The 72,089-nt window shown below is 34.6% G+C and overlaps 4 protein-coding genes and 2 long non-coding RNA genes across 10 annotated transcripts; all 6 read left to right on the top strand.

Moving 5' to 3' along the window:
• The first annotated feature begins 6,274 nt into the window (after positions 1–6,274).
• LOC128127612 (uncharacterized) lies at positions 6,275–14,229 on the top strand. The gene is made up of 8 exons (XM_052766257.1): positions 6,275–6,457; positions 11,895–12,368; positions 12,444–12,567; positions 12,652–12,879; positions 12,991–13,122; positions 13,205–13,342; positions 13,420–13,635; positions 13,941–14,229. Exons 2-8 carry the CDS (start codon positions 11,896–11,898, stop codon positions 14,082–14,084), a joined length of 1,455 nt encoding a protein of 484 aa, XP_052622217.1. The 5' UTR covers positions 6,275–6,457; position 11,895; the 3' UTR covers positions 14,085–14,229.
• Positions 14,230–15,105: 876 nt separating this feature from the next.
• Positions 15,106–22,431, top strand: LOC111906286 (disease resistance protein RUN1). Its single transcript, XM_052766411.1, has 7 exons — positions 15,106–15,605; positions 16,181–16,238; positions 16,347–17,261; positions 17,354–17,575; positions 17,896–18,750; positions 18,833–20,926; positions 21,163–22,431. The coding sequence occupies exons 1-6, from the start codon at positions 15,106–15,108 to the stop codon at positions 19,157–19,159; spliced, it is 2,877 nt and encodes a 958-aa protein (XP_052622371.1). The 3' UTR covers positions 19,160–20,926; positions 21,163–22,431.
• LOC111906324 (uncharacterized) lies at positions 20,066–20,575 on the top strand. Its single transcript, XM_023902089.1, has one exon. It carries the CDS (start codon positions 20,066–20,068, stop codon positions 20,573–20,575), a length of 510 nt encoding a protein of 169 aa, XP_023757857.1.
• Positions 22,432–27,243: 4,812 nt separating the features above from the next.
• On the top strand, positions 27,244–36,894 carry LOC111906323 (disease resistance protein RUN1). Of its 4 annotated transcripts, none has more exons than XM_042896893.2 (8): positions 27,244–27,669; positions 27,764–27,838; positions 27,906–28,057; positions 28,538–29,074; positions 29,665–30,760; positions 30,858–31,079; positions 35,392–36,102; positions 36,186–36,894. In XM_042896893.2, the coding sequence occupies exons 4-8, from the start codon at positions 28,587–28,589 to the stop codon at positions 36,777–36,779; spliced, it is 3,111 nt and encodes a 1,036-aa protein (XP_042752827.1). In that variant the 5' UTR covers positions 27,244–27,669; positions 27,764–27,838; positions 27,906–28,057; positions 28,538–28,586; the 3' UTR covers positions 36,780–36,894. The 4 variants fall into 4 exon arrangements, with proteins under 4 accessions (XP_042752827.1, XP_042752828.1, XP_042752830.1 ...); XM_042896894.2 differs by having other exon boundaries at positions 27,916–28,057; XM_042896896.2 differs by having other exon boundaries at positions 27,244–27,838; positions 27,916–28,057.
• Positions 36,895–39,105: 2,211 nt separating this feature from the next.
• On the top strand, positions 39,106–41,030 carry LOC122195653 (uncharacterized). Its single transcript, XR_006186129.1, has 3 exons — positions 39,106–39,283; positions 40,025–40,149; positions 40,582–41,030. It is a non-coding gene; the product is annotated as an uncharacterized LOC122195653 (long non-coding RNA).
• A 13,327-nt stretch (positions 41,031–54,357) lies between these two features.
• LOC111906318 (uncharacterized) lies at positions 54,358–55,329 on the top strand. 2 transcript variants are annotated; one of them, XR_006185775.2, is made up of 3 exons: positions 54,358–54,552; positions 54,643–54,748; positions 54,884–55,329. It is a non-coding gene; the product is annotated as an uncharacterized LOC111906318 (long non-coding RNA). The 2 variants fall into 2 exon arrangements; XR_002855166.3 differs by having other exon boundaries at positions 54,967–55,329.
• The last annotated feature ends 16,760 nt before the right edge of the window (positions 55,330–72,089 follow it).

Below are 72,089 nucleotides of genomic sequence, written 5' to 3' on the forward strand. Positions count from 1 at the left end.
TAAGACTTGAGACTCTTGAAGCGGGATAAAATTTGTCAAGAAAATCTCTTGACATATCGGTCCATGAATTGACTGACCCCGGTGGAAGATAGACTAACCAATCCTTTGCTTTATCGGTCAATGAAAAGGGTAATGCCCTTAATTTGATTTGGTCATCGGTTGACCCTTGTGGCTTCATGCTAGTGCAAATAATGCGGAACATCTTCAAGTGTTTATGAGGGTCTTCATTTTTCAATCCATGAAAGGTGATGGACCAAACTTGACTTCAATTCTAAACCTCCTTCCAAAACAAGGTAATTGATACCGGTTGGTGTTTTTGTAACATCAATTTCCATCATTTTCATCAAGGTTCTTTCGGGAGATTCTCCTCCGTCCCCCATTGCAATTGGGTTTATGATGGGTGGATTTTGTTGTAGGGGTGGTGTTTTGGGAATTTCTTGGCGAAGGTTGGGACTAGAATCAGGTTCGGTGTCACTAGAGGAAGCGATTTCAACCTCCGGGTCCCCGTGAGGATTGGAAGTTTGACCACGTTCTATTTGTTTTTCTTTTGCCAAACGCCTTGCTTCTTTTTCAATTTTCAGGTTATAAATCAAAGCACCTGTACGTTGAGATCTGGGTATAGAGAAACAAATTGATAAAAAATAAACCAATCCTCGAAAACGACATCAAAATTTAGTGGTTGTCGAGTCCAACAAAATAAATATCCTAAATATTTTACACTAAAATAGTGTATAGTGGTAAAGGGGTCGAATCCGTGTAGATTGGTTCAATTTTGTGGATTTATGAAAAATCTTTCTGCAAAAGTACTTGTAAAATGACAATGAAATTAAAACTTGAATTAAAATGAAACTTGAATGGACATTTCAACAAAAATAAGAGTTTGATGTAAAATCAATAAGGGAGAAATGGTTGACTTAAGGTTTCCTCACTTTGACTTTTGATGGACAGATCATTAGAATCTAATGGTGCAATACTTGTTTTGAATCCTTAATTTGGCTATAGTAATCCAAGAAACTTTAGATTACCTAGACTTTTTCTTAGTTGTTAAAATGGTTAGAGAAGCTCATAACAATTTCCTTAGTTAAAGTCACAATTCCCATTAAACGTGTAATTAGTGAAAGTCAACTAGCATTAAGAATCAAAAGTCACCAAATCCAAGAGAAGTTAAATGCTTTCACTACCATGTAGGAGAAAATATTTTTATGTTTGTGTGAAGTAAAACTAACACAAGAATCACTTGTTTCTTGCTAATTTGAAGATCCTTTACTTAATCAAGAAATTAGCCAATTAATCACCACAAGCATATTTAAACTCATGAATAAAATCATACAAGTAGTAATAGTATGTTAAAACATAAAAGATTCAAGAACAAGTTCATGGAGTCTTCAACATTCAACAAACATTCAAAGGATTCCACAAAATTCAACCAAGTTTTGTTTAGCCTAGTATGGCTACACTCAAGAAATCAAGATAAGAAAGATTGTACCAAACATTCACCAAGATTAAGAGGTGAAAAGAGGATGTTCTTCAAGTATTCTTGGCCTTAAAAACCTTCAAAATCTCTAGAGAAAAATCTCCAATTTCAGATGTGAAAGAGTGTAGAAAAGTGGCACACCAACCTTCCCCATATAAACTTCTAATTGAAATCCCGAAATTGCCCCTGATATGTCGTGCGCGGCCGCGCAGCCTTGTGCAGGTGGCATCAGGTTGTGGGTTTCTTTAAGTGTTGGGCCTCCACAACTTAGCCCATTGGCCCAGTTCGAGTCCGATTAGCTTCTAGCCCATTTTTCTTCAAGTTCTCTTTATTTTAAGCCAAAGATGGCTTCTCCAAACGATCCATAGCTTCCGTAATCTCCCGATCATCAATCCCCGCACGCTCGAATGTTCTTCCATTTTTTTTTGCAAATTTAAAATTTCTTTCTTCCAAGCCTTCAAATAATTGACAATGCCCACTTCATACATCATCTACATAGTTATCAAACCCAAAATTCTTGATGACTTCTAAGACCAGTCGCTTCCCAAAGATCCTGCTCTGCTACTCTCCTTAAAACCTGCATTTATGCTCACGAAATTCGAAAGTACCCGAAAGTAGTCATAAAATAACAAAAAGGAAAAGATGCATGTAAATTAACTAAAATATGAATAAAATAAACTAAAATAAACTATAAAAAGAAGTAAATAAAATAAACTATCAATTATCTTTTGGGATATCTAGCGATCCTATTATCTTTTAGGATGTCTAACGATCCTATTATCTTTTAGGATATCCACCGATCCTATCTTTTTATCTTTAACGATGTCTAACGATCCTGATTAACTATTTTTTGGGATATCTAACGATTCTAACTTATTTTATCTACCATTCTATGACGTCCCTAATGGTTGTCTGATCTCTAAGGTGATCAAATGTATTACCATTATCCCTCATAATTGACGTTGTTTGACTAATAATTTGCCCATGACGCTTCATCGGACGTCGAATAGTGAATAATAAGAAAGTTATTATGTCGAGATTGTAGCTAGCAATCGCTGGTGGGTTGTCAGACCCAGTATAGATCTATACATATCTTCCTAGCTCTTGCAAGATTAACAATTATAAGTATCCAGGAATGCTGAATTTAATCAAGGCCTTTGGATGAATATTACCAACTCAATAACGCATTGACCTTACACATTTTATCTTTTATCTTTTATCCTTTCTTGGGATATCCTAAAACTATCACAATATACATCTTTTATCTTAATTTGATACTTATAACTTTTTATCTCATAATTATTTTGTATATACAAGTATATATATATATATATATATATATATATATATATATATATATATATATATATATATATATATATATATATATACCCTAGTTATGATTATTTGAAAATAGGATATTCAGGCAGAGTAACAACTAGGTACAGTACATATCCCTATATTTAACCAACATAACTTATAAATACTACATTATCCTAGGGAATTGGCCATAATAACATCTAGGTATTATCTACTCCTAAACTATCAGGCATCATATCTCTTATACATAATATCATAGCTTACAACTAGGAATAGTCTATACAGCTATATTATCCTAATGTTTTAAGCTTGAAAATGATTTTTATATTTATAAGCATAAATATATTTTGATAAAACCATTTGATAAAAATGTATTCCGCCCCAAAGATCATTTAAAATAGTGAAATAGGGGTCGTGAACTCACCCTAGTCGCATGAAACTTTTTTTTTCTATATAAACAATTTTTTTTTACAAAACATCGTTGTTCAAAAAGGTTTTTTATGTTAAAAATGTCTTTTTTGTATAAAGTTGGTCCAAAAGGTTTTTCGCATAGTAGATTTTTTATGTGAAAATATGATTTATACAAAAAACATATTTTCACATAAAAACCCTATTTTTTTAAAAAACATATTTTTGCATAAATAACATATTTTTACATAAAAAATAAAGATATTTATAAAAATAATTTTTGACATGTTATTCATTTTTGAATTCTACAGGTGTACAAACAAAAATAATTTTTTAAAAGACAAAACTATGAAAATGGTCCCTATGGTTGTAAAAAATTTGTGAATTTGATCCAAAAAACTTTGGTGGTGATCAATGGTCCAATTTTAGATACCTCATGTGCTTTTGGTCCCTATGTTTTGTTTTGTTTTGTTTTTTTTTTTGATTTTTTTTTTTGTTTTTTTTTTTTTGTTTTTTTTGTGGTTTTAGTCCACACCCTATCCGAAATGACGAAAATTCTCTTGATAATTCTTTTTTAATTTCTTTTAATTATTTTATTATTATGTAATTAAAAAACCAAAATAAAATCCCACTTACCCACCCACTCCTCCTAATTTCTTTTTAATATTTGGTACCACCATCTCGTCACTACCACAGTTGGATTGCCAACCACCTCACCTGAACACCACCATTCTTCTTTAACACCTACTATATCACCCTCACTGGAACCTCCATAAACCACCCTTATACCTCCACCAACAACCACCAACATCACATTAAGATCCAAAAATAAAAAATGGCTCTATAAATCAAATTATCCATCGAAATTGGAGGAAGGTGGAAGTGGGGAGGGACTGGAGGTGGGTTAAACAATGTTTGGATGAACAAGATTGGTTCTGGTGGTAGGTTTATTTCGAATGGAGAAACAAATGAGCGGTGGTGGTTTTTCACAGCAATGGTGGGGATGGTGGTTGATGAGATTTTTCGCCCGTCTGGGCACCAACATTCGTCTCCTTAGCTTTGTTTATGCATAGAAATCCAACCCCTACTCCCTTATTGAGTCACTGTCTTCCCTACATCACCTTAACCCTAAAACCCACAATTACACCACCATCATCAACCTTGAGCAGAAGAGTACTTGAAAATGGTGGATTGAAATTTGAGTTTGAAGGCATTGATTATGGTCACAGGGTACCCTAACTTGACCATCAGTTCTGTGGTTTAGGGTTTGCAAACCCTAGCTCCATCAACAATGAAATCTATGTCAGATGTGATGGGGACGAACTGCCTGAAAGATAAAATAGGGTGAAAGATCATATAAGAATGATAGCAGTCGTTTCCGGTGAGATATGCGGCTGCCGATGGTTGTTCCAGACATGAACCACTCACGCATCATCAAACATTTTTGGACTGAAGCCACATTTTTTTTTGTCAACCGCAAGAACTATTTTTGCAAATTTGTCATTTAAAAAACCAAGATATTTAACTGTTTAAAAATAGTTTTTTTTTTTCAAAATATTTCTCCAAAAATAAATATTCAGTTTTTAGTCATACAACTATTTATACTCTTTAAAAAGTATTTTAATAACAATGCTTATTAATCTATCTTTGCTGTTTTTTTACTTATTAATTAACACATATATGTATTAATAAAATACATACCAATCGACCATCTCTTCGTTAATAATAATATATTTTATATTTCTAAATTTTAAGTAAAAGATAGTAAAAACTATTCAACCAAGGTTTTCTATTTTTTTCTATTTTTATATAAACCAATAAATAAAAGAAAAAAAATTATAAAATTAAAACTAATATTATTAATAACAACAAACATAAAAACCTACCAAGCAGTAAACATAACCAACTATGTTTATTTATTTATTATTTATAAAAACCCTTCTGTGCGAAAATCTTTTGGACCAACTTTATATAAAAAAACATATTTCTAGATGTAAAAAGTCTTCTTTAACAAAAATGTTTTAAAAAAAAGGTTTTTATATATATTTTTATATAAAAATATGTTTTGTTTGTATGAATATGATTTTATAAAGCGAAAATAACATATTTGAAAAAAAGGTTTTAAAAAATAATTATGTAAAAAAAACTAAATATAGGATGAAATTGTTATAAAATTTTAAAATCTAGCCAAAAATGTAAATTTTCGACCAAATTTGTAATAAAATTTAAAACCTGGGCCGAAAATATAAAACTGTAAAGTGGATAACCTGGTAACTGAAAAAATGATGAAAATGAATACATTTACTGGTATTTGGGACTTAATCATAAAAAAATATATAGAATTAATTGAATATAAGGTCAAAATGTAAAATATAAAGAGTTTATAGTAGATTTCCATAAGGAAATAACCTAGATTTTCCCGGTTTTAACAAATCCTACCATGTCGGAAATGGGTGCATTTTGAGCTATTTCCAAATAAATTTATGTTTCACTAGAAGTACAATTTCTAATCGAAAAGTATATTTTCAGATTCAAATTTCATACTCATATTTCGTGTTTTGGATTCCGAATTGCAGACATAAAAATTAAGTTCTCTGAAATTTCAAGAATAAGCCAAAAATTTTGAGAAAACATTTTATTTTTACAAGAATTACACAATATGTTAAAGGAATATAACAAATGGAAAGTAGACACCATACAAAAGAATAAAATGTGATATTGGTTGATAAATTGGTGATACTATATATTTCAAAAAATGACCATTTCTAATAGAGTTTTTACAATGTGATTGATGCAAATGAGAAGAAAAATACACGATATATATTTACTGAAATCCCAAATGTCCAAAAATTAAGAGGATGTTTAATTTCTCTTCCAAAAATAATGGTTATTTTTGCAAATGCCCAAAAATCAGATCATTTTCTTATATTTTCCAAATTATGTGACTAGTTTTGTAAATGTCCCTATTTTAAGGGTTTGGAGGTGATAGTATGAAGAAATGTGATGACTAATAATGAAACTCTGAAAATTGAGTAAATATATAACAGATTATAATCACTTTCTTATTGTTTTCACTACCTCGTTAGTCTATCCGAAGAACTGGGAGAAACAGAGTGAACGGTAGCTACCTACTCAAATCGATCCAAGTTGAAAGAATAAATTAAGGATAAATACTATTGAAGTTGAAGTATAATCTCGCAAAGTAAAGAGATAGAAAGAGTTTCAGCTAAAGTTTGGTGTTGCTGGGAATTTGAGGTACGTTCCTCAAACTGATAAATTGATGAATTATACTATAAGTTACCAAGAAAGAAATGGATGTGTTAATGAAGTTCTATGTAATATGTTGAGTAAATTTTATCAAATAGTTAAAAAATGTCGATCCGGAATGTGAGAAACCTATTTTGACCTAATTTAGTCAAAGTTGTGAAATTTTGGAATTAGTGTGGTTGGATGATCAAATTAAACAATCTGTGAAGTTAATATGGTGTTGTGTATGTTACAAAAGAATGGAATTTGGAGGAAAACGAGTCTAATGATGTGTGTATGCGTTGTGGATACTAAAAGAAAGTGAAACAGGGGGTTGGTCCCTTGTGTGCTGCTTTGTGTTTGTTGAGAAAATACACGTATGCTTGCCACTGTTTGAATTTGTGTATTGCTACGTTTAAGCACCAAATACTTATAGGAAACTCCTTATTAGTACATAACATTACAATTTGATCAATGATACTAGTCAATTACTGATTACCAACTGTGGTGTTTCAAATGGAGTCTGGTTAGTGATGAAAATTTAAACATAGGCAGAGGATATATGGTTGGGACGTTTTGGTGATTTCAAGTTAACTTTCTAAATCAGATACAAGTTATATGTGTCGGTGGGAAAGCAAAAGTTCGTAATATAAGCATTTTGAAATGCATATATTCGTGTTGTATGTTTATACAATGATATAATAGTAAATCAATAGACTTATACTTAATACAATCGTAGTAAATCAATAGACTAATATTTAATGATGGTTACGAGTGTGCATTTTAGTAGATGGTATCGTTGTAAAAGTTATAATATAGTGACTTAATTAGTGATGTCCTCTTGGAAGGCTATGTAAAGCATAATATGTATTTTTATGTTTTTTAGAAGTATAATTAGATTTTTTTAGTAGTACATATCTGTATTTTTACGTTTTTAGAACTATAACTATGACTTTTTCATATAAACATGCTTTTGATTGATATGCTTCTACATACATTTCTATACTTCTAGAAGATAATTAACATTTCTAAAAAATATATTTATATTTCTAAAAAATGTAAAAATGAGTATTTATACTTCTAAAAAAACATATTTATACAATGTTTAGTTAAACTTTTTCTCGTGTATAGTTATGTTTTTTCTACATGAATACGTATAATATGAAAAAAAAATCATACTTCATGAAAACTTAAAGGATTTTTGAACTTAAGGCTTTCTTTTTTGCAAATTTGAGAATGTACAACGTAAATGGGATGGAGCATTACAGAATAATGAACAAAAATCATGTTTGTTTGCCACAAAGGAACGAATGGAGCATTATCTCATGGAATGCAATTCCTTCTTGCATGATTTTCATTGCATGGTGGAGGGGTGTTCTTTATTTTTTTTTTCTCGTTCTTTTAGGGAATGGAATGACATATTTTAATTATAAATTACTTTTGTTCATATAATATTCAACAATACTAATCTTTCTTATTAAATTTTAATATGTTAATTAAACTATTTTTTTGGTTTTTATATTTTTATAAATATATTTTATGATTACATGCTAGTTTTGAGTTTGTAAACAATATTGTAATTGATATATATATATATATATATATATATATATATATATATATATATATATATATATATATATATATATATATATATATATATATATATATTACTATTTGAAATAAACATAGAACATAAGTTAAACGAAATGAAATATGCTTATATGTATTTTGTTTAAGGATATACCTTTATTCGATTAAATACAATAACATTTTTTTATTGATCAATTTAATTTTTATTTAGTTTTTAATCTAATGCATAAGAAAAACCATGTGTGAATGACTCATTCCATTTTTTCAACCAACCTAACATGACTATGAAATGTAATGATCAATTTGATTACCTCATTCATTCCATTACTTCGAGATTCCATTCCGATCATAGCAAACAAAATTACTTTTTCATTATTTTCACTATGTGGTTAATCGATCTAGAAAATTGAGAGAAAAGAGTCAAGCTGTGGAGCAAATCCTATGGAAATTGAATTATGAGCTTTTAAAGTAAAGAGTTGAGAAAGGGAGTTTGCTTAAGTTTGGTTTTGCTGTGAAATTTCCTCCACTTATTTTAAGAAAAATCTCAATGTAGAATATTGAGTAAAAAATTAGTTTTTATAATGTGATGGTAGAAAACTAACTCACATTATCTCACTACTAGAAAACATGGTGTTTTCCTACGGAAAATAGCTACGGAAAATTTCCGTAGCTAATTAGCTACGGAATTGCTACGGATCAGCTACATAATGGGATGCCCTAGTTTGGTAACGGAATAGCTACGGAATAGCTACGGAAGCGGGTCCGTAGCTATTCCGTAGCTAATTAGCTACGTAATAGCTACGGAATACCTACAGATGCGAATCCGTAGGTATTCCGTAGCTAATTAGCTACGGAATAGCTACATATGCAAATTCGTAGCTATTCCGTAGCTAATTAGCTACGAAATGGCTACGGAATACCTACGGATACTAATTACCTACAGATTAGCTAAGTAGCTACGGATTAGCTACGGATTTTTCTTATTTTCATTTTTTCGGGCACTAAACGTCGTTTTTTTCGCTTCGTTTTTTTCACACCTCTACTATACATAATTATCTTTATTTTCACCAACATGTAGCTATTAATATCGTTCACAAAGTTGTGTGCCCTTTGGGATCAAGTACTTGTTTCACAGTTTAACATTGTAATGCATATACTTTTCATCAACTTGTGATGAATTATGTTTTTATATGTATATTTATACACATGAATGAGTTATGGTATATGTGTACGTGTATATGTGTATGTATATATACGTGTTTGTGAGATGTATGTGAACGTATTCATACGTATTATAGTGTTAAACCATTAAACGAACAATGGATCATGTATGTGCACGCGACTTTATCAATGATATTAATAGCTATAAGTTGGTGAAAATATAGATAATCGTATATAATAGAGGTGTGAAAAAAACGAAGCGAAAAAAACGACGTTTGGTGCCCGAAAAATCGAAAATAAGAAAAATCCGTAGCTAATCCGTAGCTAATTAGCTACGGATTAGCTACGGATTTTTCTTATTTTCGATTTTTCGGGCACCAATTGTCGTTTTTTTCGCTCCGTTTTTTTCACACCTCTACTGTACATGGCTATGTATATTTTGACCAACTTGTAACTACTAATATCGTTCATAAAGTCGTGTGCCCCTTCGGGATCAAGTACTCGTTTCATTGTTTAGCATTGTAATGTTTATACTTTTCACCAACTTGTGATGGATTATGTTTGTATATGTATATTTATATACATGAATGAGTTGTGGTATATGTGTACATGTATATGTGTATGTATATGTGTTTGTGAGATGTATGTGTACATATTCATAAACATTATAGTGTTAAACCATTTAACGAACAATAGATCATGTATGTGCACGTGACTTTATCAATGATGTTAATAGCTATAAGTTTGTGAAAATATAGATAATCGTATATAATAGAGGTGTGAAAAAAACGGAGCGAAAAAAACGACGTTTGGTGCCCGAAAAATCGAAAATAAGAAAAATCCGTAGCTAATCTGTAGCGAATTAGCTACGGATTAGCTACGGAATTCTAACGGAAAGCATATTCCGTAGGTAATTACCTACGGAATAGCTACGGAATATGCTTTCCGTTAGAATTCCGTAGCTAATCCGTAGCTAATTAGCTACGGATTAGCTACGGATTTTTCTTATTTTCGATTTTTCGGGCACCAATTGTCGTTTTTTTCGCTCCGTTTTTTTCACACCTCTACTGTACATGGCTATCTATATTTTGACCAACTTGTAGCTATTAATATCGTTCATAAAGTCGTGTGTCCCTTCGGGATCAAGTACTCGTTTCATTGTTTAGCATTGTAATGTTTATACTTTTCACCAACTTGTGATGGATTATGTTTGTATATGTATATTTATATACATGAATGAGTTGTGGTATATGTGTACATGTATATGTGTTTGTGAGATGTATGTGTACATATTCATAAACATTATAGTGTTAAACCATTTAACGAACAATGGATCATGTATGTGCACGTGACTTTATCAATGATGTTAATAGCTATAAGTTTGTGAAAATATAGATAATCCTATATAATAGAGGTGTGAAAAAAACGGAGCGAAAAAAACGACGTTTGGTGCCCTAAAAATCGAAAATAAGAAAAATCCGTAGCTAATCCGTAGCTAATTATTTAATTTATACGTTAAACGTATATTATTTTAATTGTTTGTTTGTGTGTTAACCACATTTTTAATTTTTTTTTAATATTATTATTATTATTGAAAAAAAATAATGAAAAAAATAATAATAATAGTGAAAAAAAAGTTTTAAGACTTGAATATTGAAAAGAAAATAATAATAATAATAATAATAATAATAATAAGCACACACATACATACGATATATAAAAAAAAGTTTTAAGACTTGATTATTAATAATAATAATAATAATAATAATAACAATAATCGAAAAAAGAAAGTGCATAAAATTAATAGGAGACAAACTCAGCAAGGATGTGGCATGCCCGGCCAGATGGTAATTGTGTTGCTTAGTTACGTAGGAGACTCGAGTTCGATTCTTACTCCACCCGTGTTTTTCTTTATTTTTCCAGAAATAAATTAAAAGTAATTGGAGTCTAAACATTTAAGGAAGTGGCATACCCGGCCGGTTGGTAAGACCATTGGTTTGAGACGGTGTAATTGTGTTACTGTTTAATTGTATTTGGTTTGATAACAAAGACGGTGTAATAGTCAACAAAAACAAGTTGATTGATGTCAAATACAACTCTCGACTTCAAACTGACGACCCTTTTTGTTTGGCATCACAAGCAGAACAAGTGTTTTATACACCATACCCTTCAATGACAAGGGAGACTAAAGATAAGTGGGCAGTGATCAAGACAAAACCAAGAGGGGTATTTGAAGTTACCGAAGCTGAAATGGAAGCAGATGAAATCTTTCAGGATGAAGAACGATTTGAGTCACCCCTTACTGTAACTCGTGCAGAACGATTGTGCCTAGCCTCAACTACTAATACGTATGAGCAAATATCTGACGACGAGAATGAGAGAATTAGGGAGGAAGACGAAGAAGTGGAAGATTTTGAAGTCGAAGATGATGAAAACGAGTTGTATTATTCAGAAGAAGAATTTGAAGATGAAGATGATGAGGACGGATGTTAGGAGAATTGTCTTTTTTTGATGATAAGAGCATTGTATTTGTTGATGTTAAGAGCATTGTCTTCTTTTTTAAAACCTTAAAATTAAATGTTGTTTTTTTAATGATTTTGGTTTGGACATATTGTTATTTTAAACATTTCTTTTGTCATAACTTATTAATCATATATTATATAACTGACCATTCTTGTTCTATTAAATGCAGCATGTCGGGTAATAGACGCAAGGATAAAGGCCACAGTAACAACTCTTTTTCTGGTAGTGCGAGGCATAGGGTGGGGAGGGCATCCCCTAATTCTACCGAAGAGCCACGTATGGCTGATCCTTTAGCAGACTTGGCCGGGATTCTTCGCCGTCGGGCTCGAGAGACGGGTCAGATGCCCCAGGTCCCACATACGGATTATAGGCCTCAGCTCCCACCACAGACGGATTACAGACCTCAGTCCCCACAAATGTTTTTGAGGACAGGTGGTAATGATGGGTTTGAGGACTATTGTTTTGAGGGTGCAGATGCAGAGGCAACTTTTCGGTCACCACATACCCCACACACACCGATGGCACCGAACACGCCATTGACGCCGCATGGCTCCGCCTCTAGAGGCATTTCAGGAGGTCACGACTCGAATGCGAGTGATTTTCACGCCTCATCGTTGCCCCTCATCAGACGACATGGGGAAAAGTTAGTGTTTTCATCATTTAAAGCTTAATTTCTTGGTGTTATAATTATACTTATATAGTTTTTTCAATATTGTAGGTTTGGGGATCAAAAAATCCACAACGCGTGTATTCATCTCTTTTGGGAGAATTTAGATCATCCGTGGGCCCAGTTCAGTGATATTCCAAATGAGGCTCTTCTACAGATGTTTTCGCGTTTCGGGGTAATATATTAAATACTTGTTATTATATCTTATACTCATTTGTTTTTAGTTTGTATTTTTAAATTTACTTGTTATCTTTTACAGACAATGTATAGGTGGTATTCACAAGAGAATGAGAACATATTTGATGCATTCAAGTGTGTCCTCAAGGATAGATACAGAGATAGGATGAAAGGTATCAGGAAACAATCTGCCGACATGGCACGAAATGATGGGAAATCCCTCCCCCCAAAGTTTTGTAGCTACTATGATGGGATGCATAACTACCGCCCCGAACGCGTACCGGAGACTGTGTGGCAACGTTTGTGTGATGTAACGGATATGATACATTATTATTTTTTTGTTAAGTTTTTTATTTCTTATTATATTATTGTATATATATATATATATATATATATATATATATATATATTCTTTTCACAGCATTGGTCCACAGAGAAGTGGCAAAAGAATTCAAAAATCGCTCAGCAGAACCGCAACACCGCAGATTCTAGTGGGTCAACAGCAAGACACACTGCGGGTAGTATAGGATTTGACCAGCACCGTAGGAAATTAGTAAGTATCACAATAATAAATTTTATTATTCTTATTTTGTTATAACACTAACTACATTAATTGTACGTTGACTTTTATGTAGGAAAAATTGATGGGTAAACCACCCACACAATATGATGTTTTCGTGCAGACGCATGGCACCGCCGAGTCAAAGAAAAAATATTTTGAGGGAAATCATGAAAATATTGAATATTGCTCGCAGACGGCCAAAGAAGCACTAGTAACTTATCTTTATCATTTATGTATATTGATTGTCTCATTTTTGTATATGAAAATCATGTTTTTTGTAATTTGTAGGAGGGGTATCTGCATGGGTTGGTCAACAAATTTGGTGAAGATCCTTCAAATCGTAAGGATGATGTAGATGTATGGGAGGAAAGCCAACTTAGAAGAAAAGGAAAGAAGAAGGGTGCTATCTATGGGATAGGAGCATCGGATATACATTTTTTGGTTTTAGGGACTCCATCTTCCCAATCCACCCAGTCCACCCAGTCGGATAGCACACAACAAGAGGTATGTTGATAATACTAATTAAATTGATAATAAACAAAAATATGTTGCTAATATGGTTAAAAGCTAGGTAGTTTGGTGAGAATATTGATTAAATTGATAATAAACAAAAGTATGTTGCTATTATGGTTAAAGGTTATGTAGTTTGTTGATAATATTGATTAAATTGATAAAAATAAATATATGTTGCTATTATGGTTTAAAAGTTAAGTGTATTGCTATAATTATAAATTAAAATGCATTGTTACAATAAACTAAAATAAATTGCTATTATTGTTTAAGTATTGAATTGTGTCACCATTTTTTAGGTTGATAGGTTGCGTGCACAAGTTTCTGTCATGGAACAACAACAACAACAAATGAAAGAACAAATGGAGATGGTTATGAGGATGATAAATATGTCTGGAAATCAACCCCATGGTCCCCCCGATAATCCACCCGAGGACAATTGATAAGTATTTTGGAACAATTGATAACTATTTTGGAACAATTGAATTTGTAAACACTTGTATTGTTTGCTTGTTTTGTTATGCCTAATTTGTATGGTACTTGAGACATTTGTATGGTATTTAAGACAATGGAATTGAATGTGTCAAAGTTGGTATTAGGGACATTTTTTGGTGTATTTTGGACAAATTGAATTGATATGGTATTTGACAAAAAATGGAAATTTTTAAATTTTTAAAATTTATTTTTTTTGATAAAATGAAATTAGCTACGGACTAGCTACGGAAATCCGTCGCTAAATAGGTCCGTAGGTATTCCGTAGGAAGAAAGTCAATTTTAGTCAAAATTGAGTTCTGTCGTTAATCCGTAGGAAATCCGTAGCTAAACAGTTCCGTAGCTATTCTGTAGGAAAACACTTGCGTAGGTAATCCGTAGGAAATCCGTAGCCATGCTATTCCGTAGCTATTCCATAGGAACATACACCCGTTGGCAATCCGTAGGTATTCCGTAGCAATTACCGGCCGTAGCTATTCCGTAGGAACATACACCCGTTGGCAATCCGTAGGTATTCCGTAGCAATTACCGGCCGTAGCTATTCTGTAGGTATTATACCTACGGAAATATCCGTAGGTATTCAGTAGCTAGTCCGTAGCAATTCCGTAGGTAAAAATTTCCCACGGGCATTTATGCTACAGGACATTTTCCGTAGCAAATCCGTAGGTATCGCCTTATACCTACCGAATAGCTACGGATTGTGCCGTAGCTATTACCCTAGTTTTCTAGTAGTGTCTTCGAATTGTAGCTTGTATTATACATTCAAAGGAGTTTTTTATGACCAAAAAAATGAAAAAGAAATGTGTAAGGACTAGTTATGAGATTTTCTACATCTTAATCTGTTCAATTATGAGTTCTTACGAGATTTTCCTACATGATAACAGGTTTTATTGGAAACTCACATCTCTCCGAGGTTCTTTTCGTTGAGGTGCTCAAACCACTTACATTCTATCTCAAGCAATTAACACATTGATGGCATCATCATCATCTTCTCCATCGGCTCCGGCCCTTTCTTCTCAGTCATGGAAGTACCATGTTTTTCTTAGCTTTAGAGGAGAAGATACTCGCAATACTTTTGTGGGTCATCTCTACTCGGCTCTCGAACAACAAGGTATCTACACATACAAAGACAACGAAACACTTCCCCAAGGAGAATCAATCCACCCATCCCTTATGAAGGCTATTGAAGAATCACAGATAGCCATCATCGTATTTTCAAAAAACTATTGTGATTCATTGTGGTGTCTGGATGAACTTGCACATATTATGAAATGCAGGGATACGAGAAGCCAGATTGTTATGCCTATATTTTATGATGTGGATCCCTCTGAAATACGAAAACAAAAACAGAAGTACGGAGAAGCATTTGCTAAACATGAGTTGGAGAACAAGAGGAAAGTTGAATCTTGGAGAAAAGCACTTGTGGATGCAAGTAATATTTCTGGATGGGAACCCAAGCACATTGCCAATGGGTAATTTTCTTCTTTTTTTGCACCTTTTTTGTTTACGACATATATGTGTGCTCTACAACTCATTTATACTTGTACCTTATATGTTTTTAAAACAAATGTTTTAATTATTCTTAATGAAGTTGATGACATGATAAACAAAGAGGTTTTGACTTAATCACTTGATCAAAAAGCCGAATATAAACCTGGTGGAAATTATGGTTGGCTTTCAGAAGATGTGGTTTCTTATCATAGTGGGCAAGTTAAAAGATATCCCAAGTATTAGGATTATGTATAAGCTCAAATTAAGTTATGATGTAATTGGTTGTGTTTTAGCTCTAATTTTGTTTTAACAACTCACTTCAAGCTACGGTGACAAATCCATCTTTCTTTACTTTTTGCTATTTGAAACTATTTCATATTTCCTGAGAAAATTGTTATATATTACTTCTATGTGATATTTGACTTTACAAGTTATATTTGGATGAGAAAGATAAAGGGTAATTAGGAATACCTTTTCTTTATTTCATGGAAGATGAAGCAAGTGCCTCTTTTGTCAAAGTGTGTATGTTAATGATCCTTCTAATTCCGATGTGTAGGCATGAACCAAAAGGCATCAAACAAATTGTTGCCGAAATTTCACAGAAGTTGCATCGAGTAACTTCAAGTGAAAATGAAAACCTGATTGGAATGGGGTCTCGCTTGCAAGCTTTGAGATTGGAGTTACAAGTTGGGTCAGGTGGTGTGCGCATGGTTGGAATATAGGGGGTTGGGGGTGGTGGTAAGACTACTCTGGCATCTTCCATATATGATGAAATCTGTAGGCAGTTTGATGGTTGTTGCTTTGTTCAAAATATTCGAGAGGAATCAAGCAGGTATGGTTTGGGAAAGTTAGAAGGAGAGATTCTTTCAAAAATGGGAGTAAACAATGTTGGAGGAGGAAGATGCATGATTAAGGATAGGTTGTGCCATAAAAAGGTGTTGATTGTTCTAGATGATGTCGATCACCTTGAGCAACTAAAAACGTTGGCTGGATCACATGATTGGTTCGGTGAAGGAAGTCTAATAATTATAACAACCCGTGATAAGCATTTATTAGCTGCACACCAAGTAAATGTGATGCACAATATTAGCTTGTTAAATAGTGACGAGGCTATGAAGCTTTTTTGCAAACATGCACCCCAAGATAACAGACCTTTGGAAGATTATCAGCAACTTTCAAAAGAAGTGGTGTCTTATGCTGGTGGGCTTCCATTAGCACTTACAGTTCTTGGTTCTTTTCTGCGTGACAAAGACATCAATGAGTGGAGGAGTGCATTAGCCAGACTGAAAGAGATCCCAGATAGTGATATTCTGGAAAAGCTAAAGATTAGCTTTGATGGGCTTAAACTGGTTGAGAAAGAGTTGTTCCTTGATATTGCATGTTTCTTTAGGAGGGAGGATAAAGATAAGGCAATGAGAATCCTTGAGGCTTGTGGTTTTCATCCTGTTATAGGAGTGAAGGTGTTGATACAAAAGGCTCTCATAACCATTTCGTATGGATTGTTTGATATGCATGACTTGGTGCAAGAAATGGGACACCACATTGTTAGAGGGGAACACCCTAACAATCCTGAAAAACATAGTAGGTTGTGGAAGAAGGAAGATATTTTTAAGATATGTGCTATGGATGCAACAACGGTATTGGTTAAACTAGCTTTGCATGATTATCATGTATTTATAAACAAACACTTTCAACTCAACCCTCACACCAATTTGTTCCTCTATCACAGGAGCTTGATATGATTGAAGCAATAAGATTTGAATACAGCAGTAAGGATCAGTTACAAAGGCATAAACATCATCCTGCGATTGTTGCAAACACTAAGAACCTTAGGTGGATTGATTGGGAAGGTGATCTTGCAAATCCATTTCTTAGTAACTTTCCACAAAAGACGCTTTGCTGTCTAAGATTGAATAACAGCTTGCAAAGACAACTTTGGGAGGGTTATAAGGTAATTCTTATTGTCTATCTAATTAAGAGATGTAAAAAAAGAGATGATGAATGATAGACCTTACTAAACCTATATTTTTGTTGATTGATTATAACCATTATAAGACATTGATATAAATCATTTGTGTTCAAAAAATCCTTTATTATTTTGCTTTTAGTAAGAGATCTTTAGATTGTTAATTAAACAAACACTTCACTAATGATTTCCATGTACACATGGAAGAAATTAGATTTTTGTGTAACTCTAATAATATATATGTATGTGTGTGTGTGTGTGCGTGTGTGCCAAAATTTTGACTTGTTTGCACTTGTATACAACAGTTGCTGCCAAATTTGAAGACAATTGAACTTCGGAGTTTGCGTAACCTAATCACAATACCAGATTTTGATGGAATTGCAAATCTTGAAAAATTCGTTCTTAGTGGATGTTTATATTTAGAAGAGATTCATCCATCGATTGGAGGCTTGGAAAGGCTTGTTTCCTTATCCATATCAAGTTGTTTCAATCTTAAAAGGTTCCCACCCATTCCCAAACTACAGAAACTTGAGATCCTTTCATTCACAGGGTGCAGCAAACTTTTTAAGTTCTCAGAGATTCAAGAAGAGAACATGGAGAATTTACCATGTCTTGATTTCGATAATAGAAGGAAAGAAGTTGCATCTTATATAGAATCATGTGCAAACTTTTTTGTTAATTGTTGGAGGTGTTGTTGCAGCAATATTCCTGGTGTAGAATGGTGTTCACAGGAGCCTTTAGCTAAAAACAACATGAAGACTTGCTTACGTGACAACAACATGAACAACATAGGGTTACAGTTTTGTCTGAGAGACTTACGAGAGTTGGATCTCAGCTACTGCAGGTTAGGAGATGAAAACATGAGCTCTGCTGTTTGGGAGTTACCCAACTTGCAAAAACTCGATCTATCAAGAAACAAATTTTCACGGTTGAATCTTAGCCCCTTGCGGCTTCCTCGGCTCAAATGTATTGATGTTTCATGCTGCAAAAACCTTGTAGAATTGTCAGATCTGCCATCAAGTATAGCTGTTGTTATAGCAGATGGTTGCAAGTCACTTGAAAGCTTTGGAGATATTTCAAACTGCAAATGGTTGTGGAAAGTCTCACTTTGGCGTGGGAACAAATTTTTTGGTTACATATTACTAGATTCCATGATCCAGGTTTGGCTCTATTTACCATTTAAATTCCAATCTTTATTATATAGACTCAATCATAAATGTTTGTGTTTAATTTCCATGACAGGGAAATGCTAGTGAAGATTACTTTATCAGTTTCATTATTGAACATCAGATTCCAAAGGTGTTTATAGGTAGGCTGTTTAGGGGGAGAACATTTACACCACGTCTTCCAGATGATTGGTACAATGACTTTTGTGGGTTCTTAATATGCGTTGTTGTTAACCAAATGCCATATCCGGATATTGATATAGTCATCAAGCAGGAGGTAGATGAAGATTCTCTATTTGAGCTTTGGCAGGAGCCTAATGAAGTAATTAAGCCTGAATTTGATAAATGCACAACATATATAGGATATGTTTCCTTTGGTTCATTGAGACACACCGGATTTTAGAATTCATTATACACTATGATATCAGTTTCCTTGGACAGCAGGTATATGAATTCGTCAAAAGGTGAGAGTTATGTTGGGGCTGAGCTTGTCCCTAGGAAAAGTAAAGGTGATCAGCCACAAACAACAAAAGTCGCAACAGATTCCTCAGAATATTGGGATGAGGAAGCTAGTAGTATAAAGACATTTAAGATCAAACGTGATTCAAAGTCTTCTATCAAGATTCTATGGCGACCTTGGGACAAGTGGTTCTGACAACCTCTTTGTGATTTGTTTATAAGTTTGTTGCTTTCTTTGTGTTCCTTCATGCGACCATTGTTAATTCTTTCCCTATTTTCCAGGACTTCTACTTTTAGGGTTTTTTCTTATTAGCTGTATATTAGTTGTCTATTATTAGCTGTATATTTCTAGGGTATTTAATATATTACCTAGTCAAAATATTGCTCCAAAATTAGAAGATTGTAATTTCCTATTTTATAGCTATCTCCCTGTATATGTACGATTCTGTTGTGGAATGAAATCAAGAAGAATTCAATTACGTTCATGGTATCAGAGCCATCGCTCTCTACCTAAAATCACTACCTGCAGATCACGATCTGCACCTCCTGCTATTTTCTTTTCTCTGTTATTTTCTTTTCCAACCTGTTCTCATGTCTGAAAAGGCGGAAGCCTCATCCACAGCCGTCGCCAAAACCATGCACCTTGTGTATACTGTGGCCAATATTCAACACAAGGTCAGGGTTCTCGATGGCTTGAAGGTCTCTTACTCATCATGGGTTAAGTTATTCCAGCTTGATGCCACGGGCTATAAAGTCATGGCACATATTGATGGTACGAAACCACCTGCCAAAACTGATCCCGAGTATGAATAATGATCTGAAATCGATGCAATCGTCTTGCAATTGATTTATGGGTATGCTGACTCGTGTCCTTGAAACTCAATCTACGGCTCGTGAAGCTTGGTGTCACATTCAAACCATATTCCTCAACAATAAAGGTTTAAGGGTTGCAGCCCTTGAACACGAGTTCAACAATCTCACTCTGAAATCCATGCCATCCCTCGAAGCATATTGTCAAAAGGTTAAGGAACTAGGTGACAGACTCAATGATGTGGACTGCCCTGTCAACAATCAACGATTAGTTCTTCAATTAGTTTGTGGATTACGTGCTGAGTATGATACGACAACGGCCTACATTAATCAGACTCTTCCCACGTGGGAGACGGTTGTGAGTAAGCTGGAACTCGAACACCAAAGGCAGACAGCCCGTGAGACCTTGTCCCCACCCACAGCCATGGATGCTGTGCATTCTGCTCCATCTACTCAACTCAATCGCCGACGCCAAGGCAACAACCCAATGGCAAGCAACCCAATTCTCTGCAGAGTAGTTCTTCCTCTGCCCCAAGGCGCAACCAATTGAATCAACAACCCAGGTCTCAGCAGGTTCAGCAAGCACATGCACAACCTTGGTTTTCCTCAAATGTCCGTGCTCCCTATTGGGCTTATTGGAGCCCACCTCCCTATCCTTATCCAACAACTGCAGTTTGGAACTCTCCATAGAATTGTCAACCATCCCAGACTTGGACTCCTTCTGCCCGTAGGCCTGCTTCTCACACCAATGGCCCAACAGACAATCATGCTTATCTCACAGCTTATGGCCCGATGGAACCTACTCAAATAGGTGAAGCTTTTCAAGAAATGAATCTGGAACAACCCGATGAACAGTGGTACATGGATTCGGGAGCCAATGATCACCTTACTGGAGACCAAGGTAAAATTTCAAATCCCTCGTTATCTTGTCCAATTGGTTCGATATTTGTTGAAAATGGTGCTCGTGTGCTAGTGCAAGTATCAGGTCACTCATCTTTTCAAACACCCACCCGAGACCTACACCTTAAAAATACTCTTTACATCCCAAATATCATTAAAAACCTTATTTCTGTTAGAAAATTTTCAATTGATAACAAAGTTTCTGTTGGATTTGATCCATATGTGTTTTCTATGAAGGATTACCAGACGGGCCGGATGATATCTCGCCACAATAGCTTCAGTCAACTTTATCCTCTCACTTATCCGGTCGTGGGTTCCACCTTTCTGTACGCAAGTGCTCAAGATGCTTGGCATGATCGTTTGGGTCATCCTGGCCTCCCTGTTTTGGATTTTCTTAGTTCAAATAAAATCATTCCATGTAATAAACGTTGTCGAACTTTAGTTTGTAATGCGTGTCAAATTTCCAAGCATAAACGTCTAGCTTTTTCTATTTCTACATCTTCTACTATATTGCCCTTTGATATAATTCTTGTGTCTTGTGGACCTCACCTTTAACAAGTAAAACTGGATATAAATACTACATGGTTTTAATGGATGATTACACCCAATACACATGGGTATTTCCATTAAAGTTCAAGTCTGAAACCTTCACAAAATTCTCAACATTTCGAAAATACATTAAAACCCAATTCAACATACCAATCAAAGCCTTCCACTGTGATCTAGGGGGTGAATTCGACAACCATTCTTTCAAAACGTTCTCTGACATGAATGACCTCTACTTCTGGTTTTCTTGCCCTCAAACATCCCAACAAAATGGGAAATCATAGCGCATGATTCGAAGACTTAATGAAATCATGCTTGTACTTCTTACACATGCATCTCTTCCACCACATTTCTGGGTCGAGGCTCTACATACGACCTGTTATCTCCATAACATCCTCCCGATTAAGCTCCTCAATTTTCACACTCCCATGTCAGCTCTTTACCTCTACCAACCTGACTATGGCCACTTACGAGTGTTTGGATGTGCGTGTTATCCCAACACCACCTCCACTCGAGCACACAAATTAGATATTCGTGCCAAACTTTGAGTCTTTCTCAGTTATCCGGCCCATTTTCGTGGCTATTGGTGCCTTGACCTCTCCACGGGAAAGATAATTTTATCCCGTCATGTAACATTCGATGAAACCTCTTTTCCTATCGCAAATAAATCCATATCCACACCCATAGACTACTCCTTCCTCGAGTCTACCCCATCTCCCACCTTATTTGATCCTAGACCTAACATCCCCACCTCATCTACACCGTCTGTCACACCACTCACCCCCTCCATACCGCTACCACCACCACCACCACCCCCTCCCCCTCTGCCACTCATCCACCCCTACCACCGCTTCAAACACTATAAGAAACCCACTTCCTGCCCAGCCTATCAGCCCCTCGCCTACACCACTCTCTGGTAACGCCCCAACCTCTATATCAACACCAACCCCTCTTTCTATCACATCACGACCCCCCCCCCCCCCCCCCCCCCCACCTACCAACACTCATCCCATGACAACCCGCTCCCGGTCTGGTTCACTAAAACCACAGGAACCCATTAATCTCCATACTTCCGCATCTCACACCATCTCACCCGTACCCACTTCTCACCTAAAGGCCCTATCTGATCCTCACTGGCGTAACGCCATGCACGAAGAATATCGAGCCTTAATGGACAACCACATGTAGGAGTTAGTACCTCGGCCTTCCAATGCTAATATTATTTGGTGCCTTTGGCTATTTAGATATAAATTCAATGCCAATAGCACTCTACAAAGGTATAAAGCTCGGTTAGTCGTTAGTGGAAAATGTCAAAAAGTTGGTATTGATTGTGAAGAGACTTTTAGTCCCGTGGTTAAACCAACCACAATCAGAACGGTGCTTAGTCTTGCAGTTTCCTGGAGTTAGCCAATACACCAACTTGACGTCAAAAATGCATTTCTTCACGAGGACTTGCACGAGACTGTTTACATGTATCAACCCATGGGGTTTAGAGATGCCACTTATCCTAATCATGTTTGCATGTTACAAAAATCATCGTATGGCCTTAAACAGGCTCCTCGCGCGTTGTACGATAGATTTGCCACCTATACCACTAAGTGTGGCTTCAGGAGCACCGTTAGTGACACTTCTCTCTTTGTCTATAAACAAGGAAATGAAATGGCCTATTTACTATTGTACATTGACGACATCATCCTCACCGCTTCTTCTGACAAGCTACTCACCAACATCATTGCCACACTTTCTTGTGAGTTTGGTATGTCTGATTTGGGGGCTCTTCATCACTTTCTTGGGATCCATGTGAAACGCCAAAATGGCGGGTTGTTCCTGTCGTCTCAGGAAACATACGTCGGACATTCTGTCTGGCGCTCACATAGCTAATTGCAAACCAAGTGCCACACCAGTTGATACATCGCCAAAATTGAGCGCATCCAGTGGTGAACCACTAGCTGATGGAACATTATATCGCAAACTTGCGGGTGCCTTACGGTATCTCACTATTACTAGACCTGGTCTCACGTATGCGGTACAACAAATATGTCTATTTATGCATGCCCCGCGGGAACCCCACTTCAAATTCCTAAAACGAGTTCTTCGATATCTTAAGGGCACTATTCAGCTTGGTCTTCATATCTCTCCCTCAAAATCGAGTCAACTTATCGCCTACTCTGATTTGGGGGGGGGGGGGGGGGGGGGGCTGGATTCCCGACGATCTACTTCGGGTTATTGTTTCTTTCTTGAGGAAAATTTGATGTCTTGGTCGTCAAAAAGACAACATACTATATCACGATCAAGCGCCGAAGCTGAATATCGTGGGGTCGCAAATGCTGTTGCTGAAACGAGTTGGGTAAACAACTTGCTTCTTGAATTATTTGTCCCAACTCGCAAAGCAACCATTGTTTATTGTGTCAACATATCTGCAGTCTTTTTGTCTGAAAATCCGATGCAACACCAATGTACAAAGCATGTGGAACTCGATATCCATATTGGAAGAGAAAGTTCGCATTGGTGACATTAGAGTTCTTCACATCCCATCAGATTTTCAGTATGTAGACATCTTCATAAAAGGCCTACCGCATCAACTATTTACTCGTTTTCAATCCAGTCTTTGCCTCCGGTCTCCTCTTGCTCAGACTGAGGGGGTGTATTAGTTGTATATTAGTTTTCTATTATTAGTTGTATATTTCTAAGGTATTTAGTCAAAATATTGCTCCAAAATTAGAAGATTGTAATTTTCTATTTTATAGCTATCGCCCTGTATATGTACGATTCTGTTGTGGAATGAAATCAAGGAGAATTCAATTACGTTCATTTCTTTCTTTCTTGGACACTGTTTTGCTACATTAGTTTTGTTTTGAGGCTTATTCCAATTAGTAGTTGTTATAATATCGTTTACAAAAATAAAAAAAACCTTAATATATGGATACCCTAGCATAATTTGTAATTATATTAAAAAAATTTATATTGCTTAAAATGTTTTGTTTTTCAAAATTTGAGTAGAACTTCATCATTTATAGTGCCTTCTTTTGACATATCAGATTACTAATACACCATAATCAAGGAAGTTTAATCATAATGAAACTGCTTTTGTTTTCTATATAAAATTCCAAATGATGATTTTGCTTTTCTTACCAACATTAATAACTTTGTATACTCATAAAAACTTCTATTATAACTTTTTTTTGTAGACTTCTTTACAAGTTGTTTCAAGTGACTCTACAAACACATAACAGACCGAAGATGATTATTCAAATGATGACTACTCTAAAGTTAAGGGTCTGGAGAAACATCGGTACATTCGATGTGTAGGAAGGATGCCAGCTGTAAAAGATAACAATGCTTCATGTTCTACTGATCGCAAACTGTTGAACAACTAAAGGATGGGTTAGCTTGTACACAAAATGCATTGAACGTTCTCTTCAACCTTGTCAAGGATCATATTTCAAATGCAAACTTATTTGGAATGCTTAACAATTTGAACTTAGAGGTAACTAAATATAAATTAATAATTATTTTAGTATTACACTATATATTAGTGACAATACTACTCTGCATTTGTTTCAGGTTCCTGATAATCTTTCTATGGTTCCTAATATCTCTCCTTTAGGAAATCGATGAGCCTCATCTGAAAGCAATCATAACTAAGTGAACGAGATAAGCAATTATACAAAGTTCGAGGTCAATGAAGTTTCATGTTTCTTCCCAACAAGTATTTATTTCAATAGTTTTATGTTTTGAGTACTTGCACAACATTTAGACATATTAAACTTTTTTTTGAAGACGGTTATGTTTTAAATGTATTGAAATTATTGTTTTAGACAGGTTTGAATTGATGTAATGATATTTTGTTTTTGTTTTATTTTAATTGTCCTACTATTATTTTATATTTCATTTAAAATAAAAAAAAAATAAGATTTAATTTATTAATATAATTTTTTTGTTAAAAAAATGTCACTAAAAGCATGAAAATAATAATTATTTTTGCAGTTAAACAGTGACATAAAAATAGTGCCACTAAAATCTATAAGTGCTTTAGTGGCATAATTGTAAAATGCCACTAAAACCCACTTAGGCTGCAACGACACAACCAAAAAGTGTCACTAAAGGTCTTTAGTGGCAGCGCTTTTAATGACACTATTTTTTTGTGCCGCTGATTGCCAGGGAGTCTTTAGTGGCACATTTTTGGTTTTTAGTGGCACTTTTTCTGTGCCACTAAATGTAATTTTATTTGTAGTGGAAGGAGCATCAGCGGTTTTTGGTGAGGAGGAATATGACAGAAGTGGAATGGCTAAGGAGAAGCTGACGCATATTTTATTTGGGGATGATAAATACACCAAAGCTTATTGTTTGATTGCAATGAAACACATTGCTTTTTTGAGATATTTTCAAATTGCCCATAATTTCTAGGTCCATTTGTAGGTGATAGTTCTGAAGAACTATTGGATGAGGGAAAGGATGCTTTGCTCAGTGAAGATGAAATTGACGATTTCATTTTTGAAGAAGTCAAAACATCTGAACCTGCTGCTCCATCTAGGTGTGGCTTTTGTTGCTTATGTTTTATCATTATATTTTGGTTAATTATCAATTTCTGAAAATTGTAGGATCGATTGAACTTGTGTAAGGAGAAGCTCCATGGGTCTTTAAATTTGAGCAAGGGTAAGTTTTTTCCTGATTAGTTTATTTTAGTTCCAAAGTAGAACTATTAAGAAATCTAACTTTAATGGCATCTTAATTTGTAAATTGTCATGATTTTAACTCCAATAAAGGTTTGAGACCATATTTAAAAAGATTATTTATTATTTAAAACCAAAATTTGTAGAATATGAAATGAACATATGTTTTTCTTGCTATGACATGTAAAAGGAACTTGAGGTGACCCGAGCACTAATAGACATTGTTTTGCCCAAAGTAGGAAAGTGATCCAATTGCAACAGGGCAGGGCAAAGTAAGAAGCTGAGGTGTATAGATGTTTAATGAGTTTAACTGTTAACCTTTTCCATGTCACCTTCAAATTGGTATTGTTTAGATCATTATGATTACTACTAACACATATAATATTTTAATTAAATTGGAAGAAATATTGATTTTGTTTATCTTTTAGCTAAATGTTTTGTGATGCAACCCTCTGTAACCATGTTGTCGGAGATAGTGCCCGCCTCTGCTGCCAATTATAACGTCTCTGCCTCCGATTCGAACATAGAATTAACAAATAGTATGATAGTTCTTCATTGAGAACGGAGAAGAAGGAAAGAGATCGATGGTTCTTGATATCTTTCTAGCAATGGCTTCCCCTATCACAAAATAGAGGAGGTAACCTTGCTCCGATGGTGTCTGATTAAGGATTTGGATTCATGGTGCCTTTTGAGGTGCAGCTCAACTTCATGGGTATCTTGAAGCTTGCCGAAAGCATATGACTTTGTCTGCGGGTTCTACACTAATGAAAAAAAAAAAAAATAACGGGGAGAGGGAGAGGTAGAGGTTGGTGAGAATTGGCTCAATTTCCTTTTTCAAATGATAAATAATATTAGATTAATAGGGAAAAAAATACACATGGTTGTTATGGTCATTTTAAATAGAGTATTGTCTAAAACCATAATAAAATCTTCTTTTAAGGATGAAACGTGTAAGTTTAAACCAAACACAGTCCGAATTAATTTTTTAAAAATATTTTAGCAAATGCATTATTAATCTAATTTACCTAAAACAATAATATTAGCAGTTCCGCTGGTTAAATTTTGGTTTAAACATTCGTTTAGTTCAGCGTCCACCAGATGTTATGCCAACGAGACTTTGTGTTGAGTTCATGGGCTGAAACCGGTCTCTGAAACTTCCATTCAACCCTATCGAAGTTAACGACTCCATCTCCGGGCAAATCGAAGAGTGTTATGGGAAAATATCATCTTTAGTTACGGTATCTTGAGAATTTTATCCTGATGATGAGTTGAGCGACTGTGGGGTTTCCGGTGAGGACGCAGTTTGACCGAAAGGCGGGCACATCATGAAGGTGAATGTGGGAGAGTTTTAGATGGCGTCATAGGTCCCACCAATGACATCACATATAATTTTCTGCCTTTTTAACCTGCTCCGTCCAACAACCGGAGACCAGAGTAGAAACAGAGTGGTTTGCTCGATCCGGTGGTTTTGATTTTGGAATAAGGCTTCGGTTTCAATATATTTTGGGTTTTGATTGGTTAAAAGGTAGGGTTTCGATTTTGAATTTTTTGTTTGGATATTGTGTTACTGTCTCGTTTTGTTGGTAGCTTCATCATCATCGCTTCTCCAACATCTATAGGTTCCACCCATGAATCCAAGTTTCTACATCGTGGTTCTATCATCACATCTTCTCAAATCAAAATCTTTGCAATTGGTATGTTTGAGTGATAATGAACACATATATTTGAATCATGAGTAATAATAAATTAGTGTTTTGGAAGGTGGGTTCAGACTGCAGCAAAGTTGCCTGGAAGAAGAAATCTAGTTTTACATACAAAAAAACCATCTGAACAACAATGGTGGGTTGAATTAAGATAACCCCACTATCACCAAGTCAAAGAAATGCAGGAGGTACAAGCTGCTAATGCATGAGGTACAACTTACAAGTCTATTGGATTCTCCTCCCACACACAGAAACACGTGATTTTGGCCCTAACCTGATACATATTTTGTATAAAAAACACCATTATTGCATGAATAGTCAAAAAAGGTAAGAAGTTCTTGGCTTCATTGGATAGTCAAGTATTAATAATAATAATAATAATAATAATAATAATAATAATAATAATAATAATAATAATAATAATCACCTTACCAAGTCGTGCCACATCATTGATGATCTCTATCTTGAATATGATGCTGACATGATGTGAAAGCAACTCCCTTTATATTGAAAATATAGTGCTAAGATATTATTTAGTTTTTGTTGATTGGAAATTTCTTGGAAACTCCTAATTAATTAAGGAGGTACCTACTATCTTTTATTTTCAATGTGCGAACTCTTCACTCTATATAAAATATCAAGTGATGAGAAATCTCTTGGAAACTTACATCACTCTTTCTCTGTATATAGTTCATTTCACTGAGGTGCTCAAACCACATCTCAACAAATCAACACATACATGGCATCTTCATCTTCATCTTCTGTACCCGCCTATCCTTCTCCATCATGGAAGTACCATGTTTTTCTTAGTTTTAGAGGAGAAGATACTCGCAATTCTTTTGTGGGCCATCTCTACTCAGCTCTTGAACAAAAAGGAATTTACACTTATAAAGACGACAAAAAACTTCCCCAGGGCGAGTTGATTGGTCCATCCCTTATGAAGGCTATTGGAGAATCATATATTTCCATCATCATATTCTCTGAAAACTATGCAGATTCTTCATGGTGCTTAGAAGAACTTGCCTATATTATGAATTGCAGGGAAACGAGAGGCCAAATCGTTATTCCCTTATTTTATGATGTGGAGCCCTCTGAACTGAGAAAACAAAAACAGAAGTATGGAGAAGCATTTCTCAAACATGAGCTGGAGAACAAGACTAAGGTTGAATCCTGGAGAAAAGCACTTGTGGATGCAAGTAACCTTTCTGGATGGGACATTGCCAACAGGTAATTTTCTTCAATATTTTTGCATTTTTTATGCTAAAGACATGTGTGGTCTGCAAGACATTTATACTTGTACCTTAATTATAAGCTTTTTATACAAATGTGTTGATTATTCTTGATGATGCTGTTGATAAACAGAGGCTTTGACTAGATCACACGATCATTTTGGTAAGTTAAAAGATAGATGCATGTGATGGTAACCAGGTTATGTAGGATTACGTGAACTTCATGTGATCTAGGATTATGGATAAGCTCAAAATTAGTTATGATATACTTCATTGAGTTCTAATTCTAATTTTTTTCTTAATGCCTCAAGTTAGAACGACAAACCCATTTTGCTCTACTTTTTGTTATTAGAGCGACAAATCCATTTTGCTCTACTTTTTGCTATTAGAAGCTAATTAATTGATATTTCCCAAGAATTTTTTTTCCAACTTGTGATGTTAATTTACAGTTTCTATTTTGAATGTGAAATATAAAGGGTAATTAAGACTTTATTTTTTAATTTTTTTTTCTAGTTTATGAAAGCCTGAAACAAATCACCTCTTTTGTGAGTATGTTTTAATTATCATCCTTGTATATCCAATATGTAGGCATGAATCAGAGTTCATCAAAGAAATTGTCAGCAAAATCTCAAAGATGTTGCATCCACTAACTTCAAGGGTGAATGACAACCTGGTTGGAATAGAGGCTCGTGTGCAAGATTTGAAATCAAGGTTGAAAATTGGGTCAAGTGGTGTGCTCAAGATTGGAATATGGGGGGTTGGGGGTGCTGGCAAAACTACTCTTGCGTCTTATTTTTATGATGAAATGTCTAGGGAGTTTAATGGTTGCTGTTTTGTTGAAAATATTCGAGAGGAATCAAGCAAGTATGGTTTGAAAAAATTGCAAGAAGAAATACTTTCAAGTATTTTGAAACACAATGAAGTGCTAGGTGGGGTTAAGGAAGGTTCACAGATGATAAAGGATAGGTTATCCCATAGAAAGGTAATAATTGTCCTTGATGATGTCGATCAACTTGACCAACTAGAAGCATTGGCTGGATCACATTATTGGTTCGGTGAAGGAAGTCTAATAGTAATCACAACTAGAGATGAGCATTTATTAACTGCTTTTAAAGTAGATGTTATACACAAGATTAGATTGTTAAACGATCATGAGGCTATTCAGCTCTTGTGCATCCATGCACCCCGGGATAAGATACCTATGGAAGATTATGGGCTGCTTTCAAAAGAGGTGGTCCGGTATGTTGATGGGCTCCCATTAGCACTCATGGTTATCGGTCGTTTTTTATGTGACAAAAACTTGAATGAGTGGAGGAGTGCCTTGGTTAGATTGAAAGAAATCCCACATGATAAGATTCTGGAAAAGCTAAAAATCAGCTATGATGGACTTACAAGGGTTGAACAAAAGTTGTTCCTAGATATTGCATGCTTTTTTAGGTGGGAGAAGAAAGATAGGGCAATGGAGATGCTTGATGCTTGTGGTTTTCATGCAGTTATAGGAGTAAAGGTGTTGATGCAAAAGGCTCTCCTAAGTATTTCGAATGGAATGTTTGATATGCATGATCTGGTGCAAGAAATGGGACACCACATTGTTAGAGGAGAACACCCTGACAATCCTGAAAAACATAGTAGGATTTGGAAGGAGGAAGATGTTGTAAACATATGTGCTATGGATGCAACAATGGTAATGATTAAGATAGCTATTCATCATATATATGTAAGTATAAAGAAAGAAAGATCTTTTAACTCAACCCCGGCACCATTTTGTTCCTCTATCACAGGAACTTGACATGATTGAAGCAATCAGATTTAAACACAATAGTGTGGATCACATACAAAGGTATAAACATCTTCAACCGTTTGTTGCAAACACAAAGAACCTTAGGTGGATTGAATGGCAAGGTGATCTTGCAAGTCCATTGCTTACTAACTTTCCACAAAGGAAGCTTTGTTGTCTAATATTGCATAACAGCTCTCGTACACAACTTTGGGAGGGTTATAAGGTAATTCTTAATCTTATTGTCTATCTTTTATGTCCTTTGTCTTAAGAACAAATGGCTTCTTAAAATATACTTGTTTAAATTGAGTCATCAGTCATATAATGTCATTATGTAAAGCTCGTCCATATAAATACTCTTTTGTCTTATCATAAATACAGATAATTTTCATTTGTTTTCTTGAAAGCTAGTGCTGTTTTATTACTTAGGTAAGAGTTCAATCTAACTCTATTCTTTCTGTTTCTTGATAATCATTATAGAACATTAAGATCAATGTTGTTAAAATTGTGATCCTAAATAAGATCGTTCGATCTTATGATCTTACCATACAAATATGATTTCAATCTTGATAGGGTCGGTTTAGGTGTAAGCCCGGTATAAGATCATTAGTGAATAAGATCGTTAATAATTATCTATTAAAAAGTAAAAAAAAAAAACATTTAGAAAATGATATTTTCATTATCCCTTTTATTAAGGTTTTTATAATCTAATGGAACATTTTAGATTGATTTATATATAAACGAATAAAAAATATGATTTATATCTAAGTTTTATCTTTTTTGTTCACTCTCTTTCCTAATTTAATAAAACATCTAAGCTGGTTTTACCATAGAATAGGGAAATATTAATTATATAATATTTACCATGTTAGATTTATACTATATAACTTGTCATGAATAGATGAATATAGAGGATCAAATGGAGTTTTCTTGTGTAGCATGTTTGTATTCCTTAATGCTTGAAATTTGGACCTAAGATTTTTTGAATTATTTAAGTTCAAAGTTCAAATATTTTTTGAATTTGTTGGATAACTAATCTTGATATATATTACAAATCATTCAAAAAAAAAAAAGACTACATTTTTAGTAGGATCATGTCCTGATCTTGTGATCTTGATTTTGCAGAGAGTGTAAAATGATGTAATATATCTTAACTAGGGGTGAGTATGGTGCGGTTCGGTGCGGTTTTTGGTCAAAACCGAACCGAAAACCGCAACTTCGGTTTTTTAAAGTTTAGAAACCGCACCGTTCGGTTTTTATGCGGTTCGGTTTTTGCGGTTTTTTATTCGGTTTTTTGCGGTTCGGTTTTTCTTTGCGGTTTTTTATTCGGTTTTTTGCGGTTCGGTTTTTCTTTGCGGTTTTTTTGTCATTTTTTTTTATTTGGTTTTTGTTTTGCCTTTTTACTAAAACTCAGGTAACTCAACGAGTTACTTTGACTCAGATGAGAAGTCTTAATCATTTTTTGAGAAACTTTATGTAGAGATGAGGAGCGTCAAAATTTTCATTCCCAACAATTTGCGACTCCTCAAAGATGTGAGTTAAAAGCCATAAACTTGACTCTCTTATATGAAATGTGAGAATGATGAATATTTTATCTCAAATGCGACGAGCGATACTTTTATAAGATTGAAAAAATTAAAGCTCAAATGATATCTTGGAGATGAACCAATACAACCACCTCTTTTTTTGAAATCAAATAACATAACCACTCATCCAACATGCTTCTAATGCTTGAATATAATACAAATTAAATATAATATTTGTTTCACAGGTACATACCATAGTAGCAATTAATGTATTCATAAAAATGATATTATCATCACTAGTACTCTTAATATTAAAATGTTAAAAAATATAATAACATTATTTGTTCTTGTAAATATCACTATATATATGCTTAAAAATATATAATCATTCTCTGATAAGATAGATATTTATGTTTATAGAAACTTTAATTGTCATGAGTACTTCGTTCTTACAAATATCAACACTTAATATATATATATATGGTACGGTTCGGTTTTTTGCGGTTTTCGCAAGACTAGAAACCACACCGCACCGAACATTTTTGGTTTTTACAAAACTAAAAACCGCACCTTCAGTTTTCATTTCGGTTTCGGTTTTTCGGTTTCGGTTTATGCGGTTTTTTCGGTTTTTTGGGTTCGCGGTTCGATTTTTGCTCACCCCTAATCTTAACAACCTTGATTGACATAATTGATTTGGGTTAAAAGATATATTATTTTGTTTTTATTTAGTGATTTTAAATATTTAACTAAACAATCTATTTATTTAGTGATTTTAAATATTTAACTAAACAATCTATTTATTTAGTGATTTTAAATATTTAACTAAATAATCTAGTACTTCAAATGATTTTTGATTATCGACATGTAGAAATAGTAACTGATTGACACACACACACACACACATCTCTCTCTCTCTCGCTCTCTCTCTCTCTCTCTCTCTCTCTCTATATATATATATATATATATATATATATATATATATATATATATATATATATATATATATATACTAGGCGAATGCCCGCGCGTTGCGCAGAAACATCTATATAGTTGAACTCTTTAGAAATATATGGGTTTTTTTTTTAAATATAACAATAACGTTGTTGTTAAATTTGATATAATAATTTATATATACTAAATTGATATAACATATTGATTATTTTGAATTATATGATAATATATACATTTATTATAACTTCATAATCTCAATTGTTTGAATGACTTCTACCTGCGAGTTACACATAAATAAAATTAAATATAATATATGATTTGATGTTATTTATAGTTGTTTTTATTGTTAATTGATTTTTTTTAAATTTATTTGCTTAATGTTTTAATTTCTATCATTATAATTATTTAAAACATCAAACATTGTTTTTTTATTTTAAAGCTAACAATATAATCATTTATATAGAGTTGTTTTTAACTATTGTTATTTTAAGTTATTTTAAGCTACTTATTTGGAAACTTTTAACGATTATAAAAATATATTTAAGAAATATTTTAGTTAAATTGAGATTACAATTTAGTTTTTTTTTTCTTTTATCACTACAATTTATCACTTTTTCCTATTTACAAAATATTCTTTAGTTTTTTAAATGGAACTGAAATTTATATTTGAGTTGACATTGTAATGTGCAGAAACACTTATATAGTTGAAGTCTTTACAAATATATATATTTTAAAATATAACAGTAACGTTGTTTTTAAATTTGATATAATAATTCGTATATTAATTTGATATAATATATTGATTATTTTGAATTATATGATAATATATATACATCTATTATAACGTCATAATCTCAATCGTTTGAATGATTTCTACTCGCGAGTTACACATCAATAAAATTAAATATTATATATGATTTAATATTATTTATAGTTGTTATTTTTAACTAATTTTTTAAAATTTTTTTGCTAAATGTTTTAATTTCTATCATTATAGTTATTTAAAACATCAAACATTATTTTTTGATTTTAAAAGTAACAATATAATCATTTATATAGAGTTATTTTTAACTATTGTTATTATAAGTTATGTTAAGCTACTTATTTGAAATTTTTTAACGATTATATAAATATATTTAGGAAATATTTTAGTTAAACTAATATTACAATTTAGTTTTTGCATTTATCACTATAATTTATCACTTTTAACTATTTACGAAATATTATTTGGTTTTTTAGTGGAACTGAAATTTATATTTAAGTTGACACTGTAATGTTATAGTTTATTAACAATTTAAGTATTTTGTCCAAACTGTTTAAAAGTTGTAGTTTTAAACTGATAATGGTTTACATCCAACAATATTTTAAATCAAATAAATTAAGTATAATATGTTAAAATTTAAAGACATAACTTGATAAATAGAAGTAAAAATATTATTTTAAAATTGAAATTTAGTCTATTTATGATTACACTTTAGGTTTGATATTTATTTAACCTTATTAACCAACTTATAATCATTATTAGAAAGACACTATAATTTATCACTTTTAACTATTTATAAAATAATCTTTGGGTTGTTTAAGTTAAATAAAATTTATATTTAAGTTGAGTCTATAATGTTATATTTTAAATAATAATTTAAGTATTTTATACAAATTGTTCAAAAACTATACCTTTAAAATGATAATGGTTTACATCCAACAATATATTAAAACTAATAAATTAAGTATAATATGCTAAAAGTTAAAAAACATAATTTTATAAATAGAATTAAAGATATTATTTTAATATTGAAATTTAGTTTATATATGATTACACTTTAGATTTGATATTTATTTAACCTAATTAACAAATTATAATTATTATTATAAAGAAATTGAAAAGTCATGGAAGTTTCAAATAAATGTGGTGAAAGGAAAAAAGAATGGGGGTTTCAAATACATGAGATTCAAGAAAAAATGTTAGCTTTATATATATATATATATATATATATATATATATATATATATATATATATTCTTTGAACTCACCATGATACATTTTTGACTTGTATACAATAGGTCCTGCCAAATTTGAAGATAATGGAACTCTGGTATTTGTCTTTCCTAATGATAACACCAAATTTTAATGGGCTTCCACATCTTGAAAGATTCAAGCTTACTGGATGTCGGCTATTAGAAGAGATTCATCCATCGATCGGATGTTTGGAAAGGCTTGTCTTCTTATCTATAGAAGATTGTAGGAGACTTAAGATGTTTCCACCCATTACCCAACTAAAGAAACTCAAGACCCTTTCGTTCTCAGGGTGCTACAAACTTTTTAAGCTCTCTGAGATCCAACAGAATATGGATAATCTTCATTTATATAATAGTGGTGACACAAAACTTGGGTTACAATTTTTTTGCAACTTACAAGAACTCGTCTTAAGAAAGTTGGATCTGAGCTGGTGTTGTTTGGAAGATGATGACATGAGCTATGCTCTTTGGGAGTTACCCAACTTGCAAGAACTCAATCTAGAAGGAAATAAGTTTTCACAATTAAGTTTTACTTGCTTACAGCTTCCTCGGCTCAAACGCCTCGATGTGTCATGGTGCAGAAAACTTGTAGAATTGTCAGCGCTGCCATCAAGTATCGCTATTGTTAAGGCGGATCATTGTAGGTCACTTAGAAGCTTTGGAGATGTTTCAAACTGTAAATGGTTGTGGAACTTCTCACATCGGTGGGAGAGCAAACTTGGTGAAGCTGGCATAATACTAAACTCCATGCTCAAGGTTTTGTTCTACATACCTTTACAATTCCAGTCTTTATTATATAAACCTACACATTCGTAGTTGAATGTGCTTTTTTATGGCAGGGAAATGCTGTTGAAGATCACTTTATCAGTGTCGCTTTTGAACATCAGATTCCGAAGGGGTTTGTGGGTAGGTTCTTTACGGGGTACTCATTTACAAGGTGTCGTCCACGTGATGCCAATGATAATGAGCACACATTTACATTGCGTCTTCCAGATGATTGGTACAATGACTTTTCTGGGTTCTTAATACGCATTGTTACCAACAATAAACTTCCGGATATTAATATAATATTCACGCATGAGGTATATGAAAAAGATTTGAGATTTGAGATTTGGCAGGACTCAAATGAATCACCGGGGCCTGAATATTTAAAAGGAGAAGTAAAGACATATGTGGGATATGTTTCTTTTAGTTCCTTGAGGCAGACCACATCGTTAAATTCATCATACAATATTATTTCATTTTCCATAGAGGACATGGACTGGAGTTCGTTTGCAGCTGAACTTGTTCCTAGGGAAAGAAAAGATGATGCCGATAAATCACGAAAAGTCGCAACAGATTCAGAATATTTGAATGATGAACTTGATATGCGCAAGGCATTTATGATCCAACATGATTTATACTCTTTTATCCAGATATTATGGCAACCTTAGGACACCATCTAGCAAACCCAGTACTATATCTATGACTATTTTCGATTCATAGTTCATGCTCTCGTTGTTTTCTTTTGAGTTATTATTATCAAATGATCATGTTGTTGTGAACCAACGTCTTGGTAAATGCGCTTTTAGTCTTAACGTCCTAGTGGTCTGACTATAGTTTGAGCAAATTACACGAATGGTCCCTATGGTTTAGGGTAATTTGCGCGTTTGGTCCCTAATTTATTTTTTTAACTCAGAAGGTCCCTACTGTTTGATTTTGTTACGTGCTTGATCCCTGTCTTACTTAAAAAGACTATTTTTGTCATTGTTTTTTAATTTATTTAAATAAACACACCTCCAACCCCACTCCCTCACCTTACCTTACGTAACCCACTATTTTTCTCTATTTAAATAATAGTCTTTTTAGTTAAGACAGGGACCAAGCGCGTAACAAAAACAAACAGTAGGTACCAAGCGTGTAACAAAAACAAATAGTAAGGACCTTCCGAGTTAAAAAAATAAATTAAGGACCAAGCTTGCAAATTATCCCAAACCATAAGGACCATTCTTGTAATTTACTCTTATAGTTTTGCTGTTTTCTCTTTATATACTAATTTGAACATTATGAATATATATCTTGCCAATTCCCCCTTCCCCCTTCTCCTTCTCCTTCTCCTTCTACTTCTATGTTTATAGTTTTATCTGTTTAAAGGGTGGTTAAGTGGTTTTGCTAATATTTTTCTTCATTTTGAGAGTTGGTAGTTTCTCTTACAACTGGTCACCTTTTTCACATCTGAATTTAAGTTTAAAAAGTAAACAAAATCCTTAGCATATATGGATATCTGTTGAGATTGATTTAAATTAGATTAAAAAATGTGGTTTTGCAATGATTATCTCGTGGAGTTGTGTTTTCAAGTAACCGAAAGATTTTTTATTTCGAATATGTTTATTGGGTATTAAACCATTTAAACTTTGTATTATAATGTTTATATCGCTTTGAATGTTTGTTCAAAATTCAATGTAATTTTATGCCTTATAGCAAATCAATTAACAATTACTACTATTCGTCTATTCCATGTTGTCACCACCGCTACTTGCCAACCTACCACCACCATCTATCTTTAAATCTATAAATATTATTAAAAGAGAAACTTTGTGACATCATTTTCAACAATCAGAATCATTGATTGTGTTTCATTCATATATTTTCTACTGTTAGATCGTTATGCTGACATCATCATTTAGTAAACCTTTTTTTTCCACTAATTTTATGAAATCTATTAATGACAATTACTTTTAACATTAGAAAATCTATTAATTACAATTAAATTTAACCAAAAATAAAATTATTTTTAAAATTAGAAAATCTATTAATGATAATTAAATCTCACCAAAAATAAAATTATTTTTAAAATTAGAAAATCTATTAATGACAATTAAATCTCACCAAAAATAAATTTATTTTTAAAATTAGGAAATTTATTAATAACATCATCATTTAGTCAACTCCACCCCTCATTACTCGTTTCTTTTGTTCTGGTTTGAAAATCACTAACACAATCATTATTTTCTTTTTAATTTATTGTCGGGAAGAAAATATGAAGATCAACGGTGATGAAAGATACATAAGAAAGATTCTCCCACTAATTGTTGATGCGTACATCTTCTTTCACAACGATTCATTCGATTCTCCCTTCTACGACCTCGAATCCAAATACAATTTCTCTTGTCATGTCTCTATGCGCAGACAATCCGTAATCTTATCTCTTTGATTCCTCCTTATGTAACCTCGAATCCCTTTCATCTTATGATCATAACCGCAAGCATTTATCTATTTCGTCTCCTTCCCTTTCTTCATATTTCTTGCATTTCACCTTAGGGATCTCCTTCTTTCAGTTGATTATTTGTTTCTCCGCACAACGACTTATAATTGATTTGTTATGTTTTGATTCCTGGTTTTTATTTCTCAATTTTGATGAAAAATACCTAATTTCTACCCTTGCTTTCAGGAATTAAGGGAATCGCCGCTCCTTCTTCGCCTCCATCTTTCTATCTGTTGCAGAAACTAGAATGATGACATACACACATAGTTAATGCATTCGTCTTTTTGATTTATTCATATGTTTGTTTTCTAAACCATTCCAACCTCTTGCTTTGCATTTTATACGATTTTTGTTACTGTTTTCTTCTTTTCCCTCATTTTTTTCACCATTTTCTGTTTATATATATATATATATATATATATATATATATATATATATATATATATATATATATATATATATATATATATATATATATATAAAGCTTTTGTGTGCTTACTTTTTTCTTCAGGGCTATCTTGATGTTGATTTTGGGTTTTTGTCGAACACAATTATGATATGTGTTCTTTATGTCAACTGACATTCACTCAATACCTCAAGAACATTTAACACCATCTTGCAAGTACCATTTTTTTATCGTATCAACAGATGAAGATACAAAAAAGGGAATAAAAAAGGAGTCGTTTGCATCAGGTAGCAATTCAATCTTCAAATATGTTTTTTGCTAGATTTTTTTTTTGTTAGTGATAAAACAAGTAATATGATAGTTAAATATATCTCTTTTTGTATTCTCTTTTAGTTGTAGAAAACGATAAAATAGACAAAGAAGTTGTCGTCAAAAGATATTAGGTGAGTTATCCAGAGTTCAGATTGATTAAGTAGTTGGTAAAATAATATAAAAAATTGGTCAACATTTATCTGTATGATCATAAAAAACAGAAGTGGTCAAATAATTTTATAATTTTGCCTCTAAAATAAAGTTGAACTTTTTTTTGGACTAAAAAAGAGTATCGAAAAACTCCCAAAATAAGACGCCCAACACTCAGATGAACACGCTCATTAAAAAAAATATAAAAAAATGCTTTTATTTTTTTCTGAATTTTTACTATATTTTTCCTATTTTATGTAGATACCAACCACTTTCTTTCATGTTGATCCTCATCTTAGAAACCTTGCAATTGGCTCGGATGAATCATGAATCATGAATCATTAATATACTATGATTTTGGTATAATGAGGGATATTAAATCCTTGACCATAAAAAGATTGATAGATCTTTTCATGCAATTTATGAAAAAGTTGCTAAAAATGTATAAATTTTTTTATTTATTTTTTTAATACTGTAAAGCTTTGACATCATAATGTAGTTTTTTAGGTACTCGAATAGAATTTATATTTGGATTAAGAGTAAAAAGTATTATGTTATCATTACAGATTATGAACAACTTCATAAGTCTTGAAGCGCTTCAACCCATTGGAGACAGGTCGTCAATATGTAAAAGTTGAGAGAAGAAGTGTGAGAAAAACATTTGAAGCTCTGGAGCATTTGAGGTTATTAGGTATGTATTGTATATAGTTTTTTAGTTTATATTCATATCATTAAGCCGTTATTAGATGCTTAAGCTATTGAGACAAAGAAAATTGTAATGATCGTGTACTATCAAAGTTTATCATCGGGAATATTTGGGATTTTTATGTATAGAAGGTTGATTATCAAAACAAAATATATCTACTTCTAAGAATTTATAAAATTTATATATTTTTCAGTATAATCAACGAAAGAATAGTATTTTGCCATCAAGTTCCATTTGGCTTTATTTCTTACTTATAATATACCATCGAGGTAATGGGATACAATCCCTTCCCGTGAGACACTATACTTATATTTGAGGACCAAACGTGTTCTAACCTTATTCCATAATATGCATGCTTTCTAAAAGTGCAATTCTTATATGATTTATATGGTTGTATAAATTTGTATTTTTTAACAGAAGCAAGAATCGCACATGATGAGAGTCGAAGTATGTGTAAAATGGATATGAAAGTGGATGTTGCTCAAAAATGGATGTTAGAAAATCAATTCCATATCCTTTACTTGCATTAACCAATACATTTGCTTTCCAAGATCGAATATAGTTAAGTCGGATGCATATGTTGTCAAAAAGGATCTCAGGTTTGCCTTATTTATTTATTTTTATTTTCCTTATAGGTAAATTGACATTTGCGTTATTAAAATGATGTATGTGTGAAGTAAATATGAACAAAGAGCGTTTCTTTTTTGCAGCCATCTAAGGTTTGGTAAATGACCCTTTTACACTTCTTTTTTAGGGCGTTTTATTTTCATTTTTTTGTAAAATCTTTTAACTTTTACATTATAGGAGTATTGATTATGGACTGTACATCTATACGAATTATTCTAACTTCTTGATAGCTCAATATGAAGTCACCTCATAGGAATTCGACATTCAAAAAGCTTTTTAACTTGCCACCAAATGAATTTCTCATTGGTGATTTTGTCATGCTCTCCATGAGAAAATTAGCCCTTTAGGTATACTCGGGCGATTGGATTTGATTACGGACTGCACATCTACACGAACTGGTTCCTTATTATAGTTTCCAATTTCATTTTTGAAGAGTAAACTCTTCCTATATTCAAGAACTGTTGAGTTTTATGCCAACTTATTGGTACACAAAACAAGGTTTTCATTGCAACTATTTTTTATTTTTTTTATTTGTTCTTTTAGTGTATGATACAAAATTAGATGAGTTAGGCCAATGTTATGAGCTATCATTTTAGGGTTTTATACCAACTGTAGTCTTGTACTCCGAATTTTTTTCATACAACGAAATTATGTTGTTTTTCCTTTTGTTTTATCCCAAAAAGAACTTAAATGAAAATGAAAAATAACAGATAATTCAACTACAAAGACAACTTATAACATTTCAGATTCTAGAGGATATTTGACAGTTTTCATATAGGTCGCACTCGTGTTCTCCAGGTTAAAGTTTTTTGCCAACTCAAGAAAAATGAGTATTTTGCCCCTTGATTAAAATTAACTTATATTTGGAGATATGTATAAATTGATATTAATACCCTTAATAAATGTTATGATAAACACACGACAGACAAACACAAGGGTGTTGTCGTAACTTGAGTTAAGAATAGATTACTTACAGAATTCTTGAAAAAACATTTATGTTATTTGCTAATGTCCAATGATCGTCAACACCAGTCTTTGGTAACTTCATCACCTTAGAAAGTTAAACAATGACATCAAAGGGGAGAGGAGTGTAAACATCATATGTGTCTAGAACTAAGAAAATCAATGGCTGCAATAAAAAATGCAAAAGAGATTGAAGGAATAATTCTTTTTGAAAGGTTAATTTAAAAAAAAAAAAAAAAAACCAATTTGTTGTAATGAGTCAAATGTAATCCCACAAGTGTTTGAGGACCTTCCTACACCAATCATATTATTATTATTACAACTCAATAAAACATTAACTCGAAGAGAATATAAAAAGTTGTAATTTTTTTGAAAAAAAACATGAACTTACTGAAGATCATTTACAAATCGAGTAATAGCACTAAAAGCTCCAAATGTAGCACCAATTTGTATTGCATTAATTGATACATCAACAAGAAAGAAAAAAGACAACTGACATTGGTTCCTGAACCTAAGAAGTATAAATTAAAAAGATATCGTATTAAAGGTACTCATATGTGACAAGGTCGTCCAACTAATAAAACAAAAAATGTTGTTTACAAAGAGGTCCTTCATCGGTTATAGATATTCAAGCATTTCATTAATTTCTTCAATGTTACCAATAAAACTAATTCTATTTCTGTTGCTTTCTTTTTAATTATTGTGCCAACTTTTTATAGTTTTATATATATTTTTTATATGTTCCCCGGGTTTTACACGGGTCATAATCTAGTTATATTCTATAAGAGAACCAGATATATAATGTGTTTGATTTTTTCACCCACATGACACAATGCATCTCAAGATAATTTGTTCATATTTTATGCAACACTACCATAGTACCACTACCTCTTTAAACTATTATATCCTATAAGATAACTAGATATATAATGTGTTTGATTTTTTCACCCACATGACACAATGCATCTCGAGATAATTTGTTCATATTTATGCAAATATTTATTACATTTAGGTTTGTTTTTGGAATGACAAATCTAACCTACTCCTACTAAACTACTCCTAGCAACGCCTATGTCCCGAACGAGACTTGAACCCTCGACCTCAAGGAGGGAGAGCAACACCTAGTACCGCTGAGCTACAAGCCCTTTACTTTTAGGTCTTAAATTTGCTATATGGAATCTACATGAATCATCTATGTTAATATAATGATGATAGTAATCATTAAACACCTTAGCTAAAACTTTCATCTTCTTCGTTATTACAAATTGTTGTAACATGTGCTATTAAATGAAATTGAAACGCATTGGCTACGGTTATGATCCTGAATGACTGGTTGTCCACATATTCTATGACATGATGACTTATCCGTTCATTTTTTGTGGCAATATTTTTATGTTGTATTTTCCTCATGATTACCTTAATGGATTTTCTCCTAACTCTTGATAGGGTTCTTTAATCGAGTATTCACACTCTCTCATCCTATGCCTACCCAAACCCTAATCGATTTTATCTAGACTCCACCAAGTACTAAATGGATTTTCCCCTAAACATGGTAGGTTTTAGTCAATTTTTTTCTATGGCTTTCATAAATGATCTTCCACTTTTAGAATGCGACACACACTTTCCTTGTGCGAAGTAAAGATGAGATCTCTATTGCCTTAACATGATTACGGTGATGTATTATATTCTTTTGGAAGTAAGAGACAAACTAATTGTTTTGGAAGAGAGGAATTAACATTTAGAATCATCTACAATCCATGAAATTTCATTATGGATTGGACCTTTTAAAGTTTCAAGCCATTGTTCTTTCTATCTTTACGATATTATTTTCATTTATTTAGGAGTTTGGGGATCTTTAAAATTCTTGAATACAATGCTATAAATAAAGCATTTCTAGTCATTTCAATTTTCCCCTACTGTTGTGGTTGATTTTTGAATATAAGATCTTAGTGTCTTTATGATTTTCTCAAAAGGGTATCCACCCATTTATGAGCTCATCATAATATACCAATAAATGCAACCTCCTCGGTGGCGGATCCAATATATCACAAGTGTGGTGTATGGCTCCACTTAAAAATAATAGAAGTGGAAATGGTCAACATGAGTTGGGTTTTGGTTCGGGTTCAACCTATTTAATAATTGGGTTGAAAATTTCAATCTAATCCAACTTGTTTATTTAAATGGGTTAATATTTCCAACTCAACCCAACCTTTTAGATAAATGAGTTGTCACCAGGTTGACCGGTTTATGTAGTTCCCGACCTAACCTATTAAATAAATAGGCTAAACTTGGGTTAACCCATTTAAAATCAATTAAATAAATTATATAATTAACTATTATACCACTTAAATTATAAGACAAAAATAAAACTTCATAATTATGACAAAAGCACAATCATAATTCATAAATACAAATAAATTGTTCAAATAATATTAAAAATGTTTACTTTCACAGTGATTTTGAAGAGTGACTAGTATTATTGGCGCTAAAAAAAGATAGAAATTAAGATTGAATTTTATTAAACGTAAATAATAATAACGCAACATTATAATTTACAAATTAATAATTTGATTAATACATAATAATATTCAAATAATTATTAAATTAAATATAGATATTAAAGTTAAATGGGTTGACTAGTTGAAAAGGGTTTGATAATTTTTACCCAATCTAAACTATTTAATTAAATGGATTAGACGGTTTACCCCTTTAAGTTAAATGAGTTGAAAATCTCAATCTAATCTGTTAATTTTGGATTGGGTTCAGATTGGATTAACAGATTGGATCGATTTTTGTCAGCTCTACAAAATACCATCCATATAATATTTTAATAAAAAAAAGCAAAAAAAATATGAAATTGTATAATTGACCCCATTTATTATTTTGGCACCCAATCTTACCGATAAAACCCAACAAAACCTAAAAAACGCATTTTTCTATTTAATTTTCATTATATTTATCCTTTATATATATGATGGCCCATAGTTGGTGTTGATCTAGATCCGCCGCCACCGAACCTCCTTACATGTATCAACTTCTTGTGGTACAATTCGTCTTGTTGGCAGTAAACGTATGAAAATGTACTTCTTTAGAAAACAATAAGTCACTAATAATATATGGTCTTTGGACATACAATTTAGCAAAAAGTATTGGTTATTAACATAATATCCATTGCTAATCACAAAATGGCAAAACTATTGCAAACTTAAACCTCAATATCAATCAACCTATGATGACTACAAATTCACATAGTACAAAATCGAGAAGTTTTATGTTCAAATTATTACAAAAAGAACACTGGACCTAGGTCATTGCCTAAATGAAAATTGTTGTACTTTTTCATATGATGTTATGGAAAAGTACCAAAAATTAAAAGCTACCACGTTAAAATATAGAAAATAGATTTTTTTTTCTTGGAAAATTATATATATTTTTTTACATTTGTTGAGACATTTTGCAAAATTATCAATGAGTCCCACATAAATGATATCTACAAATTTATCTAATGCTCCATATGTATGACAAAGTTATAGAACTAGTCCCTATATATGGGAAAATTACAAAAATAGTCCTCTGCAAAAATTATCTAATTGTCCTTATGTTTGAGAAAGTTATAGAAAATTGTCATTATGAAATTATATTTTATCTAATGGTCTCTATGTTTGATACAGTTATAATTGGTCCTGCAAATTATCTAATAATCTTTATGTTGAGAAAATTATAAAAATAATCAAAAATGGTCCCTATATAATAACAAAATTACAAAAATTATTGATGTGTAACTCAAAACTAGAGAAACACTCCACTTGTAAGACAAAGTTATAAAAATGGTCCTTATATAATAACCGTATTAGAGACATGTTCCTTAAATAGCCAAATTACAAAAAGGTCTTTATGTCAAAATTATAGTAATGGTCTAGGTATAATATTACAATTATAGAAGTGCTCCATTTATAGAAAAAAAAATACATTATACAAATGAAATCGAAAATATAGGATAATAGGATTAATAAACTCGATCCAACATGTGAACACCTCAATTAAGAAACAAGTAGGAGGGCTCCTTTACCGCACCCTACGGTGGTGACATGTCACTGTGGTGGTGCAGTGAACACGACTCTAAACGGGGAGAGGGTCTGCGGTTAGGCCACCGCACGAGGAAACTTTACCCCTAACATTTTTTTTAATATTGATTTTTTACTATTTTTTAACGGATATAATTAGAAAAAAAATTGTTTTTTTTGTTATTTCTTCTACTATAAATAAATACTCTCACTTCTTGTTTTAAAACACAAATCAAACACCAAACACTTCTATATACTTTTGATTCATAATTCAAAAATGTATTCATCGTCATCCATTTCGTCTGATACATTGGCATTGCGGGAAGCGAGGTTTATCGTAGTGGCGAGTCTAGAATATAAACTCATGTGGTTCACTATTTAATTGATACCGATCGAAAATGAAAAAAATCAAAAAACTACTAGTTGTGGTTCCGGATCGGGTCGGTTAAGCAAGAAACGAATAGTAGTTGTGGTGTTGTCTGCTTATGTTTGTGACTTTCCTGTGTTATGGGAAAAATCTAAATACGGTTTTTTTACTATCTTTCCTTTTTCTAACCTAATTTTGAATGTAGTGTCTATTTTTTTGGATAATATTTTATGTCAGGGGCGTAGTTAATATAGGGCAAAAGTTGGTGTTGGCCTACCACAAAAATTAAGTTTACATATATATGGTATGCATGATAAATATTTTTGTTAAATAAAAAGAATTAGGGTTGTGATATGGCCTATTCCATTCAAAATTTGAAATTAGTAAAAGAGAATATATTGCTGTCTATATCGATTAGAATCCGTTTTAGATTATTTTAATGATGTAAGACAACATCATGTGCAACTTAAAATAAACAATTTAGTTAAGAATGTATATATAGTTACATTTTGTTATCGTTTGAATAATTTTGCCAATCATTCATTTTTTTATATTAGTTAGTCTACCATAAAACAAAATCCTGGCTATGCCATTGTTTTATGTGAATTTCGTTTTGGGTTAATGAAATATAAAATGTGGGCTTTCAATTGTTGATTTCTTTTTATTTTTTAAACCAAACAAAGTAAAGTATGTCACCTCAAAAAATTAAGATAGGTCATAATTGATTTTAGTGTATAACTTGTAATAATTTTTTTAAATAAGGTATGTCAAGTGACCTACCTTTAGACTAATTAGACTCGCACCTAGTTTATCGGGGACGTTATGTGAAATTGAAGCGGACCACAACCAACTTGTGAATATATGACCACTTTACGGATGATGTAGTCTACATGGAAAAATTCAAACGTTAGTTTAGGATTAGAAAGGTATTATTTTTACGCATTGTTGATGATATAAAAAATCGATTTCCATATTTTTAACAAATGATTGATGGAAGAGCTCAAAAATGTTTCTCTACAATTCAAAAATATACACCTACAATTTGTCAACTAGCATTTGACATGAGATCGGACTCATTAGATGAGTATTTGAGGATGCCAAAGCAAACGACGCATGAATATTTATATAAGTTTGCTAAATATATGATCATTCTCTATCATGGTCCTTATTCATACAATTAGTGACGTCCATCAATTGTATAATACACATGTGAAATGTCCCGAATTTCAATATAAAACTGTCATTTTTAAAACATAGGATATCATACCATTAAATCATAAAAAGTAACATTTAGTTATTTTGATAACATAGTTTAGGGTAATAAATTCATAAGTGTGAGACATCTCAAAATCATAAAAGCAGATGAGGAGCAATCACATCGTTCTCTTCCCTGTAATGATGAAAAGACCTACAACATTTAAACTTAAAACCGTAAGCACAAACCTTAGTGAGTTCCCCAAAAATATCACATACCATACACACACACACACACACACACACACATATATATATATATATATATATATATATATATATATATATATATATATATATATATAACGGGCCTCGCCCAACAGATATATAACAGACCTCACCCTAGAGGTACATTTCTATCCATGTGAATGTTATGGTCCACCCATAGTCTTACAATCACTTATGTTGCTATATCCCCACTACAGTCGTTCCTGCTATGTCCCCCCACCCACCCACCCACCCACTGTAACGCCCGCAAATCCGGGCTAGTCAAATTAGAGGCATTAGGGGTCGAAAATGACTTTTCGACAAAAGATTATTTAGAATAAATAATCTTAACCAAGTTGTAGAGTATGTTACAAGGTTTTCGTACATATAAAGAACGCCGAAATCCGAGTTATAACGAAGAAGTTATGACCCGTTGAGGTTTCGCGACGGAACCGGCACGATACCGGGAAGCGTAAATAGTGAATTTACGATAGAGCGAGATTTAGCCTTAGCGATCTAAACGAAAGTCGTAGAATATGTTAAACTAAGAACATCGATAAAAAGAACGCCCAAATCTGACTTCGTATGAGGAAGTTATGATTTTTCTAAGATTTAGCATAGCAGTGCACAGCCCGAAATCTGAATTTTAGATCGGTCGATTTTTAGCCGACGGGATCTTAATGAAAGTTGTAGTACTCGTAAATACCAACGCATGGATATAAAGAACATCGATAATAGAGCTCGTATGCAAAAGTTATGGACGAAGCTTAGTCCCTACTTTTCGAGCGCGGCGAATTCGATACAGTTTCGTAAATCCGAGATAGAATGAGAATTAGCCAACAAGGTCTAAATGAGAGTTGAAGATCTCATTAATAGGAACTCAACGGTAAAAAGACAGACAAAAATGGAGCTCGTATGCGAAAGTTATGGACGAAGCTTAGTCCCTACTTTTCGAGGACGGCGAATTCGATACAGTTTTGTAAATCCGAGATAGAATGAGAATTAGCACTAGGTCTAAATGAAAGTTGAAGATCTCATTAATAGGAACTCAACAGTAAAAAGACAGACAAAAATGGAGCTCGTATGCAAAAGTTACGGACGAAGCTTGGAGACTACTTTACTATACACTTCCTATAAATACAAGGGTGAACTCCTCATATTTTCTTCACACCACAAGCCTTTCTTTCTCTCTCTAACTTCTCTCTAACCTCCCTAAACCCCTCCCAAGTCTAGGGAACCTCCCTAGCACGAGAAGAAAGCCCCGGAGCGCCCGACGGCTCCGAGAAGAAAAGCTTTCGGCTTGGAAACGCTGCTCCAGCGAAGCCCGGTTTTTAATAAAAACTCGATGTAAGTGAGCTACGCCTATACTATATTTAATATAGATTTTATTTAATTATAGTAACATTATTAGGACCTTAAAATAATTATTTGGGCTATTATTATGAGTTATATTGAGTGTTATTTAACGCTTATATAATAGTAATAATAGCTAGACTATTAATTAGTCGTGGTTAACGTTAAAAGCTAAACCCTAGTGGTATTGATACTAGGTTTTGTCGAGGAAAATTGTTTTGAGATAACGAAGTGCTGTCTGAGTTCGGAATCACCACCTAATCAGGTGAGTGCATGGTCTCTTTCATCTTACACATAGATATGAAGTATTTTAATATAAATTACATGTTATGTGTGCATATTGTCTGAATACTTGTTGTCTATGCTGGTGAAAGATTTTTATACATGTTTTAAATGATGTAAACTGTATAAAGTATTTTATATCTACAAAATATGTTGGGTAAAACATGGGTAGATGAATGATGATGGATAAAAGCTGAAATAGAGGAACATTAGTAGTACGGACCTAGTGCCCTATAGGTATACATTGGCAGCAGTGGACCTAGTACCCTATAGATGAGCACTGGCAGCTGCGCCACAACCCGTAGATGATTTAGATCTACGGTAAACGTCCTAGCAGCTGCGCTCTAAGGATAGTATCGGCAACTGCGCCTAATAGGGAGCCTTATGACCATGACAGTAGTGTTTAAAGGTCAATACCGGCAGAAGCGCCTCATAGAAAATGTCCTAATTCTGGCAGCTGAGCCTAAGTGACAATATTAGCAGCTGCGCTTGACCAATGTGTCATTGGCAACAATGGACTTCATGTTGTTTCCTTAGGATGATCCTTAGGAATGAATGAATGAGAAATAGTTGATTCTTAGGGTAGATCCTTAAGAATAAAGAAGATAATGGGGATGGGTAATTGGGTTGATTGTTTGATTGTTTAAATATAATAATTATATTATTGTGGGTTGAAAACCCTATGTACTCACCAGGTTTCCCAACCTGACCCACTCAGTTTATTTATATCACAGGTGTTGATATGAAGTGACATTACATTGAGAGATTTAAAGAGATGTAGATCACTAGTGTAAATAATTGTAAGTTCTGTTTATGCTTATGTTTCTGTATTAACGATGACATCCCAAACGTTTTAAAATGAAATAAATACGTTTCTTCGAAAATGTTTTAATAACGTATTTACCATGTTTTTCTGGGAACAAATTCCGCAACATTTTTATAAAATGAAGTACTCTGATTTTTATAAAGCATAAACAACATCGGTCTTTTCTGGCCGTGAAAATGGGGATGTCACACCCACCCAATTGGCTTTCATGAAAAAGTCACAAAGACAGTATAACATACATGCATACTTAGTATCCTACATATTATAGTGAGAAGTCTCATATGAACTACTCAACAACAACCTTAACAACAGAACAGCTAACCCAAGTTAACTAAAGCCAAACCCGAGACCAGTCCTTAGTCGAATACTCAATTCTACCAAAATTTGACCAGAAGTCACACTTAGTAAAAAGTCAATGGTTAAAGTCAACACTAACCACCACGCCATGGTCAATCCTTTTGGCTACGTCATGGTCACTAAAGGAAAAAATAGACGTGTGACTCGCAGTCCACCGTGTCATGGCCAGCACCCCACCGCGCTACGGTAAACGTCCAAAACAACTTAATCCATTAAGTTCTTAACCCTTAAGTCCAAAGCTCTAAAGCTCATATTTGGACAAATGATGTCTTAATGGATAATGTTTCCACATTTATCCATTCAAACATCCCAAATCAACTAGATCTAAAACCCTAGTTTCTTAAAAGTCCAAAATCCTACTTTCTTTAAGTATGGAGTAAAGAGATCCCTTGCATGCACTCTCTATTCCATCAACATAATAGATCAAAATTAGAACATTGTTCAATGATCATGGAGTTGTCCAAACTCCATATATCAAAAACCATTTAAGTGACCAAAACATTAAATAAAGCACTAAAACTTCAACTACTCCTAGATCTAAAGGTGAAACACAATAAAACAATGATCTTTATGACTTACCTTAGTCCAGAAGTATGGAGAATGCAAGGGTCTTAAAGCTTCAAAATCCCAACACTACCTTTCTTGCTTTCTTCACCATACATCCAAAACATCCACCAAAAGAGGCTCAAAGAGAAAGGATAAGCTCACAACACTGAAAGGAGGTTAGGGTTTGCTCCCAAGGAGCTCTCTAATGTGATGAGGGCTGCAACATGACCTAAAACACGAAGACATTACCTTTAAATACGTAGGACAACCTAATTTTTATGGGCTTTGGCTGCACACGTCACCACACCGTGGTAACCTTTTTACCACGCCGTGGTGACGGGTTTCACTTATTCCATTTCAGCTTCAAATAGTCATAACTTCTTTATTCTAAATCCGTTTTCAGTGATCTTTATATGCATAGGAAGGTATTACATGCCCACAATTCTATTTAATTACTTTTGACTTAATGCATACCAAATTTATTTCATTAATACATGCAAAGAGTCCAAAATATCACTTTTTCCCATTTTACCCTTTAACTCCAAAGCACAATTCAAGGGTTTAAATTACTTAACCAAAATTATCAACACCCAATTAGATCTAAACTTCATGTCATTGAAACCCAAGACCTTTACTCGATCAAACTACAACTCGCTATCCCGAAATTAGAAACATCTTGAAACTAGATGTTACAACATAAAAACAAGCATGGGTTCCTTGGAATGCTTGGTAGTATTAAGTGTATGCATTGGGGGTGGTTAATGTGCCATAATATATGGTGCGATCAATTTATGCGAGGTGATCAAAAGCAACAGACAATAATTTTAGAAGCAATGGCGTCCTATGATCTTCGGATATGGCATGCATTTTTTTTGTGCATTGGGTGCCAATAACAACATCAATGTTCTAGACCAATCACCGATATTCAACGACATCTACTTTGAGAAATCGTATAATGTGTCATTTCAAGCAACTGGGAAATCATACAAGCGTGGGTATTACCTTAGGGATATATCCTGATTTAACTACATTTTTGAAATCATTCTCATATCCAAATGATGAAAATAGAATAAAGTTTAAGTCAACCCAAGAATCTGCTAGGAAGGATATTAAGCGAGCCTTTGGTGTTCACGATGATTTGGTGGAATTAATTGTCGCTACAATGAAAATAAGAATTTTCCGAATGTCGAAGGAGTGGGTATTGGTACGGGTGCGTACACGACGAAAAAAAGGGAAATATACAACCGAATTGGACACCACAACCTTTAGGTTGATTTGGTGGAACAAATCTTCAATGCTCTAAGTGAATCTCGTAGTCAACAGTTTTGAGGATCAGTTGTTCGACGATACATATGACGAATCAGACATGTTTGTAGAAAAATAAAAGTGTGGTATGTCACCCACCAGTTTTATGGGACATGGGGAAATGATGTAGGGTTGACGTGATAGACCAATAGTATGCTAAAGTGTGGTATGAGATAATTAGTATAGAATAAGATGAAAATGCAAACGAAAAAAATGGCACTCAACGACATTTCAAGACAAATCTGAAAAACAAAATTCCTTATGAACAATAATCTTCTGATGAACAGACATACGTTTTCCTCCGGCACCACTTTTGGCACCACTTCTGAACCCTTGTCGGATGCCTCATTTCGATCTAAATAAACAATTTCTTCTTTCCAAAACGAGTCTTCTTAACATGGTAAAAAAAAGATACCTCTGCCCTTACACATGAACATAGATATGAAACCGATATTTGATACATTTAGATTGATTTTAGCCCTATTTTTTCATTAGATCATAAGAGTATATAGATATGAAACCGATATTTATGGAAAAAGAAATAAGAAAAATAAGACATCAAGGATGGCTTTATTGATGTTAATTTCTAGTTATAGCTCCTCCCTTCACATTAAAGAGGCTAATTCAATAAGAAGTTGGATTGGTTCTATATAAGAGCAGTTCCAATTGAACCAACTCTATTTCCAAGTTCTCTTTTTTCTTCTTGGCCTCTGCCAACTCTATTTTGGTTGTCTTTTTTTTCTTTCAAGGTTTACATGTTTAAGTGATATAGAAAGAGTAGAGATGATGGTAACTTTCTCCTTCACTTATTCTTCAAACATTTAGCCTTTTATAATTTTTTCATCTCCATTAAATGATACATACCAGGAATTGACTTGGAAAGGGGGGGGGGGGGGTGGGGGTGGGGTCTTTGGTTTTTTTCGGGTAGTCTTTACGAGACACAACACACATGCACAGGTGGATGCGCCCCTCGTCTTGACACATTTTGACAATAGACGGACATACAACCTTGTTCTTGCTCTTTATACAAACTTGCAATCTAGTTGTTGCTACTAGATCAACGACGGTGAAGGTAGGCGTAGAGATGGATAGCCGATGGTGAAGAGATTTTGCTGGCAACAAGAGCCCTTGGTGGTGTAGAGGCGAACAAAAAGAAGGTGCAAAATAGGCCCGAGGAGGGGTGCCAAGCTTGTCACCATGTTTCTTAATCTATTTAGCATCCGCTTCATTATCACATCATTTTTGTCGTATAACATGCATGGCATGCCATTTAGGTGGGTGGGTTACATTGTGCATGATCTGGAGAATAAACAATCATTGCATTGTGTGTTTGTACATCTTACATAAAAATAATACATCTTGGGATTCTTTCTCACCTCTCAATCTTTCTCTTTCTTTTAGGCATTAGAACATCATTTGAGCTCAACTAACTTAGCATGCCACCATGAGGGGGTGATGTATGCCAAGTTTGCCACTCCTTTGCTATGCTTAATGTCGAGCCACATTCTTGAGTCCTAGAGTGTCTGGTAGGGTGGGGTGCATTTTATTTTATTTTTTTAATATTTTTAGGTTAAATTTAATTAAGGAAAAAATACAAAAAAAAAATAAAAGGAAAAAACATAATTTTATGTGGTTTAGAGACTAATCATGTAAGTTTTAAAAACCATAAAGATTATATTCATCAAAAACAATTAACACGAGCTAAAATTAAAAATTTTGGTATACACAATGACTATGTAATTTTGTCTATATTTTTTTAACCTTTTTCACTTTTTACCCGGTCGGATACACTAATGACATCAAGGGTGTGTTTGAGATTTCTTTTTAAACATAAAAGTCTTTTTTATAAAAGACTTTCTGTAGAAAAACTTTTTCTAAAAGATTATGTTTAAAATGTGTTTGACTTGTTTTTTATGATTTTAAGTGATAAAAGCTAAAAGCCACAAAAAGATAACAATTCTTATTTTTTCTTCAACCAACTTTTCCTTCTTATTAAAATTTGATTTTAAAAGATCTTTTTATTTTGTGAAACAACTTTTAATAATGTTTTCACTTTTTGGAAAACTTAAAAAGGAATCCAAACACCCTGGTTCCCTTTTTAACTTTCTCCGTCCAACAACGGCAGATAACAGACGGCGACGAGAAATTTAATCGACGCCACAACGTGAGTCAGTGAAGATCGAGGAGATGGCGATGGGCGTTGAGGAGGCTGAAAAGAAGATGGAAGAGAAGATGACGTGAGGACTTCACCGCCTAGTTCTAGTGTATTTTTGTGTGTGTGTGTGTGTGTTTTAAATGCTTACAAATTGAGGTTGTATTTTTTTCAGATCACTGGGGGAAGGAAGGCAGCATCACCGGAGAAAATAGATGTTGCTGCCTCATAAGGCACTGTACGAGGCAACAATGGAGAGGCGAGAAGCAACATTATTAGAGGTAGGATCCACCGCCCTCTATCCTTACATAAAGAAAAAACGCACATTTTGGGGTTCCACAAACACAAACAATTGGTTTTCTATTTGGGTTTAATTTTGTTTTAGGGGTTTAGGCTAAGATTTTGGTTTCAATTAGGTTGCTAACGTTTCGATCTTGATTTTGGATATCGGTCTTACTTATTGGCGTCGTGGCTCGTTTTGCTGGCTTTTACATGATAGCCGCATCTCCTCTAGCTGGGTCCCACACACACAAGCGCATGTTTATACATCTCCATCAAAATCTTGACAATAGGTAAAGACTGAGTGATTGGGAGGTACAATCTACCAATGCACAAGGTACAATAATATTGGAATCTTCTACCCACACACATAAACAGAGTGGTGAGATGGATTTGTTTTTGTACAATTAGATTGCTCAAAGAAGGATTTTCGAGACAATATAAAAAGCGGATAAGAGGTCAAATAGCATGTTTTGGTACTTCAAAAAATCATTGATTATGAAGATGTCATCATCAATGTGTAAACAACTCCTTTTGTATTGAAAATGTTAAGATATTTCTTGAGCTTTTGGTTGATTAGAAATATCTTGGAAACTCACTTCTTTCTTTTTCTTTTTCTTTCTCTCTCTCTCTCTCTCTCTCTATATATATATATATATATATATATATATATATATATATATATATATATATATATATATATATATATACACACACATTAGTGATGTACCCGCGCAATGCGGCGGCGACGATTTTTTTATTTCCGCCACTTAATTTTCGACCAAAAATTAGTTTCATCTCGGTGTTCCCTATTAAATTCATTTTCAAGAAAATAATATAAAAGATTTTGAAACCTTTTCCTTTTATCTTCATTTGACCGGTAAGAACACATATCTAATTCATCCAAGTATTTTGAATATATAACACTTTGTCAAATAAAAAGACAATAGCTTTTCATATTCTTGATAACAAAATCAATAAATAAAAAGTTTTTAAAGCCGTTAAAAAAAGTTATTGAAATGGGCGGTGGCTTATAAAATACATAATCGAAGCATGATAAAAAAATATGCATTCCAAATTTTATTACCAGTTTCATTTTTATGTATGTTCGAAATATGAAAAAGAGAAACGAATATAATATGTGATGACAAAAACCTGAAAACTCATTCTATGAAAAAGAGGTGCAGCATTATTATATTGACTACAAAAAAAAACTAAAATGCTTTCATATTTTTGTAGATTCATATCTTAATATGTGGCCAAAAATTATTTATAATACAAAAAAACTAAAAAGGCTCGATGTTTTATAAATTCATATCTTAATATGTGGCAAAAATTATTTAAAATAATACATTTTTTCGAGATAACTAAAGCTTTATTCAATTACTATCGTTGGAAATATGAAAGAATAAGTGATTTATTGAAAATTTTCAAATAGTGTAAAAAATAATTTGTCTTTTCATTTAATTAAACAAAAAAAACCAAGATGGAATTAGTCTAATGGGTTTTCTTTCCTGTTTGATGTTAGAAATTTTTTTTTTGTGTATGTGTTTTTTAGAGGGTGTTGGGAATATTTTTTAAATGACTTTTGTCTTTAACTTTTTTAAAAAGTTAAAAACATGTTTGGAAGATAGAAAAATTCTTTTTAAAATAACTTTTTGTAAAGAAAAAAATAGTAGGTTTTCAAAAATCATGAAAACATGATTTTTTGTAACTTTTGAACTTTTAAAGCCAAATCACACTCAAAAGTCAAAAAATACTATTCAAACATTTTTTAAAAACAAGTTTTGGTTTTTGGTTCTTCAAAAAAACTTTTAGACTTAAAAAAGTAATCCCAAGCACCCCTTTAGTTTTTAGCATTTGTTATAAAGTTTCTTTTAACATAGGTGCTGATATAAACCATAGGGAATATTCATTTTAAAAGTTCGGAACATGGACTAAAATTCATATTCATGTAAACCTAAATATGTAATTTACTTAAATTTTCCTACTCTGTGTAATGATGATCAATCACGTCTTTATTTTAATGTCTTAAATATGGCCTATTTTTTAAGAAAAAATATAACAACTTAATAGATAACCGTAAGCAATTTAATTATACACTAAATAATAAACTCCTATTTTGTCTATCACTTATTTTTATTAATATCAATGTTTATTGCTATTAAATACAAAATAGTAATAGTAAATGTAGAATAAAGTGATAGCTTAAATAATAAAAAATACCAAATAATTGTCATTTAGTTATTCCATTTTTTGCACATAACTGAAACATGTGTGGTAACATTTGCCGTAATTTGATATAATAAATCAAAAATAGTAACCACAATTAAACCGTTAACTTGTAGAAAAATATAAATACAAAAGATGACATAGGCTAAAAGCCACAATTCATGCTTAACTTTTAATACGCCACCCTACCCTTTTCTTGCCCATTTCCTTACTGGAACACAGACACTACTTTTTTCAATTAAATTCAAAGTCTATAAAGAGATACAGTAATCTATTTTTAAAGCTAGTACTTGGTCACCTAAGATCAAGATATCGAGAGTGTTGAACTTATACAATCTAAATGTTAATACAGAAGTATACAATCAACAAAGTAATTTAAATAAAACAAACGAAATTCAAATATATGTATTATACAAGAATAAGATTATTGAAAACATACTTGAATGTTGATTACACAGGAAATTAAATCTCGAAATTATACAAATTGAGGCTTGCTTTTGCAGTGTCTTAAGACAGAAATTTCCCTAGAATGGGTCTGTCTTGAGGATACAACAATCCAATTCAAGAACAGATATTGAATCTGTCGAAATTCACCATAATCTCTTTTGACATCAAGAACGATTTTTCAAATAAAGTGTTTGTGGTTCATTAGCCCCTTTAATTCTGTCAGAAAATCTTCCATTTATAGGCTTGCAATGGTGGTTATAAACCACCAACCGAAATTAACTGCTAAAAAACTAACTGCAGTTAATCTTTTATCTAACAGAATTTATTTTATAATTAATTAATGACTAACTAAATTCGGATTATATATATAAAAATATTATTTAGTCAAGAAGATCCCCAAGGCCCAAGGCCCTATCTTTGACCATTAATATTCAATAATCCAAGCCTACTACTAGCCCAATTTGACTAGTCCAACACCACAACCTAAACCCAATTTGCTCAACCCATTACTTCATCCATTTGAATAAATGAGTGGGACAAATCTTATAAAGTGGGATAAAGTTATCTCTTCCACCAATATGGGATAAGTCCCACATTATAATTTTGTGAGCAAAGTTCCAACAATACCTCACATTTTCTATTCAAACTCCAAGAATACCTCACATTTGAATAGAAAATAAGTGAACTTTGATATTCAAATAAGGGAAGTAAGATATGACATACATCTGAATAGGTGTTGGAAAACTTGAACCTTTCATAGTGAGTACTACTTGGATCTACTTTGTGGGTAGTGAACTAAGAGTCTTGAACTAACCACTTTTTATAGTAGAATCAAAAGCAAGAAGTATCACACATATCATATCTAAGCATGGTTCATTTCTTATCGTTGTGTTCTTTTCGGTCGTGAACGATCCTTTCTTCATGAGACTTTTAGAGAGCTTAGTCATATCAGCTCCCAAAGATGCGACCTCACATCCATCTCACATAGGTAATGCTAATCTGGAACAATCCGTATTATTCCGCTATAAAAGCTATCAACATTATTAAGCATAAAGAATTCATCCCTATATCATCAACGGAAAACACAAAATAATATCATAGGAGTGAGCATACCTTTGTGTTGGTGGTTCTTTGAGTCTTCCCCAACTAGTTGTCCTATTGAACCTAGACCATGGGATCTCCAATGTTGCTAGGTTAGGTTTCCGCCAGGTGGTGACTCATTGTGTTGGATTTAAGCCCATTCCCCTCGATGTGAAGAGAACTTGCTCTCTACTAAGGCCATTTGTCAAGGGATCAGTTATATTTTCCTTTGACTTTATGTAACTAATGGAAATGATTCCATTCTTCAGCAAGTCTCTTATTGTAATATGTATGGGCCTAAGGTTTCTCGACTTGCCATTGTATATATGACTTTGTGCTCTAGTAAGAGCAGCCATACTATCACAATGTATGGCAATGGCAGTAACAGGTTAAGGCCACAGAGGAATACCCTCTAGGAAGCTTTTAAGTCATTCAGCTTCTTCAGCAGCTTTGTCTAAAGCAACAAACTCTGCTTCCATTGTAGAACGAGTATTCACAGTTTGCTTAGATGATTTCCAAGAGATAGCAGCTCCGCCAAAAGTGAACACATATCCACTTATGGATTTTGCCTCTGAAGTATTGGAAATCCAATTTGCATCACAATATCCTTCAAGAACATGAGGATATTGCGTGTAATGCAGTCTGTAATTCATTGTATGCTTTAAATATCTAAGCACTCTCACTAATGTATACCAATGATCTTTCCCAGGATTGTGGGAGTACCGACTCAATCTACTTACACTATAAGCCAAGTCCGGTCTAGTACAATTCATAATATACATTAAGCTACCAAGAACTTGAGTATATTTTAACTGAGCTACACTATCACCTTTATTCTTCTTAAGATGTCACAACTGAAAATTTTGAGCTATGTAATCTATACATTCAAGTTAATGTGAATCAAAAACTTCAATCAAATACATCATACAAGTACTACAAATAGTCATCAAACAATTGGAAACCCTAAAAGTTTTTGTTTAGGTACACCTTGGACTAGAACTTCATTATTGGATCCAAATGGACCAATAAGCTTCCAATTAGACTATCATGGGCTTAGAACCCTAATTGGGCTCTAATTGGACCCACACTTATTTACTTTAACATTTTGGGCCATATTGGGCCTAGAATGAAATGAATTGAGAGCTTTGAGCCATGAATAACCTAAACTAGTCCAATAAAAATATAAAAATCCTACAACATTCTTTTAAGCTTAAAACATACCTAAGATTAACTCTAATAGTGGGCTTAGGGGCAAAAGCCCAAATTTTTCCTTTTTCCCTTCACATTCTCGGCCCAAGGCCCAAATCCAAGAGAGAGTTGACTTACAAATGACACCTCATCTTTACCCATAGGATATCCATGCATTAATCTCATTTCTCCATGCACATCACCTCAAATATCACCTCTTCTTCCCTTCTCTCTCTCACTCTCGGCCATACACACATACACACCACAAAAATATCTCAAATCCTCTCTAGATTCACTCAAGAACACTCCCTTCTTCCCTCTCCAAAATCTCGAAAAAAATAGGAAGCATTCAAGGAAGTTCTTCCACAAAAATCATCATCTAAGGTAAGGTTTTGCTTGGATCTATGACTTGTATTCCTTATTTATCAAAAATCTCTTCCTAATCCATGCAAAAATCGTGATCTTGCACCCTAGAACCATCTCAAACTCGAGATCTTCATCAAAGGGAGCTAAGGCCAAAAACACTTCATTTTTCCTTCCATTTTTCCTTGCAAAACCGAATCAACACCCCAAGGTGAGCTTCATACCCCCTATTTTCTGTTTTTATGAGTTTTGTGGGGGGGGGGGGGGGGGGAATACAAGTGAAAGTGTAGATCTATATGTGTTTGTATGCCTTGTATGATTTCCATGCTTATATGTATGCTTTTATGTGTTTTAATGTTGAATCTAGCCATAAAACCCCTCAAAACCGAGATATATCTTGTGTTAAATGATTTTAGCTTCAAATATATTTCTAAATACAAAGTGTTTCAAGAAAGATAGCTAAATGGTTTAGTAACAATTTTCTTTAAGCTAAAAACACAAATTTTGGGCCAAAAATGTGAAAAATACAAAATTAAGGGCCCAAATCGACATTTCACGGATTCTGATGGATGAAGTGTGTCAAAACAGTTTCCATAAAACTATTTCTGGAATTATACTCAATTAGAGGATTAAAAACATGAATTTCAAGCTTAATGGGCTAAAAATGGAAATTTCGGCCCAATGAGGCCCATTATGCGAAGTTTTCTGTTTTGGAGGGCCAAAACTGTGAATTTCTGTAAAACAGTGGACCATAAGTGATCCAAGTCCTTTTCAAAGGTTTAAAATGCTTTTTACATTAAAAAGGACCAAAGTTGCAAAAATTTTCCAATTTGGGCCAAAATTGTCAAAGTTGCGAAAAGAAGGGATTAAAACCGAGAAAACTGCATTTTCAGGGACTTAAACTGTTTTCTATGAAAAATATGCTGAAAAATATTAATTTCAATAATTTTTGGTATTAAAATGTTAAGAAAATTAGTTCAAGGACCAAACCGGGAAGTATTTAATAAAAGGGTTGAAAAATGTAAATTTTACAAACAATGAGGGGCTGAAAACAGAAATATTTCAAGGCTAATTCAATATACACAAATTGATCAAACAATGGCACCGCGGCTATCGACGAAATACAATACATTACAATACCAAAAATCGTTGTTAAACGAATTGGCTCGGTCTCGAGCCAATAGAATTCTACAACTACTAACACTACGACACTGCGATTCATACAAGTAACGTTTGGTTATACATATACATACGAGTGTGCACAGACGTCTACGCACCATCTTTGGGCCCCACAAGTGTAAAATCTTGTTCGTTGAGCCTAGCTAGCCCAATGACTTGATCTTAAGGCCCGAAGACATTTTTTACGGAGTGTTGGGTTTTACCGACCCGACACAACGTAAATAGACTTTCAATGGCTTGTATACCACCGGTCCCCAAGGGTCCTTTGGTATTGCTAGTAAAGTCTACATTTCATGCGAGGCGGGTCGGGGACCCCTCGTACATTTTTATCCCCAACCGGCTAATGGAGTTACCGGGGTCTTCGTGACCTCTTTCTCTTCGGATGTGGGACTACACCTAGTCAGGGCGATTGGATAACGCGATTAGTACTGACGACGCCTTCGGAGTCGTTAGTATAACTATAAACTGGGCGTTTGTGTAACGCGGGTTTGTAGTAAATAATCCTGCTCGAGAACCTTCCAACGTCGCCTGGGACTGACACTATACGCTATGCAATGGTTTCAACGTAACTTCATGTAACTCAAGGAACTAGGAGAACATCGGGTTTTCCTAGGGTTTTCAATACATACAGATTTGAAAGGCATACATCTTCAATGAACATTTTTTTACAAGTATAGAAACAAACAAGCATACCTATGGATCTTCACAAACGTTTTCAAAAGCTTTTCTTTTCAGAAAATATCGGATTTTCTGGTGGTTTTTCAAACAATACAAACATTCGATTTCAAACACTACTTATGAACTCACCAACATTTCATATGTTGACGTTTTTCAAAATACTTGTATTCTCAGGGAACCAGTGAGTCAAGGGAAATCATATTCAGTGACGGTTGCAGTTTATTTATGTATGAATCAAACAATTTAATTTTTGGGAATGTAATGTTTAAACAATGTATGACATGTAAACACTGCTGGTTGTAATATATTGATGCACGGTGACGAATGTTGTTATGTTTCATATATATTCAATGTTATGGTATTCAATTGAGTCACGACAGCCCCCGGACGTTTCTGCCGTCTGGTTCGGGGGTGTGACAGGTTGGTATCAGAGCTTTGTTTATAGTGAACTAGCATGTCGAGCCATACATTGATATGCAACTATAAACCAAAAAGAGGGACTAACATAACTCTGAACAGAACAAGTAAATAAAACACACTTGCTTGCATTAGGAATAAAGACCTAACACCGAATCAAACACAATAACACTGGTATCTCGGTTAATTCGGGACTGTTCTTAGTGATACCAAGGAGTGAATGTAGCCTGATCAACTACATTCTCTCCAAGGTAAAACTAACACACGTCTTGATGAGATCGGGATAGCCAGGGAACCTAAAACTATACCCTTTATCACCCAAAAAGAGAATGTTTGCTTAGTCTGTACAATAGTCATAGCATCCTAGGATAATGTTAGCATACTTACGTACTCGCGCAGACAGCATGGCTGGTTTTCATCACCCTAGAGACCCCTACTTCCCTAATCAGGGAAACAACGGGTGGCTAGAGGAGGAGGAGGAGCCTGAGGAGGAGCAGCAGGGTATCCAGTTTCATTAGGCCTTAGTAGCTCACGAGATGCTTGTGGATGAGCCAGGAGAGAATCCAGGTGAAGCACACGATGTCGGACCCGACGAATACGTAGACACTGACTACGAATTTGGAGAGCTCGACGATGACGACAAAGACGGTCAGGTCGGGGACCAGGACCCCGTCCCGCCATACGAGGACGAGGCACGACTAGATCACCCTGCTCCACCAGCGAACCCCCCAAGAGAGAACCGTTCCCTCGAAGCTGAGATCGCCGTACTGCGACAACAGCTGTATGCTATGGAGGCTCGGGCAGTGCAAGCAGAGCATGAGAGGGATGAGGTTATAGGAGACATGGCAGAGATGGCGCAGCTACTGGCACAACATTTCGGCATATGATCTCGGCACCACCTCCTAACGCAGCTCATCGCGGTTAGGGATAGACTTATCATAGTAGGTTATTAGGAACTATGTTATGTACTCCGGCTCTATGTTTAAGTGACTACACTACTCATGGAGCCGTTATGCTGTCTGATTAGTATCACACATGTATGCTCCTACGAGCAAATTTTCTTGTATTAAATGCGGATAATAATATTAATAGACTTTTGTGTGTTTTGTTATGATATTACCAGTTGTTATGTGTTGAGACATTATGATTGTATACCCGATGGTAGTAATGTTTAGGTTCGCATCATACACCTAGTTAGTAGGATCACAACCTCACAGAAACCACGTACACTCAACATCTTTCCGTTTCATGACAGAAAGATGCCTCGCCCAGCTACTCGCGGAAATCCCGAACCAATCCCGCCCGAAGTCGACTCCACTGCTTTCCAGGCAGCCGTGTCCGCTGCAGTCATAGCAGCTATGGCACAACTTCACCGAGGGAACAACGGAGGAGGTAACGGGCAAGGATCCAGAAGTTCGAACCACGGGACGAACCAAGGACCCACTAAAACGTGCACCTACAAGGATTTTGCGAACGCTAAACCCCGAACTTTCAACGGCACTGGAGGAGTGATCGCCCTAAAGCGATGGATCGAGAAGGTAGAATCGGTATTCGAGATATGCGAGTGCCCCGAGCAGATGAAGGTGAAGTTCGCGGCCTGCACTTTCATGGACCAAGCACTCACTTGGTGGAATGGTCACGTAGAAGCTATGACACTCCCTGTCGCCAACTCTATTCCCTGGGCAGAAATGAAAGAGATGTTGACAGCTGAGTACTGCCCCCGAGGTGAAATACAGAAGATGGAGCAGGAACTATGGAATCTCACGGTGCAGAATGGGAATATCGATGCTTACATATTGAGATTCAGTGAACTATCTCTGTTGTGTCCGGGTATGATCACATCAGAGGGAAAGAAGATCAAACGATTCATCTGGGGATTGACATCCCCCATTCAAGGGAATGTGATAGCTGCGAACCCTGAAACTTTTGACAGTGCGAAGAGATTGGCAAAGAGGCTATATGATCATAACCACAAAAAGGGCGAGAAACCGGTAGAGACTGAGAAGAAGAAGGAGAGTGATGGTAAGAAAGGGTGGAACAACAAGAGAAAGGGGCGTCAGGGCCCCGAGACCTCTAAAAAGCAGCAAACGGTGGCAGTCAACGCTGTTACTGCGCCGGTTCCAGCCACATCACATGCTCCAGCCTCAGCTGTTTCAAATGCTTCAAGACCCTATTCCGGTAATGCTCCCAAGTGCAGTAAGTGCAGTTTCCATCACCATGGAGAATGTAAGGAGTTCCATTGCACCAGTTGCAACCGAAGGGGACACACTGCAAGGTTCTGCAGGACTTATCCTTCTCAGAACCAGAGTCAGGGAAACAACCAGAACAACAACAACAACCACCGCAATAACAACAACACCAATACCGGCGGCAACAACGCAGGGCCTAGCCACACCTATTTTGGGTGTGGAAGGACGGGGCATTTCCGTCGAGACTGCCCTAACAACAACAACAACTCAGGAAACAGAGGAGCAGGAAGAATGCTGACTATGGGTCAGAGTGATGCAGTTCAGGACCCCGCAGTTGTGACCGGTACGTTCCTCCTAAACCACACTTATGCATGCATCTTATTTGATACCGGAGCGGAGCGAAGTTTCGTAAGTGAGAAGTTTAAACATTTACTAAAACAACAACCCCAGAAGCTAAATGAAACCTATACGGTGGAAATGGCCAATGGGAAAACCGAATCCACTAGGGAGATCTACATCGGATGTACCCTAACCCTCAATCAACACGTCTTACGAATAGATCTGATGCCAGTATCAATTAGGAGTTTCGATGTGATTATCGGCATGGATTGGTTAAGCCCCCACCATGGTGAGATTATGTGCCACGAGAAGGCTGTTCGCCTTCGTCTCCCAAATCACGAAACCCTAGTAATTTACGGAGACAAACCCAGTACGATCTTCGTCTCATCTCATGCATCAAAGCACAAAAACACTTGCGAAAGAAAAATTTGGCGTTCTTGGCTCACATAGTGGACAAGACCAAAGAAGAAACTAACATCCAAGACATTCCAGTAGCGTGTGAATTTCCGGACGTGTTTCCTGAAGATCTTCCAGGAGTACCCCCAGAGAGACAGGTTGAGTTCCGAATCGACCTCGTTCCAGGAGCAACTCCCCTCGCTAAATCACCATATCGGTTGGCTCCTGCCGAAATGCAGGAACTGTCTAGCCAACTAAGTGAGCTTCTGGACAAGGGATTTATCCGACCTAGCTACTCGCCGTGGGGAGCTCCGGTGCTCTTTGTCAAAAAGAAGGACGGATCTTTCAGAATGTGCATCGATTACAGAGAGTTGAATAAACTCACTGTTAAAAACCGCTATCCACTCCCACGAATCGATGATCTATTCGACCAGCTCCAAGGAGCTAGCTATTTTTCTAAAATAGATCTACGGTCCGGATACCACCAACTCAAAGTCCGAGAAGAAGATATTCCTAAAACCGCTTTTCGAACCCGCTACGGACATTATGAATTCGTCGTAATGCCCTTCGGTCTAACAAATGCACCCGCCGCATTTATGGACCTAATGAACCGAATCTGTCGACCGTTCTTGGACAACTTCGTCATTGTGTTTATCGATGACATCCTCGTCTATTCTCGAAGCAAGGAGGAGCATGGCCAACATCTCCGACGAATCTTAGAGACTCTGCGAACGGAAAAGCTGTACGCCAAACTCTCTAAGTGTGAGTTTTGGCTACGGAGCGTGAATTTTCTAGGTCACGTAGTAAGCCAAGACGGAATTCATGTGGATCCTTCTAAGGTCAAAGCTGTGGAAGGATGGGCAACTCCGACTACGCCCACCGAAATTCGTCAGTTCTTAGGCCTAGCAGGTTACTATAGGAGATTCATCCAAAACTTCTCTAAAATCGCCAAGCCACTTACCTTGCTTACGCAAAAGAGCGTGCCATTCAAGTGGACGGACCGACAAGAGATTGCGTTTCGAACCTTGAAGCAAGCTCTCTGTAGCGCACCTGTGTTATCTCTACCCGAAGGAACGGAAGATTTTGTAGTCTACTGTGACGCGTCGAATCAAGGCCTAGGTTGCGTTCTCATACAACGTGGAAGAGTGATAGCATATGCGTCCCGCCAACTAAAGACACACGAAGTAAATTACACAACCCATGACCTAGAACTGGGAGCCGTGGTCTTCGCCCTAAAAATCTGGAGGCACTACCTGTACTGTACAAAGTGCACCATCTTCACAGACCACAAGAGTCTCCAGCACATCTTGAATCAGAAGGAGCTGAACATGAGACAACGAAGATGGGTGGAATTGCTGAACGACTACGAATGCAAGATCAAGTACCATCCAGGCAAGGCCAACGTAGTAGCCGATGCCTTAAGTCTGAAGGAGTACTCTAATCGCCGTACGAAAACGCACTCGATAACCATTCAGTCCCATCTGGCCACTCAAATTGCATCAGTCCAGGCAGAGGCTATGAAAGCGGAAAATAGAACTAGCGAAGCATTACGCGGAATGGAGAAGAACCTGGAAGTCAAAGAGAATGGGGTATACTACTTCATGAACCGTATTTGGGTCCCAAAAATCGGAGGATTTAGGGAGACCGTTATGAAGGAAGCCCACAAGACACGATACTCCATTCATCCCGGTTCGGACAAGATGTATTTGGACATCAAGCAACACTATTGGTGGCCTAACATGAAGGCGGAAATCGCGACTTATGTCGGTAAGTGCCTTACGTGCGCCAAAGTAAAAGTGGAATACCAGAAACCTTCCGGATTGTTACAACAACCGGAAATCCCTGAGTGGAAATGGGAGGGGATATCTATGGACTTCGTGACCAAGCTGCCCAAGACGTCGGACGGACTAGACACCATATGGGTAATAATCGACCGACTGACGAAATCTGCCCATTTCCTACCAATCAAAGAGTCCTACAAGATGGAGAGACTGACGCGTTTGTACCTATGAGAGATTGTAAGACTTCATGGAGTGCCAAAATCTATCATCTCGGATAGGGACAGTAGGTTCACGTCACGCTTTTGGCAGTCGCTCCACAAGGCCATGGGAACTCATCTTGATATGAGCACTGCGTATCACCCACAAACGGACGGTCAAAGCGAACGAACCATTCAGACGCTTGAAGACATGCTTCGTGCATGTGTGATAGACTTCGGAAAGTCTTGGGATACCCACCTACCGTTGATCGAGTTTTCATATAACAATAGTTATCATTCGAGCATTAAGGTGGCCCCTTTCGAAGCACTGTACGGGCGTAAATGTAGATCACCGTTATGTTGGGCTGAAGTAGGTGACACCCAGCTAGCAAGAACACATACGTCGGATAGGGCAATAACAGGACCGGAAATCATTCATGAGACCACAGAAAAGATTGTCCAGATCAAAGCTCGATTACAGGCATCGCGTGACCGACAAAAGAGCTACGCTGATAAACGGCGAAAGCCCTTAGAATTCCAGGTCGGTGATCGAGTATTGTTGAAGGTCTCACCCTGGAAAGGGGTTATACGTTTCGGAAAACGGGGAAAGCTGAACCCGCGATACATTGGACCTTTCGAAATCGTCGCCCGAATAGGCCCAGTGGCATACAGACTACAATTACCCGCGGAGCTAAACGGTGTACACCCCGTGTTTCATGTCTCTAATCTGAAAAAGTGCCTATTAGATGAAACCCTTGTCATTCCTCTTGACGAAATCGAAATCAATGAGAATCTCCTGTTCGTCGAAGAGCCAATCGAAATCATGGACAGGGAGGTGAAGCGTACTAAGCAGAGTCGCATCCCGATCGTGAAGGTACGGTGTAACGCAAAGCGTGGGCCAGAATTCACGTGGGAACGTGAAGATCAAATGAAGCAGAAGTACCCTCACCTATTCTAGCATTCTCAAATCTAGCTTTCAAACAGAATTTCGGGACGAAATTCCCTCTAACGGGGGGATGATGTCACAACTGAAAATTTTGAGCTATGTAATCTATACATTCAAGTTAATGTGAATCAAAAACTTCAATCAAATACATCATACAAGTACTACAAATAGTCATCAAACAATTGGAAACCCTAAAAGTTTTTGTTTAGGTACACCTTGGACTAGAACTTCATTATTGGATCCAAATGGACCAATAAGCTTCCAATTAGACTATCATGGGCTTAGAACCCTAATTGGGCTCTAATTGGACCCACACTTATTTATTTTAACATTTTGGGCCATATTGGGCCTAGAATGAAATGAATTGAGAGCTTTGAGCCATGAATAACCTAAACTAGTCCAATAAAAATATAAAAATCCTACAACATTCTTTTAAGCTTATAACATACCTAAGATTAACTCTAATAGTGGGCTTAGGGGCAAAAGCCCAAATTTTTCCTTTTTCCCTTCACATTCTCGGCCCCAGGCCCAAATCCAAGAGAGAGTTGACTTGCAAATGACACCTCATCTTTACCCATAGGATATCCATGCATTAATCTCATTTCTCCATGCACATCACCTCAAATATCACCTCTTCTTCCCTTCTCTCTCTCACTCTCGGCCATACACACATACACACCACAAAAATATCTCAAATCCTCTCTAGATTCACTCAAGAACACTCCCTTCTTCCCTCTCCAAAATCTCGAAAAAAATAGGAAGCATTCAAGGAAGTTCTTCCACAAAAATCATCATCTAAGGTAAGGTTTTGCTTGGATCTATGACTTGTATTCCTTATTTATCAAAAATCTCTTCCTAATCCATGCAAAAATCGTGATCTTGCACCCTAGAACCATCTCAAACTCGAGATCTTCATCAAAGGGAGCTAAGGCCAAAAACACTTCATTTTTCCTTCCATTTTTCCTTGCAAAACCGAATCAACACCCCAAGGTGAGCTTCATACCCCCTATTTTCTGTTTTTATGAGTTTTGTGGGGGGGGGGGGGGGAATACAAGTGGAAGTGTAGATCTATATGTGTTTGTATGCCTTGTATGATTTCCATGCTTATATGTATGCTTTTATGTGTTTTAATGTTGAATCTAGCCATAAAACCCCTCAAAACCGAGATATATCTTGTGTTAAATGATTTTAGCTTCAAATATATTTCTAAATACAAAGTGTTTCAAGAAAGATAGCTAAATGGTTTAGTAACAATTTTCTTTAAGCTAAAAACACAAATTTTGGGCCAAAAATGTGAAAAATACAAAATTAAGGGCCCAAATCGACATTTCACGGATTCTGATGGATGAAGTGTGTCAAAACAGTTTCCATAAAACTATTTCTGGAATTATACTCAATTAGAGGATTAAAAACATGAATTTCAAGCTTAATGGGCTAAAAATGGAAATTTCGGCCCAATGAGGCCCATTATGCGAAGTTTTCTGTTTTGGAGGGCCAAAACTGTGAATTTCTGTAAAACAGTGGACCATAAGTGATCCAAGTCCTTTTCAAAGGTTTAAAATGCTTTTTACATTAAAAAGGACCAAAGTTGCAAAATTTTTCCAATTTGGGCCAAAATTGTCAAAGTTGCGAAAAGAAGGGATTAAAACCGAGAAAACTGCATTTTCAGGGACTTAAACTGTTTTCTATGAAAAATATGCTGAAAAATATTAATTTCAATAATTTTTGGTATTAAAATGTTAAGAAAATTAGTTCAAGGACCAAACCGGGAAGTATTTAATAAAAGGGTTGAAAAATGTAAATTTTACAAACAATGAGGGGCTGAAAACAGAAATATTTCAAGGCTAATTCAATATACACAAATTGATCAAATAATGGCACCGCGGCTATCGACGAAATACAATACATTACAATACCAAAAATCGTTGTTAAACGAATTGGCTCGGTCTCGAGCCAATAGAATTCTACAACTACTAACACTACGACACTGCGATTCATACAAGTAACGTTTGGTTATACATATACATACGAGTGTGCACAGACGTCTACGCACCATCTTTGGGCCCCACAAGTGTAAAATCTTGTTCGTTGAGCCTAGCTAGCCCAATGACCTGATCTTAAGGCCCGAAGACATTTTTTTACGGAGTGTTGGGTTTTACCGACCCGACACAACGTAAATAGACTTTCAATGGCTTGTATACCACCGGTCCCCAAGGGTCCTTTGGTATTGCTAGTAAAGTCTACATTTCATGCGAGGCGGGTCGGGGACCCCTCGTACATTTTTATCCCCAACCGGCTAATGGAGTTACCGGGGTCTTCGTGACCTCTTTCTCTTCGGATGTGGGACTACACCTAGTCAGGGCGATTGGATAACGTGATTAGTACTGACGACGCCTTTGGAGTCGTTAGTATAACTATAAACTGGGCGTTTGTGTAACGCGGGTTTGTAGTAAATAATCCTGCTCGAGAACCTTCCAACGTCGCCTGGGACTGACACTATACGCTATGCAATGGTTTCAACGTAACTTCATGTAACTCAAGGAACTAGGAGAACATCGGGTTTTCCTAGGGTTTTCAATACATACAGATTTGAAAGGCATACATCTTCAATGAACATTTTTTTACAAGTATAGAAACAAACAAGCATACCTATGGATCTTCACAAACGTTTTCAAAAGCTTTTCTTTTCAGAAAATATCGGATTTTCTGGTGGTTTTTCAAACAATACAAACATTCGATTTCAAACACTACTTATGAACTCACCAACATTTCATATGTTGACGTTTTTCAAAATACTTGTATTCTCAGGGAACCAGTGAGTCAAGGGAAATCATATTCAGTGATGGTTGCAGTTTATTTATGTATGAATCAAACAATTTAATTTTTGGGAATGTAATGTTTAAACAATGTATGACATGTAAACACTGCTGGTTGTAATATATTGATGCACGGTGACGAATGTTGTTATGTTTCATATATATTCAATGTTATGGTATTCAATTGAGTCACGACAGCCCCCGGACGTTTCCGCCGTCTGGTTCGGGGGTGTGACATAAGATGACTTGAAGGATCAAAAGGGGTGACTACCGGGTTGTCATCATAGTGTCCAAACTTCTTAAGTACACTTTCAATATAACGGGACTGGGTAAGAGTATAACCATTTGATCTTCTTTAAACTCTTACACCAAGGATCACATCTACTACTCCCAAGTCCTTCATGGAAAAGGAGGAGTGTAGCATTTTCTTGGTTTGATTGATCACATCCAAATTAGTACCCATTATAAGCATATCATCCACATACAGACATATGATGACACAAGCATTCTTGTATTGTTTAACATAAACACATTTATCACATTCATTAATTCTAAATCCATTAGAAAGTAATGTGTTGTCAAACTTCTCATGTCATTGCTTTGGAGCCTGTTTTAGTCCATAAAGTGATCTAACTAACTTACAAACTTTGTTTTCTTGACCCTTAACCACAAACCCTTCAGGTTGGTTCATATATATTTCTTCATCTACTTCACCATACAAGAAGGCAGTTTTCACATCCATTTGGTGTATTTCCAAATTGTGAATGACTGTAATTGCTACTAATGTACGAATTGATGTAATTCTTGTAACGGGTGAATATGTGTCAAAGAATTCTTGACCTTCTTTTTGACGATACCCTTTAGCTACTAAACGAGCTTTGTACTTCTCAATGGTACCATCAGGTCTAAACTTCTTCTTGAATATCCATTTGTGCCCAATTGGTTTTTGCCCTGGTGGCAAATCTACCAATTTCCAAGTGTTATTATGCACAATGGAATCAATCTCACTTTTGATTGCCTCTTTCCAAAAGGGAGCTTCAGACGAATCCATAGCATCCTTATAGGTTTGTGGTTCCTTATTCACCACATAGGTCA

The sequence above is a fragment of the Lactuca sativa genome, chromosome 8 (genome assembly GCF_002870075.4).
Source record: "Lactuca sativa cultivar Salinas chromosome 8, Lsat_Salinas_v11, whole genome shotgun sequence".
Taxonomy (NCBI): Eukaryota; Viridiplantae; Streptophyta; class Magnoliopsida; order Asterales; family Asteraceae; genus Lactuca; species Lactuca sativa.

Coding starts and splice junctions, on each gene's coding strand:
- LOC128127612 (XM_052766257.1), top strand. CDS start 11,896: ATGTCGGGTAATAGACGCAAGGATAAAGGCCACAGTAACAACTCTTTT. Junction 12,568..12,651: donor AGATGTTTTCGCGTTTCGGG/GTAATATATTAA, acceptor TATCTTTTACAG/ACAATGTATAGGTGGTATTC. Junction 13,123..13,204: donor ACCAGCACCGTAGGAAATTA/GTAAGTATCACA, acceptor ACTTTTATGTAG/GAAAAATTGATGGGTAAACC.
- LOC111906286 (XM_052766411.1), top strand. CDS start 15,106: ATGGCATCATCATCATCTTCTCCATCGGCTCCGGCCCTTTCTTCTCAG. Junction 16,239..16,346: donor TTTCACAGAAGTTGCATCGA/GTAACTTCAAGT, acceptor GTTGGAATATAG/GGGGTTGGGGGTGGTGGTAA. Junction 17,262..17,353: donor GTGCTATGGATGCAACAACG/GTATTGGTTAAA, acceptor CCTCTATCACAG/GAGCTTGATATGATTGAAGC.
- LOC111906324 (XM_023902089.1), top strand. CDS start 20,066: ATGGGTATGCTGACTCGTGTCCTTGAAACTCAATCTACGGCTCGTGAA.
- LOC111906323 (XM_042896896.2), top strand. CDS start 28,587: ATGGCATCTTCATCTTCATCTTCTGTACCCGCCTATCCTTCTCCATCA. Junction 30,761..30,857: donor GTGCTATGGATGCAACAATG/GTAATGATTAAG, acceptor CCTCTATCACAG/GAACTTGACATGATTGAAGC. Junction 31,080..35,391: donor AACTTTGGGAGGGTTATAAG/GTAATTCTTAAT, acceptor TGTATACAATAG/GTCCTGCCAAATTTGAAGAT.